Consider the following 72089-nt stretch of genomic DNA (forward strand, 5'->3'; position numbering starts at 1 on the left):
CCGGACCCAAGCAGCATTTTGCAGTTGTGCTTTTCTGAAAAGATCTGCACTCATCTTTACTCGCTGACTTTAATCTGATGATAAAGAGTGCTGCTCTGCCCTGAAGCACTGAACTAAAAATCATTCTACATACAGCGTCTTTTGCCAAAGCTGCAGAACCGGGAGGTAAATTTGTAAACCTAGAAGTAAGTACTTGTCTGAACTTGAAGCTTTGGGAGGTGTGGGTGGGGGAGAGGGATGTATTTTATGAACATACATGAAGGCAGTCGCACTGACAGTGAATAAAAAAAGAAGAAGAGAGCATGTAGGTATGTGTATCTTGCAGCCGTCAAATGCATCACATTAAATAAGTGGTCAAAGAAAATGGGTTGGTGCACTCATTCAAACCAGTATGTCATGCACAACGCAGCAACCACAGCTCAGCGTGAGCTATAATTCACACAACATGAAAAACGACACCCTCAGCTCTCCGTCTGAGATGACAGGCTGAACTTAAAGGACAGGACAGCAGAATACCGGCCTTTAAAAACTCATTTATCCACAGTGCTGTCTCTGGAGCGAGCATCGCCTCCAGCTTTGTTCCACACACAGGATCAAATCAGGGGCTTATTTTCCCACTGAGAGCAGACGCAGTGCGCCTGGGCTTCAAACTTACAGACATCTGTCCAAGTGTCAGAGTTCGAGTTCCTCGGAGGAATGTCTCCTCCAAATGTTTTTGGAGAATTAAAAGCAATTTTGAACAATCAGTATCCAGCTTACTTCCCCTGTATCTGCTAGAATGATACTGGAAATGTACTAAAGATAACACACAAGCTAAAGAAAATATTGTGTAATAATTATTTTATTAGTTGACATTTATTCACATATCTGTTTTAAAGGGTTCTCACTATGTAAATGGACTGGTTCTTATATTGTGCCTTTCTACTTGAGCACTCTATAAATGACATTCGCACTCAGATGGAGACATCAGGAGCAACTTGTGGATACTTTAACACACAGACAGGAGGAGCCAGGGATCGAACCACCAACCTTCCAAACAGCAGATGACCTGCTCTACCTCCGGCGCTAAAGCCGACCACAAAAGAACAAAGCTTACAGACATGTAAACTTGTTGTTTAATTATCATGCTAAAATCTCTGGTGCAAGTTCACAACAGCAACAGCCTCCAGGCACTTTAAATGTTCAGGTAAGTCTCTACAATAATAGAGAGAGAACCTCAACATTCAAGCAATTCCCTGTGAGGAAGAACTCCAGTAGAACCAGGCTCACAATAGAACCAGGCTCACAGAGGGGGAGTCATCTGCCACCAGCAATTTTTTTTTTTTTTTTGGGGGGGGGATGAATAGAAAGAGAGAAAACCCCAACTTGATCGCCCTGTGAGAAGCACTTGGTGACAGGTGGGAGGAAGAACTCCCTTTTGACAGAAAGACACTTCTGGGCGAGAGGCAGCCACCTGTCTTGATCGACAGAGGGGAAAGAGAAGACAAAAGTGGGGCTCAGAGACACAAACATTTATTTCAATATCTGCAGAAAATCTTAACATTAATGTGATGTTAATAATAATAATAGTGACAAACTATTTCTACTAAAAGTCCACCTGAACCAGGTGACAAGAGAGATGGAACCCTTTAAAGCAGGCAAAGATCAATTATTTTTACAGAAGTGCTTTAGGAAATTAGAATATGAGTATTATTCAGATATAGATACAACATTCAGTAGTGTTATGATGGCATTATAATTATATTTAGTATTATTCTATTTATATGCCACTGAAAGACAAAAGCCAACCGCCCCCCTGAATCAGCCTCTACTCCTAAACTGAGCGCGTCACTGAGGTACAGCGTGTACAACTACATACCCACTCTGAGTTCTTTCCCGAACACGGTCCTCTCCCCCAGGGCTGAGCAGTTCCAGCGGCCGTGCCTGAACTGAAACTGACACTCATTGATTCCCATCTGAACTCCTTCCCCGATCACTATGATCGCGTCGGGTCGACTCTGACAGATAGTCCTCTGACGCGGGGCCAAGCCGGGGATCTTGTTACAGATGATGCTCGCTCCCAGCGCCACCACCGACGACAGCCCCCTGCGATGAAGGTGACAGGTTAGAAATGTGGCGTTTCCCTTCTGCGGCTCTTTCTGAGAACACCACGTGTGAGTGGATGCAGGGGGGGGCAGGTGCGTGGGATTCTGTAACAACACATGTACAAACTGAAACCATAAAAGACCCCAGCACCCAGCAGACCCCGGTGTGTGTGTGTGTCTGGAGAATCTCCCTTTTGATCTGAGACACGAACAACAGAACAAATACACCTGAGCACTCACCCGATTTTCAGATACACTATCCCGAGGCACAGGAAAAAATGGAAAATCCAGCGCCGCGTATTCCTGTTCATGGTACTCAGCCCTGCCGGTGGATGAACGCTCCGCTGTTGCAACAACACCCAGCTTTACTCCTCCTGCTGAGTCCCGCAGGCTCTCCAGGTGTTCAGAGCCCCGCGCGTAAATATACGATAAGTCCAGAGTGTGTGGAAGTAAACGCGCCCTGCTCTCATCTGGTGACAGTGCGCTGGAGGTGGCAGCCTGCAGGGGAGCATTGGGGCTGTTGTGTACAGGTAAGGCAGCTCGGCTCCTCGGTGATCAGGCTCAGTGTGAGTGTGTTTGTGTGCGTCTCTCTCTCGCCGTGGGTGTGTGTGTCTACCTTTTCTACTAGGGCGTGTTCTGTGGAAGATCTGCCTCCGAGCCGCTCACACACGCTCTCACACAGCCTGCAGGTACACGCTCCCGCAGACCCGTGTGGTAAACACGCGGAGCCGTCACGTCCTTACACTCACACGCGGCGGCTCATCCTAAACCACAGGTCACCCGCGACACCGCAGACTGGCAGCCGGCCGGGCACCGTTACTTTTTATTTAGCAGTAAAATAAAAGCCCCTCCCACCGACACACACACACACACCTCAGCCCAAATGAACGGATTACGGGGCTCACTCTGTCAGACTTATATATATATATATATATATAAATAGTATTTATATTCCTTTGTCATCTTTAGCTGTGCGTAATATGTGTGCGTGTCTTTGCGGTCATTTTGTGTTTTTGTAGTTGATTGTGTGTCTTGGTAGTCATTTTTTTGCACCTGCAGTTATTTAGTGTCACTGTGGACATTTTGAGTCTCTTTAAAGGTTTTTGTCTCTTGGCAGTAGTGTTTTTATTATTATTATTACGTTAGGGTTTTTGTTTGTTTGTTTGTTTGTCTTGTTTTGGAGCTATTTGTAGTCATGTTGTGTGTTTTCCAAGATGCTGTATCTAGTTGTAGTTGTTTTATGTCTACAGTCATTTTAGACTTGTGATGTCATTTGTGTCTTTGTGCTCATTTTGAGTCATTTTGTAGGGTTTCTTGCGTCTTTATCTGAAGTCAAACGGCATCATCTTACAATCATAATATGAATATGAATGATTGAAAACGATATGAAATTATGTTTGTATTTTGTAGCCGTTTTGCATGTTTGAATTTCTTTTCATCTGTTGTGTTTTCGTTGTGTCTTTTTTTGCAGTTTCTCACTTTGTTCTTTGTCGTTGCTCACATTTTGTTGAGCTGGTTTTGCGTTTTTTAGACCCCAATTCTCAGTCAGTCAGCTGTCAGTGTCTTTATTACATTATGAACAGTTTTGCGGCAAATGTATTTACATGAGTATTTCAGGTCCGTGTGCAACTTTTAATTCATTAAAGCTGAAAGGTAAATATTTTGACTGAACATTATTTTAACATTGGTCATTAATAGAGACTGCTAAAGAGCAGTCAGTCCCCCTTGAGTCAGTGCTACACAGCCAAGGACCCCCGAATGAATTTCATTACTTTAGTTATTTACTTGAATTAAGTGCTTAGGCTCAGTATAACAGTGGTTTTAGGATGTTATTTTCCCCCCAGTTTTAAAATTTGTGGTACTATAAGTACTGGATTTCTTTGGGGGAAAAAAATCCATACAAAGCCAGAAATTCATTAGATGGCACACATATCTGTTCATCAGTTAAACCTTCAATTATTTTCATTGCACAAGCGGATAAATAGTGGATACAATGTAAATATGAGTCTGAGGTGTTAAAGTGAGATTGTTAAACTGTGAGCATGTAACGTTCTGCACAGTAAGGTTCAAACATCAAGAACACTTTTCTGAGTACCGAGGAACTTTATATTTGAACGTTTGTCATTTTGGATGCTTGTAACAGCGCATTTATATTATGTGTTTTCGAGGCTGCTTTTACTTAGTAAATAAGCAGAGAATTTTACCCACCAGAGAATAATGGAGCATTTGAGTTGAAGTCTGATCGTCAAACTAAATATTTTGAAACAGTTAAAAAGCAATTTCAGTTGGAAATTCAAACTTCAAAACTGGAAAAAAAAGATTTAAATAAAAAGTCTTTGGCTTGTCGTGCAGTTTCTGTGTCATGGGGGAAAAACAAGCCTAGAAACATAACTTAAGCCATAAAATGTTTTATTTGTTTAAAAACTGTCATTACAAGCACATCTGGTGTGGAGCCGTCAAAGCGCTCTAGCGCCATCTGCTGGCACACATGTGAACCTAACATTGAACAAAAAGCTGTTTTCGCACTTCTACCTCCAAGTAAACAACAGCACACACAATGGTGGGAAATGCTGCCTTCATCGTTAGTGTGCAGAGATTTCCTAACTACAAACACGTAACAAAGAAAAAACCCAAAACACTACCCTACACCCTCAAGAAACTTGAAGAGAAAACTTTGAGTAAAATTCAACTGAAATGTGCAAAATGATAAAATCAAATATTTATTTATTCAGATAATTAATCATTAAGGAAATGTGTTTGCTATAAACTGAATGTGCATCAACCAACTAAGTCTCATCTGACCAGATGAGATTTTTTATTGACTGTACAGTAAACAGAACCAGTGGCTGTGTTATGCTGTGTGTGTGATTATATTTTTAGGGCAGTAGTGCTCAGTAAATGGTTTGAACAGCACAACAGTCATTCTAATCAGATTGTTTGGGCTTCCAAGTCACCAGATCTTAACCCAGCTGAAGAATTATGGACATTTTGCACAGAATTCTCCATCATCACAACTCCAAATAGCAGAAATATTTTGGAATAATGATGCCAAGATGCACCCTATCCCCAAATCTAAAAGGGATCCTTGGATTTCCATTAAAAGAAGCTGGAGTCAGCACATGACTGCAAAACTGGGGAAAAGATAGGACGGGGGAAACGCTTCAGCAGGAATTTGCACAAAGTGTAAAAGAAGCGTAGGTTAACTGGCGAATCTAAATTGCTCTTAGGTGTCAATGTGAGTGTGAATGGCTGCCTGCCTGTGTTAGCCCTGCGACAGACTGGCGACCTGTCCAAGGTGTAGGGCCTCTCGCCCTGTGGTAGGTGGGAGAGGCTCTAGGCCCTCCCTGTCACTGAAACTGCAGGTGAAGTGTTTTTTCCCCTTTTGTCTTTTAAATATTACCTTAAGGACCTTTAGATTAGTTCCTTCATGTACATTCATAGCACAGCACTCCACTTTGTTTTAATTACTGGGTCAGATTTTATTGGGAAGCTCAAGAAACACAAACAAAACAAAGTTACGAATTTATACATCAATCCACAGTCCAGCGTCCAACATATCAGAGCGTATTAAAAAGAAGCAACAGGAAAAAAAAACGTATCCGGAAAACAGATCCCTTTTATAGGTGTGGAAATACAGTCCTAGTTCATCATTCTGCTGCTCAGGTCACAAACAATACAGATACACAACACTGTTCAACATTATTATCATTTTTTAAAGTCAGTTTTGTCAGCTCTGTAATACATTAAGGACATACACAGGACAGAACCCAAACTGCAGTCTGCAACAAGAAATGAACCAAGAATAAAAACAGAGTTATAAGAACATAAGGAATACGAGGTGTTAACATATAAATATGAGTATATATGTTAACACCTCATAAATACGATAACACAAAAACTCTTACATTATGAAAATTATTCCACAGATGAAGGAGAGCTTGAGAGAGTCCACTCTTCAGGGAAGGCAATAGATTGTATAGTTATCTCCTAAAGAGGGCAAAATCACTATCCTAAAACTACACAATCTACTACCTCACACTGGACGAGCAGCAGAATACAGAGCAACATCTGAATCCACGAACACACCGCTGAGGGAGAAGACCTCCGGAATCCACACAGGGACCATTGAGATGTCTGCTTGGCACTTTGGGAAAGACAGTAGGTTGAATAGTTATCTCCCAGTGTGGGTATGACCCTAAAACTATACAACCTACTACCTCATCCCACTGTGCACATGCTGTTGGCTTTAACAAGGACCCGACTGATCCCAGAGATGTGAAGCAGTGAAGCCTGTGGAGACAGAGAGCACGGTGAGGAGACAAACACCAGAGGCTGCAGTGAAAGAAAGCCGAGTATACCATCTGCCCACTGAACTGCAAGTGTCCTGCGCAGCTGGACGGTGGCTCTACATCTGCCTGCCTGTTCATGGTGCCACATGTGACCACATCACAACGTTCAGATTGGATTCAAATGCACAGCTTAGTAACCTTTAACAGAAGGTAATGTTTCAGTACCTTCCCTCGAGCTGAGTGCTGAATTGGCATCAATGTGAACACTTGCAGGACATCCACCTGCAGACCAAGTCCACTGAGCCAACAAACAGACTCCAAAATGCAGAGTTTTGTGAACAATGACAGTCACCAACAGACTGATAAAGATAACAAAACACACAGAGTGAACCATTCCATCATTATACTGGACCAAAAACTGAGGTCACACTGTAGCCCAGGGGGGCCAATCTCAGTCCATGAGGGCCGGTGTCCTGCAGGCTTTAGATGTGTCCTTGATCCGACACGGCTGATTTAAATGGCTAAATGACCTCCTCCACATCTCTTGAAGTTCTCCAGAGGCCTGTTAATGAACTAATCACTGACCCAGGGTGAGATCTAAAACCTGCAGGACACCAGCCCTCGTGGACTGAGATTGCCCACCCCTGCTGTAGCCTATCCAGAACACTTCATGTAGATCAGGGGTGGGCAACTGCAGGCCTCAAGGGCCGGTGTCCTGCAGGTTTTAGATCTCACCCAGGGTCAGCACACCTGAATCACATGATTAGTTCATTAACAGGCCTCTGGAGAACTTCAAGAGATGTGGAGGAGGTCATTTAGCCATTTAAATCAGCTGTGTCAGATCAAGGACATCTAAAGCCTGCAGGACACCGGCCCTTGAGGCCTGGAGTTCCCCACCTCTGATGTAGATGGAGACTGCAAACTAACATGGTGGAGGTCAAGCTGTGCCAACACACCATTTGGTTAATTTCAGTCCCTGCTTGTTTATAATAACAATCAACTGTTCATTATGGGATGTTGCCACAACATTCCAGGGGGAGCCTGTACTCTGTGAGTAAATGGACAGGAGTTCTGAACTTGCTCGCACTGTACATTTCAACTGACCAGCCACCACACAGAGCTCACACTGAATGCAGGGCTGAGGATACACGAGTTAAAAATTTGAAAGAGAGACAAAAAGTTGATGAGGTATCTACGCCGACAGGCTGATCTGTTTAATTCATTTCTGTTTTTCTTCAGCAGCAGCAGACCAGTTGTTAGTGGAAGAGCTAACACAGAAAGCTAACAGCAAACGTTCATGTTACACCTGTGACAATAACCTTTCTGTGGACCTCTGCAAATAACATTCTGAGTCTCTGCTGCAGAGCGAGGACTGCAGCTTCACCAACACTGGTACTGGGTTAGAACTGGGTAATCAGTAGATACAAATGCCAGTGTGTTATCCCAATGCAAGACCCCAGTCAGCTTCTTTGATGACAATTCCAATAAAGTTAAACAGCGAGGTGAGTGTTGACAAAAAAGGAGACGAGCAGTTTTCCTCTGAGGAAATTTTTAATGCTGAAAATGCACTGCTGTCTTTAACTGTTTTTCCTAGTTTATTACACTTCTGGGATTTATTTAGTTTATACTGCCTCACAGTGAAACACTGCTGGTATTATACATTATTGCAGGTTCAGATTAACTAACAACTGTAAGAAAAATTAGTCACAATCTAATTACATTTTTCAAAGAGAGATTACAAATGTTCTTTACCGCGCTTTGTTTTCTCTTTCACCCTGAGCCACATGTCCTGTGCCAGCCTATCAAACTGTGTGTGCACAGCTGATTAAAGTGAAGGTTGTGGATATTATGACAGTGTTTTGGGGACATTGTATCTTAAACTGCAAAAACAACAACAAACCTTCAGCATTCTTTAGGGTCGAGTCTAACACGCGCATGATAAAATACTTAGAAACTGCTTGGGATTACAAACATCTTTACCAATGACTTGCATTGCTTTACTGTGCGTGTTGATCAACCTCATCACAAACAGGCAGCGCCTGTAAGGTGGAAGGCATTTTACAGCCCAAAGACACGCCGACAGTACACGAAAGTTGGATACCGGTACCATGACATCACCCAAGGAGAATGGGAGGGGACAGGATGATGGATATGACTAAGAAACTGAGGGACACTGTGTGTCCCTACAGTACAACGACTCTAACAGCAGAGTTCCCCAGAGGTTACAGTTTCTGTGTTCACAACTATCTGAGTGACATGCATGACGCACTGCATTTCAACACACTGACTAATCATGTGTCCTTTAGGCTACTCCAAACAGACTTGAACAAAGAGAAATGGGAAGGACTAATTCCAGGTATGCACAACTGAATGCATGCATCTAAGCAAGCCATTATAGCTCCAGCCTTATAGTTTCCACGTCGACAAGTAGGCGAGAGTTTGCTCACAAGTCTTTAGCCAATGAATGAGCAGAGTCTGTGAGTTTCTCAATATTCTCAACCTCACAGTAGGACAAGATTGACACCCATCAGCAAAGTCAATGTCCTCTTCATGCCGGAGGTTTCTTCCTGTTGAAAAGGAGTTTTTCCTTACCACTGTCACCAAGTGCTTGCTCTTATAGGGGTCTTGTGATTGTCGGGATTTCTTTCTGATATCGTTACTTTCCAATATAAAGAATGTTGAGGTGACTGTTGTTATGAACTGGTGGTATATAATTAAAACTGGACTGAAGTGAATGTTTGCAACCAAACAAGTCAGGACTCCTGTTGGTCATGTAAGACATTCCAGGTTTAAGGCACCTCCGTATCGGTTTTGCTTTTCAGGGCCCTATTTCAGGAAGCCGGTTTAGAAAACTCAGAGTGAAAAACGATACTCAGGGTTGAGTAACCCCGAACTGTCCAACTCGGAATATTCGGTTTCAGAAAGGCTGATAACAATTAGTTCAGTCAACGCGGAGTTGCTTTAACCCCAAGTTAAGCGCGCGCACGAGGATACATCAAGCCCTGATTAGTGGAGCACAGATTAAGCGAGTCACCATGGAGACGGAGGGAAAGAAGGCGCAGTCAATGTATTTTACAGCGCTTGAGGCCGAAATTCTGATGGCAGTATATGCCGATAACATGCAAATTTTGCGGAAAAAAAGTAACACAGGCTCAGCTGCAAAAGAAAGGGAGCATGCATGGCAAAACAAAGCCGACAGAGTCAATGCGTGAGTGTTAATTTAAACATTGATCGAGGGATTTCCACCCATTTAACACGTTATTTTATTATATTTTATTTTTTATTTCATACATTTTATTTTGTGATGTGATGTGAGCGCAGGTGCGACCCAACAGGCCCCAAACGTTCCTGGCAGCAAGTAAAGATGAAATATAAAAATATAGTCCAAACAGGTAAGGTGTAATTGTATTATGAGCCATAGTGCTTGGTCTGTTTGTCCGATGTAAATCAATTGCAGTTAGAGGCTACATTAATTTTCCCTCTGTAAGCACTTATTGAAATTATCTGAGCACATTACAAGTACATATTTGCTTACTCTGTATGCTCAAATGTGACCCGTTATAGCCAACAGAAAAAAAAAGCGGAGGCCCGAAAAACAGGTGGGGGTACTCCACCACCACCACTCACAGAGGCTGAGCAGTTGGCTTCCACATTTGTGATAATGTTGGCAGCATCACATATGATCTTCACAGTGCAGAGAACACAAATTAGCATCCATTACTATAATGAAATAATTTGTTAGTTTGAAATGCTACAGGGAACTATGTACCTGTACATTAATGCTGTGGAAAGACTTCCTGTTCACATAGTCTCCTTCATTTACTGAAGGAGCAATGATTGGAATGTGAGTGCCATCTATACAGCCAATCACGCCTGGGAACCGTGAGAATAAATGTAAAATTTAAGTAGTAGTTCAAGTATCACCACATCATGAATTAAGTTTTGTTCATCCTGATACCTGCAATTTTGTGGCATCCCTCTTTGATAAATCTTGTGGGTCTGTGACCGGGGAACACCACAGACGAGTACACGAGACGTTTCAGTGCAACTGTAACATTCCTGACTGCCCGACAGACGGTAGCCTTGGAAACGTGCTCAGCGTCACCAATATTATACAGAAAGCTCCCGTTTGCAAAAAACCGAAGTGCAATACAAATAAAACGTACAGAACTGAGAGGATGTCCGCGATGTGTCACATGAGCAATATTAGGCCTGAGGATGTTATTCAAATAAATTATAGATTGTGCTGAAAAACGGTAACGTTCACACAGAAAATCATCAGGAAATGATAAAATGTCCAAACGCGCTCTAATCACTCTCTCCCGGCGGAGAGCTCTGCGGAGAATTTGGGCTTCAACATCTACTGGCTCTTCAAGGAAGGGGCACGCCATGTCTGACACTTCCTACAGTCAGGTTTCTGACAAAGAGGCGGAGAACGTCAGGGTTAGTTGAAGTAAACCTGCTAGGGGGCAGGTTAGCTTCACGGAGTGTGTCGTCATAGTAACTCACTCAGAATTAATCTAAACTCGCTTTGTGAAACCGAAAACCCAGAGTTTTCGTTAACTCAGGGTATACTTACTCAGAGTTTGCACTAAACCGGCTTCCTGAAATAGGGCCCAGAACAGGAATTTGTGTTTGTTTTATGACAAATTCTGACAGTTCTGTTAATATCGCTGAATCCAACAGCAGAGTAGTTGTAATGTGACCAACTCATCCACTGTCATTCATGGTATGCTGAAGTCAATCCAATCATATAATGTAAAGTAATGCAAACCCAAAACAATAGATTTACCACTTTTTAAACTCAGGAAGCTAAATGAAGTTTGTCTAAGAATAATATCAGTTAATAATAATCAGCTTCAATTCAAACTATTTAAATCCTGACAGACAGTTAGCATTTTAATAGGTGATTAGCAGCTATAAAGAGAAATCTCATCTTTCCCCAAACCTCACACCCAGTCAGAGCAGAGGGCTTCCCCTCTGAGACTGGTTCTGTCAGAGGTCTCTTCCTGTTCAAAGGGCGTTTTTCTTTCCTCTGTCATCAAGTTCTTGTTCATAGGGGATCTCCTGATCGATGAGGCTCTCTCCCATATTGTAGGCTAGATCTTAAAATATAAAACAATTTGAGATGGCTATTGTGAACGCGTGCTCCATAAATATGATGAATGAGGTTCTGGCCTTCAGAAATGAATACTTAAAATTGCTTCATCATCACAGACTCATTGCATTAACTACATTTAGGCTAACCCTGCTTACATCTGCCTCCCAAAGACTTGAGCCAGGGGAAAAGAAAAAAAAATTAGAAGTCAGATAAACAGCACTCATAATTTTCCAGACAGCAGGCAGACCAGACAGCTGTGTCTGTCCCACACACTGTTCAGGCCTTGGTGCAGCACCTCACCTCATCTGCAGCAGGTGGGTGGGGCAAGCACGTGCCTGAGATGACCATATTAGAGAGCTCCAAGCTCAGCGACATCATAAAGATCCAACGAGAAAACTGTGAACCTGAGCAGTTAGATCAGTCCAAAGCCCTAGCTTTTGTTTAGAGGGCTTACATGCACATATTACACTATGATGTAAACTGAAATACCCATATTAAGTATGATTAAAGACAGCTAGGAAAACACAATAAGGGTCTTTTTTAAACTCTTGTTTGCTTGAAGAATGAATAGCCTCATAAATGAGGGCATTGACTACTACAGTCAAATGATTTTACACGCAAAGACCCTTTAACCCTGAAGAGCTTAACGTGTCCATTAGAAAGGAAGTACCTCTTCCCAACATGAAACTGCTCCCTGCCCAGTGTTTGCTCTTAAAATACAGTCAAAGCTGCCCAGTGTAGAGGCTTAATGTTTAGCAGAAACAGAAGAAGCACAAGATCCCATATGCCCATTTCCCTCGCTGGTAAAGTCCCGCTCAGTGCTTAATAAGAAGAGACGCGTGAAGCGCTCCAGTCGCCCCCGTACTCTTCATTCTGCGCCCGATAATAACCACTCCTTACTAATGGCTAGCTAACCCTGTCGGGCTAGCAGCTAGCAGCACGTTCCAGCATGGAAGTCCCAAAAGGCAAACGCCAGGCTAAAGTGCGGCAGCGGCCTCTGCAGCACTACCGAGTCTTTACATGTATGCTTGAAAGAATACTACCCCAACTACTAAGAAATGTGTATCCAAAATGTATAATTAACAAATTATACCCACCTACCTGCCATGTCGAAAGAATCCGCCACCCTCTGACTGCTTCTTCTTCGTGGTTCGTGAAGCTGCTACGTCTTCTTCGAGGGTTTAACAGTAGAATCCTTAATGTTACATTACTGCCATCTTTAGGAGTTACTTAACTCCTACAACGTCTCACCCTCCCAGATGCTCCGACACTTGCTTTAAGTCAAGGCTGACTGATCTTCTGCTTGCCACTAACAAATTTAATTTTGAGGGTTTTTTTTCTGATTTATAGTATAGTTTTTTAAAATGTTGTACATGTTTAGCCTCAACATTAAACTATTTATTGGTGTAGCGAAAAACAGTGAAACTTCTTGCTAGAAAACCAAGCTCACTTGCCATTGTAAAAGTACTCCCCACAGGCAGCAGCCTCTTCCAGTAAGTCAAAAACCAGCCCAGGAGCAATTTGGGGAACACAACACCCACCCCCAGTAAAAAACAAACAAACACTCAAACAAGACTCAGTCAGTTATCTTTATTTCTCCAAGTAACCCGTTGGAACAATGAAAAAATAGTGCTTGTTGAAAATCCTCCACAGCCCAACGTGTCATGTTCTTCGTATTACTACAGTACCATTAGTATATCACCCTCAGCTTGCATCTACACTGAATTTTGTCCGTATATAAGCGATGAGGTGGAAGATTTTTGTCAATAGCCACACACACACACACACGCGCGCGCGAGTCAAAATTACACAAAATGAGTCCAAACAGAGGCCATGTGAGTCGAGGCAGAGTGCTAAATGCAGGAGTTGAGGCAGATTGATGTTTTACAAATGAATGAATGACACAACAATACACGGAGGATTTTTTTGGTAAACAGTATTAAGTACATAAAATTGATTGAAAAAGAAAACGCACTGTGGCCTGGTGAGTTTGCACTGCTGTAACAGCCACAGTTTAACACTAAGAGAACGCCTTACATTCTACAGCAACAAAGCAACTTATCAGGTTATAGCAATTCTATCGACTTGTGCATTTCAAAAAAGAACATCTGAATAAATAAGACACATTGCAGCATGTGCACAGTGTAAAACATATTTTGGTTTAAATAACCCCTCCCCACCAAGAACCCAGAGAGCTGAGTCACACATTTAAATAACATTACATTCATGTAATGAAATGTTTCTTCATCATGTCCCTAACAGCTATGAGTTAGATAATAAAGCAAGATCTAGTCTCAGACAAAGAACAGGTAACCAACAAAACGTTCAGAGTGAGCACAGTGGCACATTAACACAGAGTAGCAGTACTCAGAGTCAATTACAAGCTTCAAAGGAAACAGAATGAAAAAACACTTAGCTTCAAACACTACATGACTGGCAGATCTCAGCAGCGTCGGGTGCAAGAGGTGGCTTCTAATGCAGTAATGCCCACAAATAAAAGTGGAACCTCGTTTGGGAGTCTTCTTCTCGGCAGGCTGATTGGGGCAATGCCAATCAGGAGGCTTCATTCTCCTGAACAGCTTTGTCATGCAGCTCGTGAAGAATGAGAGTCAGGATTGCTTTCAGTGTTGCATACAGAGACTTGTTCTCCTCTGAGCCAGGGTCCATCTGCAAAGCAAACTGCACTGCATCATGCCCAGTAAACACTTAAGTAAACATGTTCAATACATGCTGTTTGTTAAAGCTCACCTTAGTAAACACTTTAATGGTTTGGTTAAGAAAACTGGTCTCCAATTCTTTAGGCACTGGCAGGAGATGAGCAGCACAGTCGAGGATGCACAGCAAAGTGAGCCGGTGACCCTATCAAAAGGAAGGAGACCATACTGTGTCACATTACAGGATCACATAGTGCTGGGTGAGACACTGGGTGTGTCAGGATAGCAGTTAAATTGTCGCTAATCTGCGAGGGATGAATCTGAATCTTAGCAAGATTGGTTAGCAAGCTACATCCAAAAACCAAGTGCAATGTACAGACACACATATCTGCTAATACCCAATTATTCCCTGCAATGACCTTACCAGTCCGTTTATTCCATTAGAGACTATAATATAGTGGAGCGGCCCTGTTCAGTAACTGAACTAGCTGAGATGAAGCATCCTATGAATGGTGAGTTATAAAAAACCCACCATCTTGTTACTAAGGTGGAAACTATCCATAGATGTCAACACTGGTTTTTTAAAACGGCCTCTAAATTTGCTATTTAATGGCATTTTAACATCCTTTTTATTTGGCCTCTTTCTGGCTTTATTAGACAGATAAAGTGAAGACTGACAGGAAAGAGATAGTGGAAGACATGCGGCAAAGGGCCACGGGTCAGACTCAAACCCAGATCGGCCGCTCTCATCCATGCGGCATATGGTCACCTGCTCATCCAACTGAGCTAAACCGGCGCCAGTCTACATGTATTTTGTGGACTTCGAGGTGTTCAACTATGTCCCTCAGAGTATTCTGTGGAGTATTCTTCTTCAGGAGTATGGGGTGTCTGGCCCGTTGTCACAGGCCTTCGGTCGTTAAACAACCATGGCAAGATCTTGGTTCACACAGCCGGCGTTCTGGAAATCCATCAACCTGGCAAACCATCCTACCCGTTGTTTCAGCGCATGCGCACAACATGAAATTAAGTGGCGAACCGTCCTACCTTTGTGAATATCAGCTAGAAAAATACTCTGACGTGTAAAATTAAGTGCCAAACCATCCTGGCTGTATGAAAATGAGCTACAAGCATAATCTGATGAGCAAAGTTAAGTGGCAAACCGTCATACCTACTTAAACTGGTGCTGGAATTACTCTGTGACAGCACAAATGTGCATAAACTACTTACGGTAGGACATTTTGCCAAAGTAGGATGGTTTGTCAGAACACTGGTAATAAGTCGGACTGGCTGGGGGTTAGACTCTGCCAGGGCTGCCCTTTGTCACTGATTCCGTTACTAATTTTTATGGACAGAATTTCTATGCATAGCCTCGTGGCAGAATGTTTCCACTTAGGTGGTCTCAGAAATTTGTCTCTGCTTTTCGCAGACGATGTGGTTCTAGAAGGATGACCTCCTACTCACACTGGAGTGGTTCACAGCTGGGTGTGAAGTGGCAGGAATGAGAATCAGCACCTCCAAGCTTGAGGCAATGGTCCTCAGATGGAAAAGTGGGGAGTGCTCACTCTGGGTCAGGGACAAGTTAATGCCCCAAGTCGAGGAGTTTAAGTTTCCTCAGGGTCTTGTTCACGAGTGAGAGGGAAGGGAAGAGGAGATCGATAGAAGAACTGGTGCTGCGGCTGCAGTGGTGCGGACGCTGCACCGGTCTGTCGTGGTGAAAAGAGAGTCTAAAAGTGAAGCTCTCGATTTACTTGATGATCTGCGCCCCATCCTTCACCTATGGTCACGACTCGGGGAAGTGACCGAAAGTTCAAGACTCAGCAAACAGGGAGACACAACTTTGTTTGTGTTGTTGGTGCCTCGTGGAGCACGTCCAATGCAGTTATCTGAAAAATACTATGATCAGATTAGTTTGTGCTTCACTTTTGTGAGTGAAATTCCAGTAGCTTCAACCGTGTTTGTAGTTAAGTAGTTTTATGAATGCAAGTTAAGATGAACTAATTTGGCACTGTTTTTGTAGGTGTCGCCATTTGAGAGCAACAACTTAACGATTGCTTACATGTGATGGGTTTAGGGGACATCTGTAAATTGTAGCTATAATTGTAGCTATAACAAAATAACTTGAGTTACACTTGTTCCAAACAGCCTCACAATTTAAACAAGTTAGACAAACAATACATTTTCATTGTCCTCCTCACTTACTGACTTATTGACATACACCACCCAGTGGAAGTCAAATACTACTCCTGAGCCTTACTGCAGACTTTTTTGAATATCTAGTATTGATGTTAAGCAAAATTACATTATCAGCTTAATTAAAGGCATCATGGGACTAATTCTTCAAGCCCATTACTGAGTCAAAGGGTCTTGAACAGAAGGACAATAGTTCCATTAATAGACTGGGCCATTTTTTTTACAAACTTTTTTAAAACCAATTCAGAACTTTCTTTGTTGGGATTTCAAGACATTAAAAAAACTAATTAAGCCAATTTCATGCTCCATGTTTTCTTGTGTACATTTCACTACAGTAGCTTTGATTTTTCAAAGTTAAAAGAAATATTTTCTTTTAATATGCAGTGCAACCTTTCACGTCATTCAGCTGTTTAACAAAGTCTGCTATCCCTGTTTGGTTTAGACAGCAATGCTTGGAAGATATTTGACACAGTCTACCTTTTCCAGTGAATCGAGGGCGTTCTGTGGGTTTACATTCCTTTCAGTGAGGGCTTTTATATCCTCACTGCTGATGACTGGATCCTTAAGCTGCTCCACCCATGACCACATCAGACTAGATAGGACCAGAGGGTCTCTCTCCTTGCACAGCCTCTCCCATGTTCCCTCTCTGGAGTTCAGCTCCATCTGCACAACACAAAACAGACTGACAATGAAATGACTGAAATGAAGTGCCAGTAAGAACACAGTTCCAGGTTCAAGTTAAACTATGTACAACAGTTTTTTTTATAAAAAAAAATGAGAACTAGATTAACTCAACACGCATCTCCTATGGTAACGACAGTGTGATTCTAAATACACTGCAAGACAATCTATGATACATGAGACCCAGAGCTGTCTTTTTTTGGCAAATGTAAGCTAAAACTGGTAGGTCTGCTAACACACTAAAACTACACATGGAGCAAATACCACTGTGATCTTAATCTGATTATTTAACTGAGCTGCCCATTTTTAATTTAGTTTATTAGCTAGATTCTGGGAGCACAGCTAAGCTATACCTAGCTAGCTACCTTTATCTTGCTTGCTAACATTATTACTGACAAAAATCACATGAATGGAAGTTCCTGTTTGCTAGCATGACAAAATTAGAGCAGCACAGTACAATGGTTAGCACTGGTGCCTCGAGGTCCTGGAATCTAGTCGGTCACATGTATGTATTATCACTGTTTTGGCTAATCCTAGCATGACCTCTGTTCAAACACAAAGCAACAAGCTGTGGATGTCATTAAAAACAATTATGGTTTGAGGTCACACAGTAGACCTAGCAGTCAACACAAAGATGGGTAAGCCCAAAGCTGTAAAGACAGAGCACTCTTTTCAAAACCCTATTGGTCAAAGGTACTCTCTTCCTCCCGCTGCTAAAAATAACAGGCTAATCCTGGAAGGTTGCTAATCTATCATCCTTCCCTTATGAAGAGTCATAGATAGCTTTTCTAGCAATTGCATGAAAAGTAAGAATTTAGCCGGAGAGCGTATCGACTATGAGACAGTCCAAAGTTGCACTTAAGGTGGTGCAATTTACAATTTGAGATTGTAATGTTTAGAAAATCTGGTTAAGCAGGTTGGAAATCTGGCTGGAAAGTAAGTGTAATAGTCCCTGCACAAGTTAGGTGGGGCTCACCTGCCACACTGACACCTTGGAGGTGAGATCCTTGTCTGTCAGTTCCAGGGCCAGAGCTTTTGCCACCACGAGGCACCTGCTCTCTGGTGAGAACTCAGACTGGAGGGTGATGAAAGGAACCTCTGAGAAGTCATCTGCACTTCCACCCATTGACACATTCTCCTTACCAGCTACCAGTTTGCTCTTGACTGCTAAGGCAGGCAGTGTGGCATTGCAGTGGGATCTTCTACTGTCCTCAGAGAAATCTAAAGGCAAACTCTGATGGCCTTCACGGAGCGGTCTTTTTAAAATGGGAGATCCAAGGTCTTCCTTTGTTTCTATACTGGAGTTCTGATTGTTCTTAAAAATGTTCTGAGTAGAGAGGTTGCAAAATCTGGAAGGGTTACAGGCAGTAAGGCTGCTGTGAGACAAGGAATGTTTGATCAGGCAGTTGATTGGTTGGTTGTTCTTCAGATTTCCTAAAGGATGCTGGCATTGCCCCAGCTTGTGAAGAACAGAATCGCTGTAGCTCCTGTTTTCGCACAGAGAAGATCGCTGGGGGCTCTCTCCATTCTGCTGCCTCCACAAGGGGTCAAGCTCATTGTCACTAATTAGAGGCTGATCGTTAGCAAGTCTAGGCTGTATCAGTGCTGGACTAAGAGGATGGGATGAACTACATAGAAGGGGAATCCCTTTCCCTTTCATTTCCTTCCCAAGCTGTTGAAGGGCCTGCTGGGACACCGTCTTCTCTACCTCAGCCGTGAGGTCGGGAATCTCCAACCATTCCTCCTCAATCACCACCTGTCTGTTGGCTGCGATGTCAATTAGCAGCCTGCACACCAGCTGGACAATCTTTGGCACGTTCTTCATCTGCCGAGCCTCGTAGCCATGTAGCAGGTGTCGTTGACGGGTGAGATACTGGGACAAAGTAACAGCACCTGCTTTGGGTTCAGCGCAGGAGAAGACACTTCGAAGAGGAACAAGGAACTGGGCAAACTCCCTGACACAGAGAAGCTGGCCTCTGGTTTGGATGGAGTTGGGTCTTTTGGCTCGCACAAACAGGATGGCTTGGTCAGCGTTCATACGAGTTGTAAAGACCAAATAACAAGCCAACAACACACCTGAATGATGCAAAATACAAATTAAAAAACTGATATATTTATAAAGTACAAATGCAGATTTGAGCGATTCCAGACTGCTCGTGTTGCAAACCTGTTCTTCCAAGGCCAGCATGGCAGTGGACAGCCATCTTCCCTTCTTGGACAGCAAATGACATGACTTTTACCATGTCAAGGATTGTAGTCAGAGATGCCACACCATAATCTTTCCATCCAAAATTGTAATAATATACTGAAAGATAAAAAGCCAGAGATTAGAATCAAAAGGAGTTTTTAATTGTTTGTGCAGTACATGGTCACAAACATCCATCCATCTTCTTCTGCTTATCCGGAGCCAGGTCACGGGGGCACCAGCCTAAGCAGAGAAGCCCAGACCTCCCTCTCCCCACTCACCTCCTCTAGCTTGTCCGGAGCAACACCAAGGTGTTCCCAGACCAGCCGAGAGATGCAAACATTGCACCCTAAATCAGTTAAGATAATCTAATAAACAAGAGCAGCAATGACAAGTTGGTGGTAGTTTTACTTGTTTTTTCTTTCCCTCCAAAACTAGCTTGCTAATTAAACAAGGTCTCAGTCCCACAGGCCTAGAGATTAGCCAGCAATCCCCTGGCAATTTCTGGTCTCCAGGAAGAAATAAGCTGTAGTGCCTCTTCACCTCACTGTGCAATACCTTTTGTGCAATACTTTTGTAAATAGTCAACGGTGCAATAGACTCAATACTTGAAATGTGCAATTCACTTGTATTTTTATTTTTATTCCTATTTATTCTATTTATCCCCTTCGTATATTTTATTTATATTGTCTCTGTATTTTTTATATATATATATATATATATATATATATATATATATATATAATATTCTGTAACTCTGTAACTTCTGTCGGTGGAACCCACCCGAGGGATTAATAAAGTTCTATCTAATCTAATCTAATCTAAATGTGAATTCTCTGACTGGTTCTTAAGTGGTTGCTGGAGGTTTCCTGGACTTCCTAGTAGGTACTGCACCAAAAACCTTGTGATTGCTTTGGTTGCTAGCAGACTACTGTCGTCACCATGAGTCGCAACAAAGCCACTGACTTGTCTGCAAACGCAATTTTCTCTCCGAGCAGTAGTGAAACAGTATGACAAACAAAAAACAGAGAATGTTCACCTTCAAAGTAAAGTATTGCACCACTGCAACAAATACATTTTAAAAGGTGCATATTTTACTTTGAAGTTGAATGGTCGCCATTTCCAGTTTATGCTACACTCACACTACCACTTGGTAGTTTGTGAGTGTTTGCAAGGTAGTAGGCATCTTCCATTCAAATTATCGGAAAACAAGATCCAGCACTGTAAACCTCTTCCAGCAACCTCCAGGCACCATTCACAGAATACACACCCTAGCAACTGTTGGTTATCAGAGGGGTCACAGCCTGGTCTTCAGGTTTGTGTGAATGGGACTTCAACAATCCATTTCCCAGCAACTGCCAGCAACTGTCAACTGCTCGAGAAACAGAAATTTTTCTCTTACAACTAGTGGTTCCCAAGTATTTACCAACTGGTCTCCAGTCTAGTGTGACTGGCGCAGTCAGCCAGGTTCAATAATAGAGTTGTAAAACATACAACTTGAAGTAACTTGGAATAAATCAATCTTGTGCATGAATAAGATTGTAAGTGTTATAAACAGCAATGTATTATAGAAATTATTTTTTAGATGAATAAATTCTTTTGTTACTTGTGTTTAGGATGAATATAATTAGTTCTGAATAACTTCCTCAGTCATTGTTGCATTTTCTGCACCAAAGCAGAGCGTGATTTTCCCCTAACATTCCTCCAGAGCTACCTGGGTTGAAGCGTAAACTCTAAAAGCGGAATGCTGTAATAGTTTTGACACCTTTTTCAGGAAATGTCTTGAGTGGACATGTTTGACCATAAACATGTTTGGCACAAACTTCAATCACTTGAGCTGATTTTGCAACCACAAGACATGGGCATCTTGAAGGCATTGAACCAATTATGAACTGCTCTGTATATCAGCGTTTTAGACTGTGTCCCGAGAATTCAAGTGTTGCAATGGCCCAGTCAAAGTCCACACCAGAACCCAATTGAGACGCTGCAATAAGACATGAAGAAAGCCACATATAAAGCAATGCCTGCAAACCACAATGAACTGAAGCAATGTTGTAAAGAAAAGTGAGCTAAAAAAAAAAAAAAGACATGAAAGACTAATGAAGCCCTACACGAAACTATTACTGTTGGTAAAGGTGTTTCTAAGCTACATATTCATGGTGTACTCAAGTTTGTCAACCACTGCTTCAGCTTTTGTGCTTGGGTTTTGTTAGATAAATATTGACAGTGTAATACAGTTTTGTAATACATTAAGCACATTTTATTACCCCAAGATAAAACTGTGTTTGCTCTAAAATATACTTACTGCTACCATTTAAATTCAACTCCCAGAATAATGTGTTGTTAGAGGATCAATCCATTCTATGGAAAGGCTCTCCTTCCATTATTATTTGGTTAAATATAAACCACTGATTAAAGCTTGGTGGATTTTTAATAACTTGTTGAACTTGAACTAGTTGTTGCTGAAAAGCGATTCAAAACACATAAAGGAGCCTTAGTCTTACACTGAATGATGCATATTTTCTATACAAAATACAGGAACTATCAATCATTTTAGAAACACACCTCAAAGACTAGTTTACAGCCGCCACTTCCAACATCTCTGTAAAGATCTTTGACACAAAGGGAAAATGTTAACATGATACGTGATCAGGTGATTAACAGACTCACACGATTGTTGCTTTGGCACTTTTCATAAGATTTGCTTCTCAAGGAGTGAAAAACGTTGCACGACAAAGACCAATATTAAGATTAAAGCCAAGTGTTTAGACTTGAGACTTTTTACAGACTGTCAAATAAAACATTGGGGTACGCAAAATGCACGTTTTGATGAGGTGACATTGTCAGAATCCCAGGAGAGCCTATTAGGAAGAAGGAGGAATGAAATCAATCCCCTTGCAATTACTTGGTTACTAGGGACTGCATGTAGGCAAAACACAACACAGATGGTACTGAGGGAAATGTTAAATCTACCTTAGCCTGTCACCTGCTCCACTAACTGCATACCTTGTACCATAACTCAGGCTCAAGAAAACTAAATGTATACTTTTTCCATTATTACTATCTGGTCACATGATCTTCTATGTTAAGAATGGTCTCCCCTCTTAAGAATCTACAAATCTACCTAATCAGGGCCGAACCATTGATTCATTAAGAAAAACCCCACATCTGTCACTTTTCATTCTACATCCTCACAACGTTTTCAATAGCTGTTGGTGCCAAGTACATCTGCTGTTAGGGCCACTTCCAGAAGGATCCAATCAAAAAGCTACTGATACACACGTCAGTGGTGTATGAGAAACAGCTCTTTAAAAGACGGACAGTTTAAACAGAACCAGGAGTATATTAAGCTGTCAGTGACACAATAACAGTGTAATGTTGCAATAGTCTATCTGAACACTGCAGCTCAGGAGGCAGGACAGGTCACCTACTAATCAGAAGGTTGGTGGTTCAATTCCTTTCTGCTCCAGTCTGCATGCCAAATATCCTTGGGCTAGACACTAACGCCAAGCTGCTCTTCGATGCATCCGTTGGACTGTGAATGTTAGACTGAAAGCACTTATACAGAAAAAAGTGCAAATGGGCGATAAAAGCTCTAATTAAGAACCAGTCCATTTGAAGGTGCAGCAACTTATTAAAATGAGAACAAACAGTATTAGTATCATATTGAAATACAGTATATATTTATTTATTAGGGCTGCAGCTAACAATAATTTTAGTTATCGAGTAATCTATCAATTAATCAGATAAGAAATACTTTTGTCTTATTAATAAAAAGGTCTTCCAGAATTAACTTCTCTTTGGCTTCCATTCTAGAAATTGTTTGACTGCGTACAACATCATAAAAAAAACAAACCGTCTCAGTAACCGCTCCGCCTCTTCACTCTTGTGTAAACTGTGCCAGCGTCATCGTCACTGCTGCCTTTGTGTCTTTGTTTCAAACTGGGCCCTGAGTGGGCTTAACGTGGGGGGGGGGATATGGCCTAAAATCCATATCGCAGTATAATCTGAAACATGTGCGGTAACAATATATATCTCGATATATTCTTTTCTTGTGTATACCATATTTTCCGCACTATAAGGCGCAGTTAAAATCCTTTAATTTTCTCAAAAATCGACAGTGCGCCTTATTTATGAATTCTGGTTGTGCTTACTGACCTTCAAACTCATTTTATGTGGTACACGACGCTCAAAATACGATTTTGGTAAGCTACAAAGCCACACCGCTTGATGGATTGTCGGAGCATTATGGCTACCATAGTCAAGAGCCTTGCGGAGGAATCTGGGTCCAAAACTCCGTACGCTTCAGGTCCCAAAGTCAAACGAACACTGTGGCATCACTGAGATTTAAAAACTGTCTAAATTCACTAGCTACACAGCTATGTTAGCATAATATAACCACAGTGAAGCTGGAGGATGAACACTAACTTTTTTCCACTCGATGAAAGTTAACGTGAGGGTTCCCGATGGGACAAATGCAATCGCATGGCAGGATGCTGTAAATGGATCAAACTTCAGTCAGGAGAACAACTGAGAAATCCAGTTAGTCATTAATATACTGCAACAACGTGGGAATAGAGAAGCTGCGAGAGAAGAGGAAGTGCAGTTTTTGGCTTTTCTCATATTCCAAAACGTGTTTCGTCTCATCGCTATTACTGTCGCACGGCATAATTTGCAGATGATATTGTTTGCAGCTGCTGCTGCGATGCTTTTGACCGAAAAAGGCGAAGCTTGATGTCACCATCAACATGCACTATCGTGATAGTGTCAAAATCTCTACCATTGGCCAAATTCATATCGTTTCTACCGTATACCGTTTATACCGCCCACCCCTAACTTCATGTCAGACTTCTTGCCCACACGCTGCTCCTAAATACGTTTGTATTGCAGGTCTGTTTTTAGCTAATAAAACACTGGCGTTTACACCGTCTAACACATCAACACGCTACAGAGCCGTGCACTAAACAACACATGAAAGCACAGACCTTGTGTCGAGGTTTTTTTATAATGGAATCATTCAAATTACTCGAAGAATCGTTGCAGCCCAAAGGCAAAAACAAAGTCTGAACAATTCTGAGCTTGAAAGGCCTTTAACACATCGGGCCAATCCACCACTGATAGTAATCCGCTGTGTGTTTTTCTATCCAGTTACGCTTTTACTGCATTGGCAGGTCTTTGGAATCACTGTCATGTTGAAAAATAAAGCTGTTGCCAATCAGACACTTTTGCATGGTGGATCAAAATATGACTGTAGTCTTCTACATTCATTTTGATCCCCAACACCACAGGCTAAATTGCAGCCCCAAAACCATGACTGAGCCTCCACCGTGCTTTAGATGGCTGTAGATAATCATTGTTATACCTTCGTCCTGACCTCCTCTGTCTGGTGACAATCATTTCAAACAAAGATTTCCATTTTTGGCATGTTTTAACCTCAACTTGTGCCATTCCATAAAATGACTTCTTGAAAAAAAAAAAACATGGCTACCATTCCACTGAGGTCAGTTCTTTTGGGTCTTTTGCGAACAGACCAATCTCTCAGGTTTCTAGATTTTTTCCTATTGTTTAAAGGCATGACTCTCACACACTGTTCATCTGCTGTATACATATTTCTTTTAGGCCTGACATGTTCTCTTTTGTCCTCCACTTATCCAGTTTCTTAAATAAAATGTAAGGACACACTGCACACTATGCTGAGATATGCCAAGTTTTCAGCCAGTCACTCTTTGGGAAGCAATTTGTTGGTTGTAAAATCCTATCTGATGACGTCAAACATAATACCTTTGAAATTTTTCAGACTAGTAACAATGTACCTAAACATTAAAGTTTAAAAAAATATTATTTCTTTGCCAAGTTGTCTTATATGTGTAGACACAACACACATCCCTTGAGTTTGGGGGCTTTTTATGCTTGAAAAATTGATTCAACTCAATTCAATTTTATTTATATAATGTAGCACCAAATCACAACAACAGTTGCCTTAAGGTGCTTTATATTGTAAGGTAAAGCCCGTACAATAATACAAAGTTAACGTTCATAAGTCAGTGTTGAGTGGCTTAACAAATAAATGATGAAGTACAAGTAGAGCAGGGCGATATGGCCAAAAATATTTATCACGATATATATTTGAAAATTTGTGATAACGATATAACTGACGATATAATTGATGCGAGACAAAATACAACTCCACAACATTACTAGCGCAAAAAGACAACCTTCCATTTATTTTCACTTAAGAAGCTGGTTTTTATGTACATTAAAGCTTTATAAAAATGTAACAGTGCAAATGCAAATTCCTTGCTAAAAGTTTAACCAAAAGGCATTTCCAGTAGAAATGGGCTGACATATCCTGAGCATAACCATGTATAATATCCACTGAAGTTAAAAAGAGGTGCTTTGCAACATTAAACTGCAGTGTGCAGCACGTATTTTTCGGACAATAAGGTGCACAGGATTATAAGGCACATTAAGCGAAACAAAGCAGTCAGATAAATCAAACTTTATTAAACTCATTCTTCTTGCTTCCTCCACTTCTGTACCATTGATTCATTAATGTTGAATTCTCTGGCAGCTGCTCTATTCCCATGTTGTTGCAGTATATTAATGACTAACCTCGTATTGTGGATGGATTATCTCAGTTGTTCTCCTGACTGAAGTTTGGTCCGTTTACAGCATCCTGCCATGCGATTGCATTTGTCTCTAACTATCAGGAACCTTCACGTTAACTTTTATAAGTGGAAAAGTGTTAGTGTTCGTCCTCCAGCTTCACTGTTTATGTTATGCTAACATAGCTGTGTCGCTAGCGATCACGTAGCACATCATTATATACCAACTAGCCCAACTTCAGTAACCCTACAAACGTCACTGCTGTTTAGTTTCCTGTCTTCATTTATGTTGGAAGTGATAGCAGAGCTGTACGTTTGAATTTTTTCAGAAATCTCTCAGTCAGAACATGCAATATCATGCTTAGGTAACTAGCGAAACTAGCGAGCTAACTTCCGCTAGCTTCCTGCTAACTTCTAACTCCGTTAAATGTAATAACTTTTGTTTTCATGGATGCCTGGAAGTTAAACTTCATAGTTACCCCTGGTAAAGCAGCAATGCTGATCGTTGTATTAAAGATGAAAGAATTTAGACAGTTTTTAACTCTAAGTGATGCTGCAGTGTTGCATACGGAGTTTAGGACCCAGATTACTCCCAGATTTAAGAGCATCTTAGTCCGACAAATACGACAATAACGACGGCCGCTTGCATGTTCTGCAAAAAAATGTGCTTTGTTGTGTATCTGACGGACAAACACCAAACCAGTTCCACATCACGGAAGTTGCACCATTTTTACAAACCAATTCTGGTTCATCTGTTTCACTCAACAATCGGCCATGTGCGTATGAAAACAAAGGCACTGCGCATGCGCGTTTTACTCATATTCTATCGCAATATTTCATTTTCCTATCGTTGCCTAACATTATCAGAATCAGAAACTTTATTGTCATTGTCATGAGAACAACGAAATTAAGAATGGTCCCCGATCATTGCATCATCCCTAGCAATATCAAAATATAAATAAAACAATAAAATTCAATAAATAAAATAGATAGAATACTTAAAATACTAATAAGATATAACAGTAAAACATTCACATACATTCCCACACACATGCTTCAGACCGTGCATAGATTAACACAAGAGTGGCGTGATGGACATTTTTTTTGTAGTATTCAGATGTGTTATTGCAGTTGGATAACAGCTGTGTTTGAGTCTATTAGTCCTTGCTCTGATTGCCCTGTACCGTCTGCCTGAGGGCAACAGTTCGAACAGGGAGTGGCCAGGATGTGAGGTGTCTTTTATGATGTTTTGGGCCTTTTTAAAACAGTGGGCGTTGTGTAGAACTTCCAGTGTGGGGAGAGGGCAGCCAGTGATCTTTTGGGCGGTGTTAATGATCCCTTGGAGTGCTTTCCTCTGAGCCCCTGTGCAGCTAGTGTACCAGATGCATATGCAGTAAGTTAGAACACTCTCAATGGTGGCTCTGTAGAAGGACACCAGCAGTCTCTGTGTGATGTTATTCCTCCTGAGAATTCTCAGGAAGTACAGTCTCTGTTGGGCCTTTTTCAGCAGCTCGGAGGTGTTCACACTCCAGGAAAGGTTCTCCTCTATATTGACTCCCAGGAAGCGGAAGCTTGCCACCCTTTCTACACAGTCCCCATTTATGAATAGTGGTTGGATCTCTGCCTTTTTCCTTCTGAAGTCTATTATGAGTTCTTTGGTTTTTGAAGTGTTGAGGAGGAGGTTATTGGCCTTACACCATGACGTCAGCTGCTCCACCTCGTCTCTGTACGTAGACTCGTCTCCCTTGGAAATGAGCCCCACCACTGTGGTGTCATCTGCAAATTTCACAAAGATGTTGCTGTGGTGGCGAGGAGTGCAGTCGTGTGTGTAGAGAGAGTAGAGCAGTGGACTGAGCACACAGCCCTGGGGTGAGCCAGTGCTGAGACTCAGGGCTGAGGATGTGTGATGGCCAACTCTGACTCTCTGTCTACGGCCCGAGAGGAAGCTATTGATCCACATGCAGGTGCTGTATGGAAGCCCCAGGTCTTGTAGCTTGGCCACCAGTTTGTGTGGAAGGATGGTGTTAAAAGCTGAGCAGTAATCCACGAAGAGCATCCGCACATAGCTACCATGCTCTTCCAGGTGAGTTAATGCAGCATGGAGTGCTGTGGCTACAGCGTCTTCCGTGGACCGGTTTGCTCTGTAGGCAAACTGGTGTGGATCCAGGCTGCGGGGCAGGGCTGCTGTGATGTGTCTGCGGACCAGCTTCTCAAAGCATTTCATTACCACTGGGGTGAGTGCCACCGGTCTGTAGTCATTCAGGCCGGTGATGTGGGGCTTCTTAGGCAAGGGGACTATGGTGGAGGACTTCAGGCAGAGTGGGACAGTCGCCTGAAACTTTATTGTCATTGTCATGAGAACAACGAAATTAAGAATGGTCCCCGATCCTTTTTTTTTTTTTTTTTTCAGAATCAGAAACTTTATTGTCATTTATTGTGAACGGTATAATATGGCCCAGCCCTAGGTACAAGCACTGGACGGAAATTGAAAAGTCTTTAAAAGACCTTCAGTAGGTCTGGTCGACTACTGAATTGAATTGAACTGAACTGAAAGCCTTCATTGTCATTATACACAGTATAACAAGATTACAACAGCTCTATAAAGGTGCACATGTGCTTAGCACATTAAAAAAAAACAACTATACAATAATTGCTCAAGACTGCTTAAAAAACTTGACAAAGAATGTCTGGTTACGTGGAAGCAGAGCACAGAGGAATGAGGGGTGGCATAAGAATTTTTCACAGTGTTGTATGATAACAGTGAATAACTGTAATTGTTCTTTTTTTGTGCTTTTGTACAGTTTTTTTGCACATGTTTTAACTGAACTATACATTATCTGCTGAAGGAATGGAATTTATATTTGCAACTTGTTTAGCCAAACCTTGCTAACCTCATGAATGAAGCCCAGCTGCAAAGTTAAGTGTGGTGGACATTAAGAGTTTTAGAAATGAGGCCGTCAAACAAGCTATTCCACCATGATTATAAAAGGGTATTACCTAGTCACACAACTACTCGTGCACACCGTTTTTGGCCATGTTTGGGGCAGTTCAGTGTATAAGCAATAAGTAGATATGAGAACTTACTGCCTGCCTCCATGAAAGTTTCAGGTCGGTAAGTGAAGCCGCTCTCTTGCTCCAGTGGGTTTCCACAGCTGGCATGTTCTCCAGGTCGCTGCAGGTTAATAACGGTTTTCAAACCACACCTGAGCACAGCAGTCCACAAAACAAGTCAACACAGACACACAGAGCTGTTCTATGTCTCACAGTTCTTCTGTTTATAACGATGTTCATTTTAAATGAGATGTGAAAGAAATAGAATGGACCTTTGAAATTGTTCAATTATGTTATATTTCTCTATGATCTCAGTGGAAGGCCTTGCCATAGCTAGCAAGTTGTCAGTAATCCTGTAATAAGAGAAGATGAAAGGTTGAACAAGTAAAAACAGCAAGATGGTCAATATCAATACTAAAAACTATTCAGTATCTAATACTGAACGTTTGGTGCAGTCCCTCACTTTATTCTATGCCTGACACAAGTTGTTTTAGCTTCTTCTCCTTTAACTCTACTTCCTTTTGATTGGTTGCCCTGCTAAGAGTCAGAGCTGTGTGGCTGAGATGACAACCCTCACAGGGTTTACTTAAGCATACACTGCCCTCATTATTTGAAATTGTGGCCATGTTAATGGCCATTTAATATGGCTATTAAATGCGGCTATTTAACATTCCACTAGAGGAACAGTACATCTGTACATCTGCCCACTTTAAACTACATGGACACTCTAAGATATCGACATACCAGGATGAGTAGAGTCCCTTGATGGCTTGCTCCTCATCACTCCAGCGAGAGGGGTTCTCATATTTGCAGGCTTTCCCTCCACAGGCCATGGAGCACTGCATGTGACCGGGGATGACATGCCTCAGGGTCTCACCCATCTTGGTGTACTTTGCAGTAGGGACCCTTGTATTGGCTAATGGTACAAAAAGAAACATAAGGAAATTCTTCATTTGCAGAAGAAGATATCATAGAAATTGCAACATTTCTCATTTTCTTCAGTGTGGTTACATCTGCTGGTCTTGCACTGGGTGACGGACTGAGGCTGGTTCATGCTGACAGCCACCATGACCGTGTGGGAGGAGGAGGAGGAGAGGAACTCCAGGGCAGATCTGCACTGCCGCTGCAGAACCCTCAGCAGGATGTCCGAGGCAGAGCGCCTGCGGTCATGCCACTTCACTCTGGCCAACATCTCACCGGCGAAGGAGCGGCGTGCTTGATGCTGCTGCATCCTATAGTGCTGCTGCCTGCACACCACAGCCAGCGCCTCTGTGCTAACAAAGGCTCCTGGCTCAGCACTTCTGTGCCAATGATGAATCATGGCTCAACAATCGCCCATTGCTGATCAGTTCATCAGTAGCATTTGAAGTGTCACCATGACAACCATCTCCAAAGTCGTCAGTGGGAGGTGGGACAGGGGCTTATGTTGTTCTCACACAGTGCGCACACACACCATGTCACAGATCTGAGGCAGGCAGGCTGCTTGTAAAATGTCACACTTGTTTGGTTTTTAAAGCTGTACATCTACAGTAGCCACGAACACACGGCACTGGTCAGCAGGTACAATGGCACACCTTTTTCTGCTTTTGATTGGATCATTATTAACCAAGTGCACTGGATCCAAATATATTCAGCAGAAAACTGTACTGGAGAGCCAGGTGAGTTCCTATTCATATTAACGTAATGTAATCGTCAATTATACACAGGATAGCTTAAATGAAATCCTTGTTATTGGCCCGAATCATATTTCCCACATTATATTAATCTAAAGCAATGCAAGAGACATATACATGCATGTCTCTTGTATATATATATAACACACATGTAACACACATACAAGAGCAATTATGTCTTTGCATCAACAAATCAAACACAAACTCAACTGCTGTAACAACGTGAATGCACTGGTTAAAATGAAGACAACAAGCTGTGGTTGAAGGCTGCGCTACAGTTCATCAGCTAGTCTACCACTAAACTGCATCCAAAAGGTGAAGTGATACTGTGGGCTCTGTGAGTGTATGGGAGCAGCAGGACGGCTGGCTGACAAAAAAGTGAGAGCTGCTTTCACTAGCTGCAAGGGACAGAGCCTCAACAACACCGGCTGAAAATCTGCCACCTTCATACTTCCTACTGTAATATTTCACAGATCAGTCTGTCTTACAGTCTTTCAGTCAGTGCAACCAGGCAGACATCTGACAGTACTAAAACTATCACAGAAAGCCAAAAACATTCAGACAAACATTCATATTAATCAATATATAAATTGCATTTATATTTCTTGGTACTATCATATGGATACTGGAGAATTAGACTTTAACTTGAGTGATTGAGTTAGTGATTCACTATTAGGAACCTCTGTTTTTTCAGCCTGCGCATCACTTTTTAGATATTTATTAAACGGTTGTCACAGCAGTGGAATCGCTTTGGAAAGCTGTCTGTCTTGTGCCTTCTCACTCGGACCCTATATAACTTTCTTCTTCTTCTTTCTTGGCTCAGTGAAAACGTACCTCTCCAGGTAACACGTGTTATAAATCTGATGATGATTTGGGGTCTGCACATCTGCAGCCCTGACATTACTAACACTGCCTCCTTACTCACTGAGTTTAGAAATCACACACCACAAACTTACATGACATGGACAAGAGTTTGGCCCACAGTCCCAGTACCACAGGTGTGTGAAATCAAACACCTAGGCATGCAGTCTGTCTTTACAAACATCTGTGGAAGAATAGTGAGCTCTTTAGAATAAACCAAATTCAAGCACAGTAGCATAAAAAGGATGTCACAGTTGGAACAAGTCAGTCTGTGAAATGTCTTCTCTTCTAGGGGTTCCAAGTGGTTTTATTGCAGGATTTAATTGTTTACGACCCACAGCTGCTCAACTTTGCAGGGAAAAATCCCGTAAAGTTTAAAGAGTAGTCTCACCAAGTGCTGAGGTGCATAGTGCATGAAAGTTGCCAACACTCAGTAAATGCAAAGTTCCAAACCTCCTCTGGCATTAACATCAGCATGTTGGGAGCTTCATGGCGTGGGTTTCCACGGCAGAGCAGCTCCTGTAGATGTAACCTGTTGCTTGTCCAGTACTTTACTTCACATAGTGTATATTGGAAAAAAGATTGCTGGTACACACTGTGAAAATCCCCAGGCTTGTAAACTCACAATTTGACACACAATGAGACAGGAACGTAACTTCACTTCCCAATATATTTGCCTCTACATACTCCCAACCCATTATCAACAGTGACAGTATTAAAAAGATGGAACCAGCCACCATTACATCAGCCTCTGATTTTGGACTCCAACATAGGTTTTCGACCACCATATTTGTTTTTTGAAACTCAAAGTGACCTTTGAATCGACAATTATGAATTGAGTGGCTCTCTAATCATTCAACAAGTTTTGGAATAGTCAGACAACACACTCTCATTTCATCCACCTGTTACATACAGTACACCACACACATTTTCATTCATCTGTTTTGCGTATAAGAGCTGAGAATAAAATAAGGATTATCTTGATGCTCCGTAAACCTACATTAAAGAAAACCCAACCAGACGTGAAATTCACTCCTAACTCAGTCCTGTGCCATCTCCTTGCCAAATAAAAAGCAGGTGTTGTTCCTGTGTTGTTTGTGTGGTGCAGAGCTCTCCTACCTGCCTCCATCTCTGTGCTGGTCTCTCCACTGCGGGCTCCACCGATGGAGTTAGGCAGGTCACTCAGTATGCTGACACCTGCTGCCATGGCACGGGCTGAAAGGTGGGAATAAACATTGTGTCAAACGCAGGTGGGAGGAGAAAAAAACATAGCAGGAGCTTTTCTCGTGCCGATAACACAAACAGTGACAAGGTGTGCACACGGATGAGATATAAGAGCGTTGCCTGGCAGGAAAGCCCAGGGGAGAGAGGGAAATGTGCAAACTGAGCCACCGTGTCAGCAGATTGTGTGTTGGTCTGACCACTGCACCTCTGGGAGCAGGTGCATACAGCCTGGGGACAACAGCAGCAGCTGCTGCATTACAAAGTATGAGAATCACAAAGACTACAAGATGAGCACGCAGTAAAATCGCTGCATGATAATTTGTTCCAAATCCACTTCAATAAGTTCCGATTTCTCCTGTTTTACAAGACTGATGACACATTTATCAATTATTCAGGTGACCACATCCTCTTTCAGAGCACCAATACCTTACTTGAACATGTAGCCTGATATAACAGTTGTGCCACACCAATCTTCCAGAGTGTCGATTTAACTTTGGGGACCAACCATCTCTCACGTTACACCCAGAGCTCTAATAGGCCTTCAACATCATGTGCTAACTACTGCTGGAGGAGTGAAACTCTGCACCTTTCAGGCTGTCTGCCTCAGTGAGACCCATCAAAAATTGAGCAGGGTCACTGTATCGCACATGCTGACTTTTTGATGGGCAAATGATTCCCTGACCTTTGACTTTTCCTTCCTCCCTGAAGTTAATGCAGAGAGCTTAATCAAAGAGCAACGAGGCTGCAGGCCAGATTTACTAATGGCCTTAATGGCCTGCTTTTTTGCCACACAAACACACACACCTATCTATCTATCCATCTATCTATATAAAAGAAGAGTGAATAGCTCAACAAGTGTGTACTAATGATCAGAGATGGGCAGTAACGCGTTACTTGTAACGCGTTACTGTAATCTGATTACTTTTTTCAAGTAACGAGTAAAGTAAGGGATTACTATTGCAAAATCGGTAATTAGATTACCGTTACTTTCCCGTAGGAACGCTGCGTTACTGCGTTACTAAAACCGTGATTTTTTTTGCGAGAATGTCTCATGACAGTGACGTAAGCAAGTGCGACGTTGGTGACAGCAGCTGTGTGCAGATCAACAATGGATAATATATCGAGTGCGGGAGAGAGTATGAGCGTGCAGCGTTTAAAGTGTGGAAGTACTGACCTTACTTTGAGTTTGATTCCATAAAAAGTGACAAAAACATTAGCGTCCATCGTGCGTGGGAAGAAAACTTCTTTTTACAGCGAAAAAAACCCCTAAACTTCCGAGCAAGCACCGAGTAGCTACGACGTGATGGGAAACTCACAGAGACACTCGCGCGGATTCTTCAACTGACCGCGGCACACCTGCACCAGGGTAACCCTCCGCCTACCCTGCTCCTGCTTTACAGGTGAAAATAGAGCAAAAGGACCGCTGAGTCTTTGACTTTATTTATTTTCTGCTGTGTTTTACTTGCATCTATTTGAAAGACTGAGTGAAAACACAAAAAATATTTTATTTTATGTGCTGGAATGTGTAGAAAATAGGTTTAAATGTTAAACTAATTTATTCAAGTCAGATAATGTTGCACATAATTAAATGTTTTGCTTGATGCATAAAGTTAAAAGATTAAAACTGATAAAACAAGTTAAAAAAAGAGACTTTTCCATTTGATTACATTTTGTATGATGGATTATGTAGAAAAAGTAGAATTGGGCTGAAAGATCTATCACTTTATCACCTCTTCAGGTTGTAAATCGTGTTTTTAAAAAGTAACTAAGTAACTAAGTAACTAAGTAATTAATTACTTTTGAAAATAAGTAATCAGTAAAGTAACGGGATTACTTTTTGGGGGGAGTAATCAGTAATTAGTTACTGATTACTTTTTTCAAGTAACTTGACCAACACTGCTAATGATGGCTGCACGATAACAACCAAGTCTGTGCTAAGCTGTAAAACACAAGCTCAGCTTTGAACACATAATAAAAAATAGCAAGCAATCTCGTGAACATAATGTGCACCAACAAAATGTTCAAATCATTCTAACCTGTCTGTTTTTTCAGAATGCTGAAAATTTTGCTCTTATTTTTCCAGCAAAATAAATCACAAGGTACTGAGGAGTGATCTAACCAGTCTTACAGTTCTATCAGTCACTGAGCGCAAGACTCATGCATCCACCAATTCTTTGTGAACACGTCGACTCATGTCTAGTACCAAATACACATGCACCCTACAGGCAGACTGAAAGTGTAAAAACTCTGGTGCATCCAGCAGTCTGTGTTTGTGAGGCCTAAAAATAAGTATTTGACTAGTACTGCAAACAGGAAGAGTAAACATTCAGGCAGCCGCTTCTGTCATTTAAGAGATTTCAATCCCTTCAGGGTTTTTTTTTTTAAACACATTTGAAAGCATTCCACGTTTAGGACACTATTGTTGAGACTCCTAACGTCTCTGAATAATTGACAGTGTAAAGTTATAGCCTGTCTTTTCAGTATGACACAGGCTGAAGTGCTTCCACCTTCAGCCTGTGTTTTGGATAGGTAGCCTATCCAATCAGTTCAAGACTCTGCTGGGCTGGAGCCTGACACTGCTTGGCTTTGTTTATAGGAAGCTCTCGATAACAAGCTGGTGAGTGAGAAGCTGTTCTTCATGACCAACGTGACGCATGTGTATCAAATATTAACAGTTATGTGAAACTGATCTAACGAAGCCACTGTGAATAAATCTCTTCACTCAACAGAGTATTAGACACAAATCAGCCAAAACGCCTCACGCATTTGTGCCGTATCCATAAGCTCCTCTGGGAAGCTGGTGTGTTGGTGGACATGACCCAGTGTGTGAAAGCTGAGCGTTACCAGCTAATGAGTGTGGGATGTGACAGTCGCTTCCACTGAGTGCTAATAAAGAAATATGGCCCATTAAATGGTTTTCCTCACACCATGTTTCAGTTACGGTAATGTGACTAATCTGGAAACAAGTCAGCCAGCAGAGTAAACAGCCTCCATAAGAATATAGCACAACTCTGTGTCTCCATTCATATATTCGTCTTTTCTAGTGCGCTGGCTAACAACTGGTGATTAACAAATTCGGTTGCATAGCCTGGCCCCCTCTCTCTCGTCGCTGTGCTGAGATCCTAGTTTAAATGTGAAGTTTGAGTGTGCTCTCCATGCATGTTGGGTTGTCTCCTGCTTCCTCTCACAGTCCAAGGACAAGCATGCTACACTATATTGTGAAATGTATTCACTCAACCTAAATCACCTAAATTTAGGTGTTCCAATCACTTCCATGTCCACAGGCGCATAAAACCAAGCATCTATGCATGCAGGCTGCTTCTACAAACATCTGTGAAAGAATATGTCACTCTCATGAGCTCAGTGAACTTCAGCACGGTACTGTGACAGGATGAACCAGCTTTGAAATTTCCTCACTACTAAATAGTCTACAGTCAGCTGTTATTGGCATTATGGAAGTGACTGGGAATGACAACAACTCAGCCACAAAGTAGTAGGCCATGTAAAATCACAGCGTGGGGTTAGCAGATGCTGAGTCACATAGTGTGCACAGGTCCACAGCCTTCTGCTGAGTCAATACACCTAAGACCTCCAAACTTTATGTGGCCTTCAGATTAGCTCGAGAACAGTGCTTAGAGCGCTTCATGGAATAGGCTTCCATGGCTGAGCAGCTGCATCCATGCTTTACATCACCAACCAATGCAAAGCATCAGATGCTGTGGTGTACACCAAGCCACCACTGGACTCTAGAAGAGTGGAGATGCTTTCTCTGGAGTAACAAATTCAATGGATGAATCTGGATTTGATGGTTGCCAGGAGAACAGTACTTGTCTGACAGCATTGTGCCAAGTGTTAAGTTAGGAAGGGGGATTACGGTGTGGGGTTGTTTTTCAGAAGTTGAGCTCAGCTTCGTTCTAGTGAAAATAATCTATTAATGCTATAGCAAGAAATTTTGGATGATATTTGTGAGAACAGTTTGGGAATGGCTCCTTCTTGTTCCAACATTACTGTGCACCAGTGAACAAAACAAGGGCCATAAAGACATGATAAGTTAGTTTGGTGTGGAACAACTGAACTGGCCTGCACAGAGCCCTACTTCAACCCGACAGGACACCTTTGGCATGAACTACAGAGGTGACTTTCTCATCCAAAATCACTGTCAGACCTCACAAATGTGCTTCGGGAAGAATGGTTACAAATTCCCACACGTAAACACAGCTTCAACTCTTCTGGTAAGGATTGCCTTACCAGCTGTTATAGCTGCAATGGGCGGACCAACATCATATTAAACCCTATGGATTAAGAGTGGGATGGCAGTCAAGCTCATATCTGTGTGAAGGCAGACAAGCGAATACTTTTGGCATTATAATGTAGGCTAACTGGTGATTTGAAACTGTCTGTAGGTGTGAGTGTGAATGGCTGCCCATCTGTTAGCCACGCGACTGACTGGCAAGGGTGTAACCTGCATTTTACCCTGTCAGCTGTGATAGGATGGACCATATCATGCATGAAATTACAGCTCAATACCACGCTGCTGAAATACAATGTGCTTGTTATAAAGTTGTTCAATGAACCATTATGTGGCACAGATTTAGAAAAAGATCTTCAATAAAGTATATGAGCAGAGCAAATCGATGGTTTGCTATTATCCAGTTTGCAATTTTTGTAGCCTCAACTTAAGTGCTGCTGTACTATCTGTTTTAAGGATTATTATGAATCATTATTATTATCATTTATTAATTTTAGTCACAGACGTTACTTTAGAGCACAGGCCAACTCTAGAGTAGGCAGACATTGTTCCAGATCTGGACCAGATGTCATTCTTTAGCGACCCAGACCTATCGCTAGATTTTGAATGACCATTTATATTTTAACATGTGAAACTTTTCCTTTTCCTCCTGCTGAGATGGTTTATATGTAAAATGTAGGTAAGGAAAAAGAAGAAACCGGGAAACCTTTTCAAAAGCTCTATTTTTTTTATTATTATTTATGAATGCAAACACTCCTAAAGTAACAGTTAACTTAAAACAACTTAAGTGCTTTCTAGCTAACATTCACATACATTCATACTCCGATAGATGCATCACAGAGCAACTTGGGGTTAGTATCTTGCCCAAGGATATTTGGCATGCAGACTGGGGGAGCCAAGGACTGAACCACCACCTACTCCACCTCCTGAGCTACAGCCACCCAATTATTAGAGTTCCTCCAGTTCATTTAAAAAAAATAATAATTATAAGCATTGTTGAAATACTGTTAAATTGTACTTTCTGTTATTTGACAGCCATTATTTACAGACGATGATATTTCAGACCTTTGTTTAATGAAATCATCTCTCATCTCTCTCCAACAGGAAGAGAACATACGAGTAAACAGAGTGCACAACTAACCTCAGGATGACAAACATCTCAATTCACTTTGTATACATTCCTTTAAGAAAATACAACCTGATAAGTGAGATTTTTCTTTAAATAGGCTGCATGAAAAACACACTAAGAACATAGCATGACACTTAAGTACCTAAGTTAAGCTTTTCGTAATCCACCTTCAGGACATTAGTTTCAACAGAGCAGATCTATGTCAACAACATCCACTGTCACATTATTAGGTAGACTAGTTATAATCTTTTCCTTCACCTCATAAAATTTTCCATCAAAGTAAAGAAAAGTGATTAGGGAAAAACAAGAGACCAATGTTTTTGGACTGTCTGATCACAAACCTGGATGATGTGCCAAAGAGCACAATGCTCAATTTACTGTCAGGCTAAGAGCTGGTGTTCATCCTTTTTCACCTGTCACTCATTAACGAGCTAAACCAGAGAGCAACAAAACCCCAGTGGGACATTTTACTAATCACTTCACACACTCAGTCTCTTCTGTCTGGCAGAATCACACAACACAGGGAAAAGTCTGACAGGAGAATTATGAATGACCCCTAACCACCGACAACCCTTATGAGTGAGAGTCATAAATAACACAATTAGAGGCATGGAATGATCTTTCATGGGGAACGATGCGATTGGCTTAAACATCACAAGCACTATCTTACATGTATCAGAATTTGTGTGAGACACACTGTTGTTTTGGCCAGGACGGACTCCGGAGAGTTGGGTAACGCTGGCCCGGTGGTGCTGATGCTGCAAGATGAGGACTTACCGCTAGCTGATTAGCTTACTCTGCTGTATTAGCTGAAGCCAGCACAGTGACTAGAAAAGGCCCAGCTTACCGTTGTTTGCCTGTCGTCCGAGTACGTAGCTGTCTTTACAATTTTTGACATAGTCGATTCATCTCTTCCAGCTAACAGTCTTATCGCTGGCACGTCGCAAAGCGGCATCTTCTTCTTCGAGCCACATCATTTGGTCAGCTAAGTGCAGCTAGCTTACTAGCTAACTTAGCAACCTGACACGTTGGTCATGGGGAACGGTCCAATTGCGTCACGTGACCACGAGCACCCCTCAATTTGCATTTTGTAGTCTGGTAGTTTGTTTATCCAGGAGCTACAGAGCCACTGTCCCCAAAGTAAAAACAAAGGCATTTGGGCTCTATTGCGATAGAATTTAAAAAACAAAACAAAACAATGGAACTGTACAACCTATGTAAAGCTGTAAAGAATTTCACCTGTGATGTAATTTCACAATTATTCATCTAAATTTAAGATATCATTTTCAGTATATAAAGCAAGGGCGTAGATTTGGCATGGACGGAAGGGACATGTCCCCACCAATAATTTGATCGATAAAAAGAAAAAGAAAAAAACGATCTGTCAGCGTCTCATTCACCCAGCGGTGCAGAAAGCGTTAAATTACTGGAGTCCTACCTCATGTGACAAATATGGGCAATGTGATTGGCTGTGCCTCTCAGGGAGCTCTGTTTAGTTTTAGCAGCGGCAAGCCTGCGCTGCGAGGACCTGCAAGGAGGAGAGGAGGATGGCAGCAAAAAGGAAGAACCTGGATATAAGAAAGTGTTTTTCAAAGAAACCTGTAAGTCACTTAAAGCCAAGTTAACTCATAAAATGTGTCCGTCACAATAACGTTACAGGCTATGCTAGGCTTTGGCCCACATCAGTCTAAAACTGTATGTAACCACGAATAACGTTTTTTGGAAACTACCTGCACAACATGCAGCACTATTAGTTATCTCGGTCTCAGAGCAGCATTTCTATTTTTGATTGAAAGTGTCAGAGAAAACAGCAGCCTCGAGCAAGCCAGTATATTAGTTTACAGAGGCTGTTAGAATTATATGTCTAACGTTAAAATGTTGGAGACACAATAATTTCATCCTAATGGTAATGATAATTTCATAGGGTTAATTTTTGAGACAAAATATCACAAAGTAGTCATGATTTTGCAAATATTCCACCTCGTAGTGCAGTTTGCACAAATTGTTTTTAAAATGCACTCACACTACAAACATTACTGATGAGTCTAGATCTGCACAAACTGACAGAAACACTGAAGCAGCTACTCATTTTAGTCTTATTGTCATGTATGTCCTATTTGTCAGGTGACAGGCGAACCAACACAAAGCTCAGAGATCAATGGTGATACAAGATCACAGGTGAAATTGATAATTTTGTGGTAATCTTAGACGAGTAGTTTTATGGACAAAACCCACCAGGCCATTCAGTGTTCCCTTAGTGCTAATGTATAACGATGTTGGTGTACTATAACTGAACTAATGTTGTGAAGTCCTTAAAGTCATATTCTTTTATTGTCTTAACTGTATTTGAAGCTATTTTTATTTTTGTATGATACTTGATTTATATGGAATATGGCTGTAACATGGTAGACTAATGTGCCTGTGTTAATTCAGCTCCATATTATTGTGTGAAGTTGCACTGGGTTGGGAGTGGTTTTGTGTGTGTGTGTGTCACATTTTTGGTGAGCCAATGGCTGGAATGGGGTTGGACTAATTAGAGGCAGATGTACTTGATTGCACTGATACACTGGTCTACTTATAGCCCATACTACAAACACTGCTGTGTCGTTTTGTCTCTGTGCAGGTATGTAATGTGATGAAATCAGATGTTTGGGTTTTGTGCTATGAATTCTATAGTGAAAGTGTCGTTTTGTCTCTCTGTGCAGGCCAGGGCCTATTATATGCCACAGCCTAAGGGTAGCAGAGTTGCAGAGGCTGGAGTGACCACTGGCTATTTGCTTGCAGGGTGGTGGGTCTCCAAGGACAACTTCTAACCCTGTTAAAGGCAACACGTGGAGTGCAACTGGCCGTGTGGCATAGCTGGCTCTGGCCTTGGGACTGTGTGTTTTTATACGATTCATAAATGGGACACTGGACTGTTTTATCTCTTGATATTTTTTTTGTCAATAAATTATCTTTTAGAATTTTATTGACTGTCATCTTTTTGCTCACGACTGAGACGGTTGGTCAGACCTAGAGTCTTTCTTTTGGTGTGTTACAACTGGCGTTGTCGACAGGGTCTGGCTACCATAATCTGTAGTGGGCAAAAGCAAGATGACTGATCAGAGTGAATCACAGTCTGGCCCAAATAGAGAAGCACCAGTTTCTAGTGCAGGGTTTAGGCCCTTTGGTATGATCCCTATGTTTAATATGGTCACAACTAAATTTAGAGGGAAGCATTCAGATATTAGTCTAGGTGAATGGAAAAGTAATTTGCAGACAACATTTGCTTTGCAAGGAGTTCCTGTAGATTTTAGAGCAGAATTAACACTCTGTTACTTAGAAGGCAAGGCTAAAAGAGAGATTTTAATTCTAGCACCAGAGAAGTGTAATTGACCTGAGCTAATTTTTAATGAGTTAGATAAGTTGTATGGGGATAAAACAACTGCTTCGGTCCTGCGCTCTCAGTTCTTCAACGCTCGCCAAGAAACACATGAAGACATCAGTTCATTTGCACTGAGATTACAAGAACATTTTCTCAGGTTAAAGAGGAAGGACCCTAGAGGTATGAATGACGAAGATATTCTTCTCAGAGATCATCTGGTTGAAGGCTTGAGAGACACTGCCCTTAGAGGTGAATTCAGAACAAAAATTCTAATGAATGATCAGTTGACATTTGCAGAAATTAAAGCAGAACTAATCCTGAGGGAACACGTTTATGGTGAAATGGTTGATCCAGTCCAGTGTTTTGCTGCCAAAGGTGAAAGATACAAGACCTGTAATGCTAAGGATATGGAACAGATCAAATCAGAGTTGTGGGAGGACATGAACAAGCAAATGACTACACAATTCAATGATTTATCACAGACTTTGATCAAAGAAATCCGATCAGAACTTCATCAAGCTACACAAGGGACTTTGGACTGGAAACAGACTGACCAGTCCAGATCAAGAAAGGAGGGAGCAGACCCAGAGTCTACTCAAACAGCTATGATGAACAAGGTAGCCCCATCTGTAACACTTGTTCCCAGCCAGGCCACATAGCTCGGTTCTGTAAAAGCACGCCTAGATCTGGATCGTTAAACTAGACGACACCACTGTGGCGGCCCAGACAGTGGGTTGTGTCGATGCCAATGGGCCTCAAACTGATGTGAAAAAACTGATTGGAAAAGTTCCTAAAGTCAGCTTGTGTCTTGATGATGTCCCAATACAGTGTATTCTGGATACTGGATCAAATGTGTCACTGATAAAGAACAGCTACTTCTCTAAACACTTCGGCAGTAATGGTATGAAATTGAAGGATGCAAGCAGCTGGCTGGTGCTCGAGGCTGCTAATGGACTAGATATTCCATACCTGGGTTATGTATTGCTACATGTGAAGATTGGACAGGTGGAACTCCCTGAATGTGGTTTTTTGGTGATTAAGGACCAATGTTTAACCGACAGTGAAGGCGTCCTGGCTATGAATGTTATTTCACAGTGTTACGAAAAAATGGATCAGGAGAAGCCCTTAGCCTACCTCTCCTCTAGTGGAGCCGAACAGAGAGCTTGGACTACTGCTTTTCAGATTTGTGCCAGTCAGGCACGGTTTGCAGCTTTAGATGGGTCCATTGGGTATGTACGTACCATAAATCGCCATCCTATACAGATTCCCCCTCGGAGTGAGATGTTGGTTTGGGGTCGTACGAAGACTGGAGTGGATGGCAGGGATTATCAATGCCTGGTGGAACCTGTCGAGGTGGGTGAAGTCTTAATTGCTAGAACATTATCTACAGTCCATGATGGGAGGCTTTTGATTAGGGTCCAAAACCTTAATGACTCACCAATGTACCTTTACAGACATCAGAAGTTGGTAAGACTTTTATTATTGACCCAGCAGATATCATACAAGAGAATAGTGTGAACATGACTCATGTTGGTGTAAACAGAGTATGGACAAGCCCTGCCCAAGGAGAAATGCATGTTCCCTGATTTAACTGGTCTTCATTTGTCCACAGAGGAATTGGAGAAACTGCAGGCTTTATTGCATAAGCACAGAGCAGTGTGCTCATGCATAATCTTCCTGTGCATGAGGAAGATTATGGATTGACAAGCACCATGCAGTAGAGCAGGGCGATATGGCCAAAAATATTTATCACGATATATATTTGAAAATTTGCGATAACGATATAACTGACGATATAATTGATGCGAGACAAAATACAACTCCACAACATTACTAGCGCAAAAAGAAAACCTTCCATTTATTTTCACTTAAATAAGAAGCTGGTTTTTATGTACATTAAAGCTTTATAAAAATGTAACAGTGCAAATACAAATTCCTTGCTGAAAGTTTAATCAAAAGGCATTTCCAGTAGAAATGGGCTGACATATCCTGAGCATAACCATGTATAATATCCACTGAAGTTAAAAAGAGGTGCTTTGCAACATTAAACTGCAGTGTGCAGTACGTATTTTTCGGACCATAAGGTGCACGGGATTATAACGCACATCAAGCGAAACAAAGCAGTCAGATAAATCAAACTTTATTAAACTCATTCTTCTTGCTTCCTCCACTTCTGTACCATTGATTCATTAATGTTGAATTCTCTGGCAGCTGCTCTATTCCCATGTTGTTGCAGTATATTAATGACTAACCTCGTATTGTGGATGGATTATCTCAGTTGTTCTCCTGACTGAAGTTTGGTCTGTTTACAGCACCCTGCCATGCGATTGCATTTGTCTCTAACCATGAGGAACCTTAACGTTAACTTTTATAAGTGGAAAAGTGTTAGTGTTCGTCCTCCAGCTTCACTGTTTATGTTATGCTAACATAGCTGTGTCGCTAGCAATTACGTAGCACATTATTATATACCAGCTAGCCCAACTTCAGTAACCCTACAAACGTCACTGCTGTTTAGTTTTCTGTCTTCATTTATGTTGGAAGTGATAGCAGAGCTGTACGTTTGATTTTTTTCAGAAATCTCTCAGTCAGAACATGTAATATCATGCTTAGGTAACTAGCGAGCTAACTTCCGCTAGCTTCCCGCTAACTTCTAACTCTGTTAAATGTAATAAATTTTGTTTTAATGGATGCCTGGAAGTTAAACTTCATAGTTACACCTGGTAAAGCAGCAATGCTGATCGTTTTATTAAAGATGAAAGAATTTAGACAGTTTTTAACGCTCAGTGATGCTGCAGTGTTCGTTTGAACTGAAGAATAAAGAGTTTAGGACCCAGATTACTCCCAGATTTAAGAGCATCTTAGTCCGACAAATACGACAATAACGACGGCCGCTTGCATGTTCTGCAACAAAATGTGCTTTGTCGTGTATCTGACGGACAAACACCAAACCAGTTCCACATCACTGAAGTTGCACCATTTTTACAAACCAATTCTGGTTCATCTGTTTCACTCAACAATCGGCCATGTGCGTATGAAAACAAAGGCACTGCGCATGCGCGTTTTACTCATATTCTATCGCGATATTTCATTTTCCTATTGTTGCCTAACATTATACCGGTATTACCGTGAACGGTATAATATGGCCCAGCCCTACCATGCAGCATTCGATTCCTACAGGCAATGCTGCACCAGTCCGTGAGCGCTATAGACAAATTCCACCAAAGTTATATCAGGAGGTGAAGAGTTTGATTCAAGGTATGTTGGATGCTAACATCATTGTGCCTAGTTGCAGTCCATGGGCTTCTCCGATTGTGTTAGTCCGTAAGAAGGATGGGACACTTAGATTTTGTGTGGATTATCGTAAACTTAATGCTGTGACCCATAAAGATGCTTACCCTCTTCCAAGAATAGAAGAGTCACTTGCCAGTTTGGGTAACGCAAAGTATTTTTCCACACTTGATCTTGCCAGTGGATATTGGCAGGTTGGGGTGTCCCCACCAGACAGAGAAAAAACTGCCTTCACTACACCTGTGATGTTTACAGAACTTATTTTGAAAGGTCGAATGTAAGGCGGAAGGAGGAGATATTAAAAAAAAAAAAAAAAAAAAAAAGACAACAGAAAACTGTAGATGAACAAGTTAGCGCTGCAGACTGTGTTGCCGCTGCAAGCCTGAGAATTAAAGAATAGAACTGAGAAATACTGAAGGTGTCATCATTAATGTTTGAGGCATGCAAACATTACATTGGCGATGAGAGTAAAGGTTACAACCAAAGCAAGACGAAGGAAGTTGCCCTACCCGGAGCTTAGGAGACAAGAACATGGCTGCACACGCTACTCCACTTCCACCCTTCGACACGGAGACCGACCTCGGTTCCGTCGGACCTCGCTGGACAAAATGGCTTCAGAGGTTTGAAAACTACACCACCGCAATGAATATTACTGGGGATGCGAGATTAAGAGCATTATTGCTGCATGTGGCTGGTGAAAAAGTGCATGACGTTTACGACACGTTAGCAACGGATGACGACAAGTACGCAGATACAAAACAGAAATTGTCAGCGTACTTTGCGCCTAAGAAAAACGTGCAGTATCAGATTTATCTGTTCAGGAAAGCGGTGCAGGAGTCGGGTGAAACGTTGGACAACTATCACACCGGGCTTAGGATTCTAGCCAAAAACTGAGTTTGCAGACATTACTGCAGAAATCAAAACAAATTATCCAAAGCTGTACATCATCACAGCTGCGTAGAAAAGCACTCAGAGAACCTGATTTAACTTTGGATGATCTATTAAATCATGGGCATGCATGTGAGTTGTCTGAATTGCAAGCTACAGGGATGGAAGCTGACAAGACAGCTGCAGTTAATAAAGTACAGCACAAAACAGGACGTGACACCACGGCTAGAAACAAATGGACACCCTCATGGCAGCCGAATAACCGCTGTCGAAACTGTGGAGGCAGATATCCTCATGAGCAAGGCTTCCCAGCCAAAGACAAAATCTGTAATTCTTGTGGCAAATACAATCATTTTGCAAAGCAATGTCGCTCAAAGAGAAAAGAGACACATTGTGGAAAGAAGTATAAGAAAAATCTGCCACCGCAAACTGTTCATCAAGTAACAGATAGCGCTGCACATGTGGAGACAGGACACACATCCAGCAGTGATGACGCCTATGTATATGTGGTGAACACAGCTAAACATCCTAAACTCCCACATACTGAAATCAGAGTAAGGGGCACCCAGATACCGGTGCTAATCGATTCTGGGGCCACTGCTAACTGCTTAACTGAAGCTACCTACAACAAACTGACACCACGTCCTACATTGACTTCTACAGACATCAAGATTTACCCATACCACTCATCTACGTCTCTCCCTATGTGTGGTGCGTTCAGGTGCAGTGTGGAAAAACAAGACAAAACAGTTAGGTGTTCCTTCTTTGTCATTAAAGGAGGAGGTTTCAATATTTTGAGTTTTGAAACCTCAAAAGCCTTGGGACTCCTCCATATTGTCACTGCGGTCTCTTCTCAGTCTCAACGTTCTGTTGCAGACAAGCTAGTAGAACAACACCCAGAACTTTTCCAGGGAATTGGAAAACTCAAAGATTTTCAAGTGAAACTGCACATAAACACAGATGTAAAATCAACCTGTCAACCACACAGACGTGTTCCTTTTCATTTACGTCAAAAAGTGGAGGACGAACTTCAGAAATTAGAAGCTGATGACATTATTGAAAAGGTTACATGACCAACACCGTGGGTTTCACCCATTGTAACACTGCCGAAACCAAAGAATCCGGATGACGTACGGATATGTGTGGACATGAGACAAGCGAACACTGCAATCGAACGAGAACCACACGTCACGCCCACGATTGATGATGTAATCCATGAGCTGAATGGATCTACGGTGTTCTCAAAACTTGATCTCAGGGCAGGATACCACCAACTTGAATTACACCCTGACAGCCGCTACATTACGACATTCACTACTCATCTGGGACTTGGAGTCTCTTCTGCAGCTGAAGTGTTCCAAAATGCTATTTATCAGATGCTGCAAGGACTGAACGGAGTCAAAAATCTCAGTGATGACATTATAGTCTTTGGCAGGGACCAGGCTGATCATGACAGCAATCTTAAAGCGACTATCAGAGTCAGGTCTTACTCTGAATCGAGAGAAGTGTGAATTTAATAAAACGAAACTTGAGTTTTTTGGTTTCATCTTCTCTGCAGGTGGCGTTTCAGCAGATCCTAAAAAAAGGTTGCAGCAGTTCAACACGCTCCCAACCCAAAAACATCTGATGACATCAAAAGTCTCCTTGGCATGGCCAATTACTGCTCAAGGTTCATCAGAGACTTCTCATCGATCTCTGAGCCACTGCGCAGGCTCACGCACAAGGACACCCCTTGGACATGGGGTCAAGACCAAGAAACTGCGTTGCAGGCACTCAAGGTCAGTCTCACAAGCGACACGACGATGTCCTACTTCTATCCCAGCAGACAGACTGAACTGATAGTTGATGCTAGTTCAGTAGGACTGGGCGCCATTCTCTGTCAAAAAGATGAAAAGGGGATGAAGCACATTATTGCATATGCAAGCAGAGCACTGAGTGATGTGGAAACGGGATACTCGCAGACTGAGAAAGAAGCACTCGCCATTGTGTGGAGTTGCGAACATTTCCATTTGTATGTTTATGGACATCCATTCACACTGGTGACCGATCACAAGGCACTCGAAATCATCTGGAATAACCCAAGATCAAAACCACCTGCCAGAATAGAAAGATGGGGACTGAGACTTCAGCCATATAACTTCAGAGTGGAATACAGAAAAGGTGCTGATAATCCAGCTGACTTTATGTCACGTCATCCAGTGCCAACACAGGAGACTGAAAGTGCTCGTGCATGTAAGGTTGCAGAAGAGTATGTCAATTTCTTCTCTTATCACTCCACCCCAAAAGCCATGACACTTCACGAGATAAAAACAGAGACTCTGAAAGACCAGGTTCTGCAGGAAGTCATCGGTCACATCAGGAACAACACGTGGCATCTAACAGATAAATCCCAGCATGCTGACATTTTGAAATCATTCAAACATGTTCAAAGTGAACTAACAGTAGCCGACTCATCTGACTTCATTCTCAGAGGCACGAGGATAGTCATTCCAACTGTCCTACAAGAAAGAGCAATACAACTGGCACACGAAGGGCACCAGGGTATCGTCAAGACCAAAGCGCTGCTACGTACCAAAGTATGGTTCCCAGAGATCGATCGGAAAGCAGAATCTGCAGTTCAAAACTGTCTGCCGTGCCAAGCTAGCACACCTGTCACACACACTGACCCTCTGCAGATGTCACCATTACCGGAAACGCCCTGGCACAGTGTCAGTGCAGACTTTTATGCACCACTCCCTACGGGGGAATACCTGCTCGTTATCACAGACTAGTATTCTCGCTATCCAGTCGTTGAAAGTATACACTCAACATCAGCATCTTCTGTTATCCCAGTCATTGACAAAGTGTTCTCCATGTTTGGGATCCCAAGGACAGTAAAAACTGACAATGGTCCTCCTTTTATCAGTGAGGCTTTCTCACAGTTTGCAGACTACCTAGGATTCCATCATCGCAAAAATCACACCTTGTTGGCCTCAGGCGAATGCCATTGCTGAGAGATTTATGAGAACCCTAGGTAAAGCACTGAGAGTTGCCGAGACGCAGGGCACACCATGGAAACAGCAACTAAACATCTTTCTTCATGAGTACAGATCTACATCTCATAGCACAACAGCGAGCTCACCAGCTGAAATACTGTTTCAACGCCAGCTATACACCAAGCTCCCTTTCGTTAACACCACTCCACGGAAGTGTTCAGATGCTGAAGTGAGAGCAAGGGATGATAGCGCAAAGATCAAGATGAAGGTGATTGCAGATGCAACTCGTCGCGCCAGACCACACTCACTAAGTCCGGGTGACACAGTACTGCATCGCCAACCCAAACACAACAAATTATCCACACCATACAATGCAAAACCCTACAAAGTGACTAAGGTTAAGGGTTCTGAAATTACAGCTACAAGGGATGGACACTCAATTGTCATTGTCAGGAATGCCTCATTCTTCAAGAAAATCAGACATGGACTTGAAGATGCCCCACCTGGACGGCATGTCGACCCCACCTTAACAGACAAGCCCAGATACCCAGTCAGATCAAACAGACGCGTACCTATGCATCTGTCTGATTACATCAGATCTAAGACTTGAATATCTGAGTGACCAGTTAAAGGTTATGCTGCGTGTAACATGTTTGTTGTTCCTGAATCTAACACTGTAACCAGTATTATAGTGTTGAATGTTGATAGTGTTTAGTCAGAGATCTGCGCAAATGCAGTGCTGTTTAAGTGATGTTTAGGTGTGGAGAAACTCAAGTAATAAGAACGTTCAGTAACTTTATTAGGTGTCGTTGTCATAGGTTCAGATTAATAATTCACCTCGCTGAGTACCTAAGTTTGTTGATTTTACTATTAAAGTATCTTCTGAGAATTGAATAGTAAAATCAGCATCAGGTCACACTACAGTGCAGTGACTGACAAAACCCTTATTAAGTGAAAACTAGAGATCAAAGTAGTTTAAAAAGGTTGGAAACAGACCCCACCGAATAGATATAAATATAAGAAGTACAAAAATAAAATAAACAAAGACAAAATTACATTAGAACTTATTTTTAACGTATTGAAACTAATAATAGGAAGGATAACAACCTGTAAACTGATATTAACAATGAAACATAGTTGGCATGACGACCATGCCCAGAATGTATAAAATGAATAAAAGGAAATAATTCGCACAAAAACCTATTAAATAAAATAGAGAGATGCATAAGGTACATTAAGGCTGTGTCATTGTTCGGCCAAGGAAAGTGTGTGAAAAGGTAAATGTCTCCAGCTTGGTAAAGGGTGAAACTGCAGATCACCCGAAGCCCTTGATGGATACAAAATAAAATATAAATAATATATATTATAATAAACTGCTTGGTTCGCCATGCAACAGAGAGAATGAATGTGACCGAAGGTTGGATCTGAGATGAGGCAAACAGAAGACCAGTCTAAGAAGTAGGCACAAACCTGTTCAGAGAAAAAGCAAATTTGTACAGATTGGATGAATTCTAAATTATCTGTTTGCTGAGTAAGATGATCCTAACTATTAAATTGGCTCAGTAGTAGTATACACTAATAAAATATTGTAATATACTATTGTTATTATGTAGAAAGAAAAAGATGATAATATTAATAATAAGAAGCATCTAAAAAGATATCCAAGTCTGAGTTTCTTTGCCTTCTAACAATTTTCTCCTCACACCTTCTCCATTTCCTCCTCATCCTCCACCCAAGAGTCATCATTAACTTTGGTGCTACACGTGGAGTTACCCGCACAAGTTTGGAAGGTGGCTGGTGCATTTGACAAGCCAAAGGGCATTCTGGTGAATTCAAATAAACCCATGGGTGTAGTGAAGGCAGTTTTTTCTCTGTCTGGTGGGGACACCCCAACCTGCCAATATCCACTGGCAAGATCAAGTGTGGAAAAATACTTTGCGTTACCCAAACTGGCAAGTGACTCTTCTATTCTTGGAAGAGGGTAAGCATCTTTATGGGTCACAGCATTAAGTTTACGATAATCCACACAAAATCTAAGTGTCCCATCCTTCTTACGGACTAACACAATCGGAGAAGCCCATGGACTGCAACTAGGCACAATGATGTTAGCATCCAACATACCTTGAATCAAACTCTTCACCTCCTGATATAACTTTGGTGGAATTTGTCTATAGCGCTCACGGACTGGTGCAGCATTGCCTGTAGGAATCGAATGCTGCATGGTGCTTGTCAATCCATAATCTTCCTCATGCACAGGAAGATTATGCATGAGCACACTGCTCTGTGCTTATGCAATAAAGCCTGCAGTTTCTCCAATTCCTCTGTGGACAAATGAAGACCAGTTAAATCAGGGAACATGCATTTCTCCTTGGGCAGGGCTTGTCCATACTCTGTTTACACCAACACGAGTCATGTTCACACTATTCTCTTGTATGATATCTGCTGGGTCAATAATAAAAGTCTTACCAACTTCTGATGTCTGTAAAGGTACATTGGTGAGTCATTAAGGTTTTGGACCCTAATCAAAAGCCTCCCATCATGGACTGTAGATAATGTTCTAGCAATTAAGACTTCACCCACCTCGACAGGTTCCACCAGGCATTGATAATCCCTGCCATCCACTCCAGTCTTCGTACGACCCCAAACCAACATCTCACTCCGAGGGGGAATCTGTATAGGATGGCGATTTATGGTACGTACATACCCAATGGACCCATCTAAAGCTGCAAACCGTGCCTGACTGGCACAAATCTGAAAAGCAGTAGTCCAAGCTCTCTGTTCGGCTCCACTAGAGGAGAGGTAGGCTAAGGGCTTCTCCTGATCCATTTTTTCGTAACACTGTGAAATAACATTCATAGCCAGGACGCCTTCACTGTCGGTTAAACATTGGTCCTTAATCACCAAAAAACCACATTCAGGGAGTTCCACCTGTCCAATCTTCACATGTAGCAATACATAACCCAGGTATGGAATATCTAGTCCATTAGCAGCCTCGAGCACCAGCCAGCTGCTTGCATCCTTCAATTTCATACCATTACTGCCGAAGTGTTTAGAGAAGTAGCTGTTCTTTATCAGTGACACATTTGATCCAGTATCCAGAATACACTGTATTGGGACATCATCAAGACACAAGCTGACTTTAGGAACTTTTCCAATCAGTTTTTTCACATCAGTTTGAGGCCCATTGGCATCGACACAACCCACTGTCTGGGCCGCCACAGTGGTGTCGTCTAGTTTAACGATCCAGATCTAGGCGTGCTTTTACAGAACCGAGCTATGTGGCCTGGCTGGGAACAAGTGTTACAGATGGGGCTACCTTGTTCATCATAGCTGTTTGAGTAGACTCTGGGTCTGCTCCCTCCTTTCTTTCTTGATCTGGACTGGTCAGTCTGTTTCCAGTCCAAAGTCCCTTGTGTAGCTTGATGAAGTTCTGATCGGATTTCTTTGATCAAAGTCTGTGATAAATCATTGAATTGTGTAGTCATTTGCTTGTTCATGTCCTCCCACAACTCTGATTTGATCTGTTCCATATCCTTAGCATTACAGGTCTTGTATCTTTCACCTTTGGCAGCAAAACACTGGACTGGATCAACCATTTCACCATAAACGTGTTCCCTCAGGATTAGTTCTGCTTTAATTTCTGCAAATGTCAACTGATCATTCATTAGAATTTTTGTTCTGAATTCACCTCTAAGGGCAGTGTCTCTCAAGCCTTCAACCAGATGATCTCTGAGAAGAATATCTTCGTCATTCATACCTCTAGGGTCCTTCCTCTTTAACCTGAGAAAATGTTCTTGTAATCTCAGTGCAAATGAACTGATGTCTTCATGTGTTTCTTGGCGAGCGTTGAAGAACTGAGAGCGCAGGACCGAAGCAGTTGTTTTATCCCCATACAACTTATCTAACTCATTAAAAATTAGCTCAGGTCAATTACACTTCTCTGGTGCTAGAATTAAAATCTCTCTTTTAGCCTTGCCTTCTAAGTAACAGAGTGTTAATTCTGCTCTAAAATCTACAGGAACTCCTTGCAAAGCAAATGTTGTCTGCAAATTACTTTTCCATTCACCTAGACTAATATCTGAATGCTTCCCTCTAAATTTAGTTGTGACCATATTAAACATAGGGATCATACCAAAGGGCCTAAACCCTGCACTAGAAACTGGTGCTTCTCTATTTGGGCCAGACTGTGATTCACTCTGATCAGTCATCTTGCTTTTGCCCACTACAGATTATGGTAGCCAGACCCTGTGTTACATGGCTGAAGTAAACTAAAGCCTAAAATACTTAGTCCGTCATTTGCTTAATAGTAATTTAACTTTATATAATTCACATATAAAACTATGAATTGTAATTTTAAATGGTTTAAAAGCATGTAGAATGGCATATGTAGGCAAGTATATTTCTGCTTTTATCAAGAAGCAAAGACAAAAAGGAAAAAAAAAGAAACAGGGCAGCATTCGGTGGTTGAATCATCTGTCTCCACCAATGCCTAAACCAAATCTGCACCCTTGATATAAAGAACTTAGCAACTAATGGTGCTTAAAATGTAGGCAAAAGAGAAGAAGAGGAAAAAAACAAACACAAAACAATATTTAGCTGTAGTGCTAAACTGCTTTTGTCTATTTTTTATTTTTTTTTACTCCCCTGTTCCACTATACCTACAATGTAAGCACCACTGGGTACCAGCAATTATTTTTAGCTGTTGAAATGACCCCCTGAATTCAGAAAAATGATATGGTAAAGGTTAGGAGAGCAGAAGTCAGATTTCTTTTCTTTGTACAGAGCTCATTTGGCTGGCCACACTGCTGCTTCTGCGGGATAACAGAAAGATGATCCTTGAGAAACAGAGCTCGTTCCTGTAGTCCACTGGTGCATCCTAGTGGCTGTTTATTATAGTGATGCAGGTAGGCTGCATGGTAAAGGAAGATCAGAACAGCAAATACAAGCATACAAACCAGCAAAAGGTTGTCATGAGTGATATTTGACAGTGACTATGAGCTACCACACACATCAATCTGAACATTGCTGTAGCTGAACTCACTTATACCCTGTAAGACGTTGAGTTTTGTATCAGTGTCAGCAAATGAAAAATTTGAAAAAGATGATGCTCTTTCTATATTTGGAAAATAAATGGACATTGTTTTGGTACAATACATAGGACAAGGTGTGTATACTGAATAGCGACTGTATTCTGATGTTCTTTTAAGTTTTGTGTATAGAAAATCAAGGTCAGTGTGATCAACTGTGAAGAAACTGCTTCATTGTCTGAAATGAGTGACATTATTAAATGTTTTTGTCTCAAAAAATGGTAATGTTTCTTCTCATTTAGTGGTAGCATATTGTTTGTTGGAACTCGCCTTGTTTTTCCTAAATACAATTTATTAGTTTGACTATGTAAAGATTCAAGAAACACTCATATCTTCACATTGTAAATAATGAGCCAGACCAATATGGTTTAGATTACTTTGTGCACTGTAACTATAATATTGTTCAGAAAACATAATCTGTATTCAGTTTTTGCTTTAATAAATGACCGTTGAGTGTGTCGTTCTCTGAAAATGAAAAACAGTGAAAACTATCCATAAGAAAACAAAATATTCACATTCGGGGTTTTTTTTTTGTTTTGTTTTGTTATTTTTGGTGAGAAATATGTATGTTAAGAAAACATACAAGGTGAGGAAAGCAAAACCTGTGTACGTGATTATGGAGGGCAGCAGTAGAAGCATCTAAAGGCAGTATATGTATTTTTTCTTGATTTTTACTGCAGAAACGTTATCAAGGAGCATAATCTGCAATCTCCGAAATGCCCACCAGGGGGAGGTTGTTACCCAACAACCTGCAGTGTGCAGAGCTGAATCATTATCATACTTTACCAAATAGCATCAGCTCTCATCTGTACGCTGCCACACAGAGTCTATTTGACAGGTACAAGGATCTGTGAGGACACAGAGCACTATTCTTCTGACCCGGTGTCTTCTTGCACATCGAGCAGAGCTCTCAGGAATTATCATTCACAGCCATGTGGCTGCACAAAGTGCTTAATAGAGTCCCAGAGACTGTGGATTTAAGAATGCGAACTGAAACCAACAAGTGGTTAAAACCTTTTGCAGATTATTGGATATTCAACATGCCCTTATTGTTACTTCCTGGTCATTTCTTTTGTTGTGGTGGTGTATAGATGGTGTTTAGATTTTCTGTTTAGACCTGTTTAGGTATTTATTTAAAGAGAGAGAGAAATAAAATCTGTAAAAATAATTTTCGTAGCTGTTTCACTTAAAAACTTTCCAGATATAAAAATCATCCTTTTGTTCTCCTCATCTTTAGGCATCAGAGTAAATAGAATTATATAATGTTAAAATATATAATAAATATAAATGAATTATTATTAATAATAATAATGATAATAATAATAAAAACACATGTTTACGTTTTGGAAAACTCCCCTTCCTATGCCTCACAGTGGTATGATCCATTAGCTACTATCCACTGCTCTTTAACTTAAAACAAATATTGTGTGAATCACTGTCCTTTACTTCTACCGCTCTATAGATTAAAACACAGTGCGACCAAGCGGCTTTCAAAGCCGCTGAAGCTGTCCTGTGGGAGGGTTTTCACAATTTCAGAGAAAAAATAGTGAAAAGTGAAGATGCCGGAGATGTTTCACCTAAAGCAGGGAACTACCTCAGCGGTGAGACAGCAATGATTTTGAATCATATCTGCGGTAATATTTTTTTTTACATTCATTGCACCATATAAAGGAACACAGCAGTAGAGAAAAGGGGATGGGCTTCATTTATTGATTATTTATTGGCAACAGCGTTACAGGCGAAATGAATGCATTTTAATGCAATGGCCTAATATGGGTAATAACCAACAACAGATTGCTTATGAATAAAAAAGTATATCACATTCTGAAAAAGCATCACATATCAAACATTTGTTCCCTGTGTTCCATTTTGCAGTATCACACTAACTGCTCCAAGTCTCCAGGCTCGTGACTTTAATAACATATAAAAGTCACTTGCAGGCCCGTCCTCTCAGGTCCTTATTTTCTTCCCTTTTGCATAAATCCATGCAGGACAAGTGTGGCTTTGCATGTAACTTTGGGTCAGCAAAGGCAGACAGCACACAAACCCCGAGAAGAGGTGGAGCTATGACGAGACTCTTAAAATCCGAAGCTTATTCCTCAACTCACTGCCAAGGTGACGAGCTCCGCTCCTGACAAATAGCTCCGCGCTTCACACGCAGGGACCGGGCATGAACGCGGCAGGATTTGGGAGTTTTGGGTCAAAGTTTTGCTTTCGGTTCCAGATTTCTGCTCCACATGGGATCAAATCTGGACAGAAGTAGAGCGTAAGAAAAAACAAACACAAAGAAAGAAAAGAGAAAAAAAAGAAACCAGGAGCCGCAGGCGCACAGAAAAAGTCGGCAACCTGTACTCAATACTTGCCTTGATCCTAAATCTGAGGATAACTTTGCCCACAGCGTTGATCTTCGGACTACAGCAGCGCAACAGAGGGAATATGAGTTCCGGCTTGGGCCACTGAAAGGGAGTGATAATCGGGTAAACGCGCTCCGGTGACCGACAGCCAGATTATGCAGCATCCTTTGGACATGGGGGCGCATTACTATCCTCCGGATGTTCATGCAGACCACAGAACTCATCGCTACAGGAGTTTCATGATAGAGGAGATCCTCACAGATCACCCGGAGCACAAAGTTTCGGCTCCGGCCGGGGAGCTGCTTAAATTCGGAGTACAAGCTCTACTCTCTGCGCGGCCTTTCCATAACCAACTGGGTAAGGCAAAAGATGGATGAGTCTTTCATAGCGGTGTGGAAAAAACACACCGGGATAATACACGCATTAATATTTAATACAATAGCGAAACATTCAAAGGGGATTTCACATTTAATTACAAATGTAGGCATGGGGGAAATGTTTCCTTTCTTATCGCTGTTTTTAAGTAACACTGTAAACAAGAAAAAGGCAGGCGCATTATGAAAATGAATTACTGTAAAGTTTTTAAATAATGGGTTTTATCTGATTAAGAAACAGAATATAACATAAGAAACAAAAACATATTAGAAGCTTAAATGAGTTAAAGCGTGGATCACCGATGAGATTCATGTTAATCTTAGCTCTTCTTTTGATGAGCGCTCGGTGACGGTATCTAAATATGATGGATCAATATCTAGAAATAATAATAATAATAATAATAATAATAATAATAATAATAGTAGTAGTAGTAGTTTAGGGTAGAACTGCATTTGCCTTTTTTCCAATTCGAGTCACAGAACGAGAAAGACTAATTTCCTTTCCCGATTATTAATAATAATTTCAGGCCTCTTTAATATTCACAGTAGCTACTCCAATTTTAAAGCTTGAAGCTGTGCTTTGTTTCGTTTAATGTTCACATCATGTGACCTTTAACCTTTGAAAACATGTCTAACGACAATAACACAATAATACTGACGCCTTATTCTAACCTTCCACGCTTATAATGTTTGGTATCAGAAATAAGTAGAACTTAATCGTATCTACGTCATTCATACTTTTCTGTCCGTGTGGCAGCAGCGCTTTGAAATCTGCTCCAGCGTGTGCGTGCTGTCACATGCGTCCTCTGCAGAAAACACACGATATTAAAACGACTTTTCGTTTGCGGGGAACTCATTTAGCCTCCGAGAGCTGCCCACCTTAAACGATCAGGGAATCGATTTTAAAGGTCCACTTGTAGTTTACGCCGTTGTTCCCCCCTTGGGTCCCCACTCCTCGAAAACATCGAGTAAATAAAACCAACTCGTTTTGAAATCTGCTCCTCATTGCCGTGGGTAATATGTTGTTTCCTTTCCCGGCCATGTTCACAGTGCTTAAAGCCGACCAGACGAGCCTCCTAAAGTTCCCCATGTCCCCGCTGTCCTGCTCGCTGGGCTCCCCGCTCCTGTCCGCGGCCCCGGGCCTTCAGGTAGGCGCAGCGTCCCACCACCTGCCGCTGGACCTCCACCTCCGCGGGAAGCTGGAGCACGGAGCCGACGCAGGCAGCAAGACCAAGAAGGGCCGCCGCAGCCGCACCGTGTTCACCGAGCTGCAGCTGATGGGCCTGGAGAAACGATTCGAGAAGCAGAAGTACCTTTCTACACCCGACAGGTGCGCAGGAAACCGCCGAGGATAATGGCGATAAAGACAGCTGCTTTCCCGGGACTTACTGTAGGATTTATTCCAGCCTGTAACCTGCAGACTGCTTCACAGCACTGCAAAACTTCTCTCACATCACTAATTCATGTCTTTATTATCTGTTTCCTATTTGCATTGAAACACTGAGTGTGTGTTTAAACGAACGAACCTCGTCCAGCTTTTAATCTAAAACTGCTGCGTTAACCTGGCTGCTCAAACCACACCTGAGCGCTTTCACGGTGGCCGGTGGTGAGAGCTTCCATTTGATCTGGGTCGTTCCACCTTTAGAAAGCTAAAGCGAAATGAGGCTATTACAAGCTGCAACAGGTAGCAATAAAACCTCATTATTATCCTGGTGACTTGATGAGGTCTTTGGAAGTGTGGTCCACACTGCTTTCTTCTTCTTCTAATGATATGTTTGATTTTGTGTCTTACAGAATAGATCTCGCAGAGTCTCTCGGTCTGAGTCAGCTCCAAGTGAAAACATGGTACCAGAACAGGAGGATGAAATGGAAGAAAATTGTAAGTTGGCTGGACTTAATACAGTCTGTTTAACATGCAAGCTCAACGCAAAAGTAAAGAGATGCTTCTGCTTTCCATTCTTTCAACGTATCCTGATGGGAAATGCAGTTCAGCGGAATAAATTCAGCAGTATTATTTTATTTTATTTTATTTTATTTTTTGGGGGGGGGGGGGGGGGGGGGTCCTGCATTGAATATGTTGGTGTGCAACTTTGTTAAGGACGCCAAATCGCATGTATGAGTCACCGTCTGTACTCTGAGGCTAAAACCGAGTTTCTCCCGCAGGTGCTGCAGGGCGGCGGCCTGGAGTCCCCGACCAAGCCCAAAGGTCGCCCTAAGAAGAACTCCATCCCCAGCAGCGAGCAGCTCTCTGAGCAGGAGCGATCCACCGCAGAGGCTGACCGGCCCGATGGCTCCAGCTCCCACTTAGAGAACGCTCAGGAGGAATGACCAGCCTCTTTATCTATGAACCTGTGGGACGCTCAGAGTGCCTGAAAAAAGGGGGATTTTTTGCTGGACCGTACGGCCACCTGGTGCAAAAAAAGAAAAGAAAAAAAGAAAAAGAAAAAAAAGCCCTACAGAAACCTAACGTGCACGAGGCGACATCCTCCAGCAGCCCGGCGTTTTTGTGGCATTCCCTCGTGATGCTGCTGTTGAGGAGGGGACTCAAATATTTGCAGTAGGTCTAACTCTTTATATTCTAAGGATCAGCTCTCACTTATCTGTCCTGCATTCCCTTTGTGTAACTTTGCATTTGATTAATTATTAAATATATTTTCACTAAGGCTCTTCTCCGTTTATTGCAAAGGGGGCATGGTTAAAGATAAGCGTGTCGTCACCGGCCCCGCGCGGCCCTGTTCACACGCGCCTAACATGGATACATATCTGCACATTCAGACAAGTTCGCAGCGATTCACCAGGCTCCAGATAACAGAGACGGGGGCGTAAAGGCGCTCAGGTTTAGGACTAGTTGCTGTTGACCTGCGTGTCCTGCTGTGGTAATGTCATGATTCCATGTAGCAGCATTGGGGCTTCTCTTTCTTAATCGAAATAAAAATATGGATTTATTTAATGAGGAGTTTTTGGGGGGTGAGAATACAAAATAGGTCTCCTTTCACATGAAGCGTATCAGGGCCATTTAGGTGAATGCGAATGCAGGAGAATATGTTACAGTATCGTTAGCTTGAATTTATCGTGAACATGTTAATCAGAATATATAAAAGGTAATAACTTGACAGATCTGGACTGCACAGGAAGAACCACTGCGAAATAATAATAACAATAATAATAATAATAATAATAATAATAATAATAATAATAATGAAAACATGAGGTGAGAAGATTATTTCTTTAGCTTGTTATTAAAGACAGTTTTCCCTTAACGCCTCTGTGGCAATAAAACGAAATTCTGATCTCAGTAAACCAAAGCTGAACGATAACAGTGAACAGATAAAGGTTTACTAGTAAAAAGTAAATACATCAAATAAAAATGCCGGAATATGTCTTCTGTTACTCTCTTTACTCGCAGACCTCATATATATATATATATATATATATATATATATATATATATATATATATATATATATATATATATATAGAGAGAGAGAGAGAGAGAGAGAGAGAGAGAGAGAGAGATATAGATAGATGAGGATAGCTTTACTATTAAATAAATCGATATATATATATATATATATATATATATATATATATATATAGATAGATAGATAGATAGATAGATAGATAGATAGATAGATAGATAGATATAGATATATATATAGATAGATGAGGATAGCTTTCATTAAAAAGCTATCCTGCTGAACACATTATTACTTTAACGCGTAGCTGATCGGCGAACTATTTCGAATACGTTTTTCTTCTTTTCTTCTTTGTTGTGTTGCTGTCACGTCGGGGGCCTAATCCCGTATTTTCTAAATGTTCATTAAATTAAATTAAATGTTCATTAAAGCCATACATTTCTATGCATTTCTAGCTTTTTCAGCTGATCAACTTGAGAAAAACAAACGCTGAATTGCGTCTTTAATAAAAATAAATGCTGAGTTGGAATTGAGAATTCCGCCGGAAATTCGTCGGGCTCCTCGCATTAAACACTCTCAGGCATCGGTGCATCATCACAAACGCGGGCTCTCTCATCACTCTCATCATTAGAACTGTGGCGTCTCAAAGCTTCACTGCCTCTAAATACAAATGCTACATGAGTATAAAAAACAGTATTTTCATATTATTATTAATAATAAATCAGGTTCAATTTTTTGACTCAAAGTTATAGTTCAAAGGTTTCCTAAATAGAAAAAAGACAAAGCGAATGTGGAAAACAGCACAACAGGCACATTTAAGTAATACTATTAGCTGGGTGGTTAGCTAAAAGTAATCAGTGTAAAATAACAGCTGTAGGAAACAGCTAAATGTAGTAGATGAACAGGTAAAAGTAATGGATAAAGAAACAAAGAAGAGTGGTAGAAATGTGGCCTAGCTGAAATAGCTAAGCAAATAGAAATAACAAACATTACGAGTTAAATATATAAATCCTACTGAATAAATCCTACAGTAAGCTTATATCTTTGTATCTATATCCATATCTATATATCTGCATAAATAATTGTAACTTCTTTTGCACCATAAACAGTGGATATTAAATAATCTACTTTGGAATGGAAAAAATACACAACACTGTTTGCTCTGATGTTATTAAATGGATTTTAAAAAAATCCTATTCAGATTTGCCTGACAGCGTGGATGAAAGGGTACTTTATTTGATCTGTTTTTGCGTGTGTTATGATAACGCTGTTAGGGTATATCATATTTTTATTTTCTGGAAATATTCTAATAGTATCTCACAGGGAAGCTCACATTTATCCTTGGAAAATCCAGCACTGTTTAGACTCAGACTCATAATTCTATTAGTATGCAGCAGGAATACTCCAGGCCTAGTTATTTAAACAATACCATTAAACAGGATAAAATGTGTGGTTTCTTCAGAGGCCATTGCAGCTACAATATCTTTTTTTTAATACACCTCATTTTAATTTGCTTAACAACTTCCCATGTAATTATCACAAAACAGTAGTTAATGACTTAAATAGAAGAATAGACTTTTAGCACTTTATATAAACATACATTACAGACATGAAACGCACACACACTCTTGAATGGTTTTACACTGAAAATGCTGGAAAATGACTTTTAAAACTTTTAGTATTTCACATATTCTGGGTCTCACATCTTTTGCCAGAGGGACAGATCTGAGACCACAGATAGTGAAAGTGTACGTTTATAAGGAGTCTGTTTTTCAATTCTATTCAAAACTTTAAAACAAAGAAGTAGAAGAAATATTTGTCGATGTGGCTTATCATTGGAGCATGAATGGTAGCATTTATTTTTATGGTAAAAGCAAATAATACCGTGCGCACTAAAAGAGGTCTAAAATAACATTAAAAATAATAGATGGCATGAATTTTATTTGACAACAGCTCACACTTTAGCTGAATTTATTACGCTTATATTCATGCTTTTCATTACGCTATAAAACGGCCAATTGAGTGTGTAAATGAACAAAATAGATACAGCTGCAGGTTTTACTGGTGCCTAACAAGTGACTCCACAGCACAATAATATTTTATGCTGGATAAGTGTTTTATTTCATTAGATTTCATTAGATTAGATGCACATCTGTTTGTTCTCCAGTCTTGAGTTTAAGACATTTGTCAAGAATCAAATGCAGTGAGATAAATTACTGTCATGATGAAGCAGTGTCAGTGCGCCTGGAAGTGCAACACTTTTCCTTCTTTGGAAACTCATTAAACAAAGACAACACACAATGTACTGTAGCAACATATATATGCTTATATTTTAAAATATATATATAACAGGTATATTAGAGAGACACTGACACCATTTGAAAAAAAATGTTTTTTCAATACAAATACAGATCAAAATCAGCCAATCACAACTCATCAGCCCCCACTTGGACAGTTTAAACCACTGTCTAAAAGTATGGCTTGCATCAGAAAGCATACGCAAAACTGCAACTTGATCAAACAGTTTGTTAAAAAACAAAAAGCAACGACAACAAAAGCAGTTCAAACAACCAGAATAAAAGGTCAATTTATAAACATTTATACAAATATTTATAAAAATGTATAAAAATAGGTCAAGTTTGCAATTTGACCTATTTTTATATGCCTGCTCCTGTTTTTAAGCCAACTTCCACAAAAACTCTCTGGGCCTGATGACCTTGAAATGTTGCCCTTGGAAGAGCGTGGGATCAATAAGCAGCTGGATCATAATGTTGCAAACACCAGTGGCTCGTGTGTGTGTGTGTGTGTGTGTGTGTGTGTGTGTGTGTGTGTGTGTGTGTGTGTGTGTGTGTGTGTGAAGAACAAAGCCCAAAAGTCGAGCTCGTTTACTTCAAAGGAAATGTGTCTTACACCCTGTCGTCAATGTGAAAATTAAAGGTCTGAATCTCCCAGTTAAGATAAAAAACACGAACATGTTTAGCAGTTCCAGAATCCCCAGAGCTCATATCAACACACATTACACTTAAGGCTCTCCTCCGCAGTGGCCACCCCTCCGAGCCTGCCTTTGTTTCTGTAAGTTTACGGAGCGTGGCGCAGACGCTACGTGCAGCCGTCGGTGTGCAGCATCACACCTCCTGGAGTTGCAGTGGAGAATTTTTAGAAGGGTGCCACTGTTTACAGACACATTTATTTACTCTATAACTCACTGATTTGACAACGTAGAGCAAGAAAGTCAAACTTTTCAAATCTCCGCTGGCCTGGTGACGGGGAGGAGGAAGACTTATTGTGAGGGCTTTTATTCACAGAGTGCAGACTTGTTCGCTGTGGAGCTCTTACTCTCACAGTGAGGAATTTTTTGAATCCTCCCTTCAAATATAAACTTGCCATTGCTTTACATTTCAAAGGCCTTGTGTTATTAATGAGAGGATACATTAATCAGTAACCCAAGTGCCATTATTATAGGCAAGCCCATTTCTTCATGGATGCATTGCAGTATGGGAGTCTCATTACGTCGAAAAAGACCCACATACTGAATTTATGGATGGATGAAATAACTGTGCAAGTGTAACTATGAAAGCTTGTTCTTAATATTATTAGTTAGTGTATTAGTTTCAGTCTGTTGATGCCTCTAAGGCTTAATAAACTCTCTTTATTCATTTTTCTTTGAAAGAGATGGAATCCAGATTCTCGGGAGTCCTGCTAATCATCTGGGATGTTTTTTTTTCCCAAAGGGCACCTTTCCTTTACATTGTAGTCTCAGTTTTCAGTTTCACCCAAAGATCCACAGCTGACATGGACATCTGCAATCCCCCCTCCGCCATCGCACAGACACACACACACACACACACACCGCCACCACAGTCATCATCATCACCAAAGCAAATGGCTAATCAGTCCTTACCCGGGATGTCAAATTTATGTCAGGGCCTAATCATATGCAGATTAATGACAGGTTAACCTAAACAGCAGAGCTGAGGTTGGCAAAAAGGTCCCAGAAAAAAAGGAAAGAAAAACACAAGCACATTTTAGAAATGCATTTGTTAATTTGTACATGCTGCAAGGTGAATGTGTGAGGTCGCCTCAGCTCCACGGTGCAGATAAGACCCAGAGCGGGCTGGACGACGCAGGCCTCGTCCACGTGCACGTTCCTCTCTCCTGGGCTTTGAGAGGGGGCCGAGTGTTGGACAGCAATGACTTCCGACATAAATTACAATCAGGAGGAAGAGTCGGCTGCCAAGAATCTGCAAATTCGGAACATCCATATAATTTAATCATTAAAGGGACCCTTTGTGGTGGCACGATAACGCTCCGATGCAAGCAATGAGAGGTTGACCCCAATTTTTATCGAGCGGGTGTTTATGGAGTCAAAAGGTCCGTGCTTAGACGCAGCACAGGCTTGGGGGTCTTGGACCGAGGGGGTAGGGGGAAGTAGCCGCCCCAACCATGCACAGGAGAAATTCTCCACGATTAAAGAGCCCCTGATTAATCTAACGTATGTGCCAAAACTGCACATGCAGCGTATGATCCCAATTAGCCTGAAACCCAACTCTGTGCAGGCCCAGCTCCACATTAGCTCTGCCATTCTTCTCTTTGTTTTCACTGGACGCTCCCTGACAACATGCCTGTTCCACATTACATCTGCTGAGACAAATCTAACTGAAAGATGTTGATATTGACGGCAAGATATGTTGTTGTATCAGTCAATATATGGACTGATAGAAATGCGAGCGGGGCCGCTTGGACGGTAAACAGTGAAGAAGCCAACATGACTCCACTCTGTGATAGGACTGCCATTTTTTACAGATACTCTCATAGTCATTAGGCATAATGTTCTAAATATGAAATGAAGTAATTACAACATGCTGCTGTTGGTCGCCAGAGGATCTGACAGTTAACGAGCCAGCATTCAAATTACACTTGGAAATGATTAGTAAATAAAAAAAGGCAAATTGAAAAAGTTTGTAAGATAACACCACGACCACAGTGGAAGCAAATGAAATTGTTTTTTTCCTCTCAGTTTTCTGTGTTGAGAATCTAGACGTGCACTGCAGAAGTACAGCATCAGTTGATACAGAGGTTTTTACCTCCTAACCCATTGGTTAGATAGTGGTAAAGTCAAAATAAACAACCTTCTGGGAAGAATTTGGTGTCCTCACCAGCAGGCCCAAGAGTGATTTAACAACAGTAAATGATACGCTCTTCTCTGTCTAACAGTGACATGATAAGTCATAATAATTGACCAAGTGGTTAATTATTATTTTCAAACCATCTGCGAAGATTATCTGGAAAGCAGAAATAGTGATTAGAAAGCTTTCGAAGGTTTTGGTTAATAAACTATGTGTAGCATAGATGTAGGTTCATTTGAGCATGTGCGGGTTCTTCCCTGCAAAGGAATGTCTTCATTCTGCCGTTCTGTAATGCTTTGAAATAACTGTTCTCACTCTTAATCTTCTCCCTGCTATGTCACTATGAGTCTCCTTCCCTTTTTCCGCTTCCCTGATTCCAGACATGAGTTGAAGGCTATGTCTGCTATCAGGATACACACCGCTACCTTACCTTCGAGTCGTAGCTAAGTTTCCTTCCAGCAAGAAGAACCTTTTTCTTCCGTCCACATTGTATGTTGGTGCTTGGTGGTGGTGCTAACTCTCCTGTCATCTGCCATAAAATCCCAGAGAAAGAGGTTGTGTAAGTGATGTAAGTGAAGTGAACAATGTAAAGAAATGTAGAATAACTAGAAACAAATTCTTTCTTTCCTTTTTTTTTCATGTCTTAGTTTGAGGACGGCTGTTGTTGTCATCACTGCACACACATCTGATTATTTGGTCCACTGCTATTTTTCATTTTCAGTAGACCCTGAAGTCCCATTCTTAAGGTGTATTGTTATTTAGTCTGTTTCCCAAGTTTTCCACCTCGACCCGTAACTTCACTGCTTTGGATCAGTCTCACCTCTCTCATCAGCCTCATTTACTGCAGCACAAGGCAGCTATTTTTGGTGGAAACGCTCTAAAAGTTGACTGTCCAACTGCAAATGACAGCCAAAGTTTTCCTCTAATCCCAGTGGGTGGAGGCAGGTGGCAGCCCACCCCAAGCCTGCTTCTGTCCAGAGAGTTATTCCTTCCTTGTGCTGACTTATGGGAGAATTGTTGGTTTGCTTGACCCTATAAAAAACATTTAGCAGGAGCTCAAAACCAGCTAAAAGGATGGTCAGAAGACTCCAAATGATGTTATCTTAGTTTCTGATGGTTAAGTTTCCCACCTTATATAGTGATATTTGGTCGGTGCTGTGATGAACGTTGTACCCTGTGATCATGGCTGTTTTACCCAAATATCCTTTTAACTTGTAAAAATCCTGCGTCAGAAACAGTATTCCCACGTAGCTGGATTACCCTTTTGTAAATACCGTTTATGTTAAATTCACTTAAGAGAAATCAGAGCTAATCCCACTAGAAATAGGTAAGAAGTCACATCGCTTTATACTTTCCTCTCCATTAACCTCTGAGCCAATGTCACTGGCAACCCAAATAGGGTTGCAATGTTCCCCCTACTTTTATAGAATTTAAATCAATTTAACAGAAAAACTGTGATGACGAAATTAATGTCCAAAACTTTATTTTTAAAGTTTAAGCCTAATGCTAGACAGGCTGCTGGTAACTAGTTGGATGTTGAGAAGTGAAGAAACTAAGTATGACAGAAGATGGCTTAGCTTTCCAGCAATTAGAGTCCTCATATGTCACAGAAAGGTATTATTTACCTGCATTTCTCTTAGTAACATGACTGGTCCAGCCGTCACAGTGTAAACATATACTGTAAATTAAAAATAATAATAATAATAATTTGATGATTTATTTCCTACGCCGTTCTCACTTATCCTGGCAACGAGCTGCAGTCACATTAACACATGGTGCGTTCACAGACTCTCAGCTGTACAAAATAGCTCAGAGACCTCCATTCATTATGAAGCTGAACTGTCAACACTCTGAGGCGGGTACATGAAGAGAACTGTGGGGCAACATTTGCAGTTTAAAGTGACGGGGGAATAAAGTCGTCAGTGTTCCGCCCTCCACTATTCGACTCGTGCAGTGAACAGGCACTCACTCAGGGCTGCAGGCAAAAATAAATGCTATTTTCTGTGCGCACCCAGACTTCAGAGTCACGTTCCCATAATTCAGAATGACCACTCGGAACATTCTGGCTTCCACATCCATCAGAGGGGAAATTATTTTTCTGGGAATATCATTTATTTTACTTCCACTCAATCAGAAAATGCGGATGAGAAGTAATAATATAACTAATAAGCAAGTAAGCAACAGTGCGGAACATTTTATAGAGCTCTTACTGGCCGGTATGAGTTAATCGTGGCTGTGTTAGTATCACCATATGCTCGTCTAACAGTGTTTATGGTGTTGTGTGTGTGACTGAATTTATTGGAATAATTGGTTCAGTTCAATTTCAGATCCAAGAAAACTCATTGAAACAAGTCAAAGCGTTTACACCCCGACTGCAGCTGATAGTCCAAAGATCATTTAATCACATTTTGACTTGTCGGTCCTACCATAAATAATAACTCACATTTTCTCCTGTCATCATTACCACTAGGTTAGTAGTAATTACAAAAGGAGCAAAGGACTAATTGGCAAAATTCTATAAATAGATTCTGGCTGTTATTTAATGCATGACTTTAAATCTGTGCTCTTCTTGGGAAACAAAACAAAACCTACGCTATGTTGATAAAGGGCCGTTCAGATTGGAAGATATGCTTACAAAGAGCCAAGCGTAATATCATCACCACCACCCACAGTATATTTCAGAACTAATGGTGCTAAAGTATAGCTTCCTCCTGCAGGTGTCAGGTGATTTCCTGTGGCTCAGCTCGCAGCTCAGCCACGCAGCTAAGGCGAGGAGGCATTATAGGACATAAACAAGACCACATCAGCGCACCGTCTCACCCGCCATGACGATGCTCCGTTCTCAGCCCACGCTGCCCCTCCTGCTCTCAGCTCTGCGAGCACAGTTTGTAGGAAACGTCAGCCGGCGTGATTGATTTGAGATGGGCGATTCCCTGACTTCATGCTTGTATAAAGCAAGACAGCTGTTGGGAGAAATCAAATTCCTGCAGGAGCTGGAGGAATTTTCCATCTGTTTAATGGAGTCAATGCCTTTTGCGAGATGAGTAAATAAAAAAACATGTTGTGGCAGAAGGTCAGTGAAACCCTCATTATATAGCAATTACAGCACAAAACCCCCTTTCCTTTTAAAATCCAGCTTGAAAGTCAATCCCACTTTCCAAAAGTAAGACATGACAGGGCAGCAATGTAACTTTGGTACAGCTTCAAGACTTACAGAAACGGAAGGGGCGGAGCCTCCTAATAAGTTTGTCCTTCACAATCACCACATCTTTTATCTTTTTCCTCAAATATCTGCACTCATTAAATGATAAATAGTTAAATGTTTAATGGTTTCAAAGGTTGGACTGTTTTCCTTTTGAGGCCCTCTCCCCCATAAAGTATACAAATTACAAATGCCCTGGAAGTTTGTCATTTCTTTCCAAGAGCTGTTTGGACAGATTCTTCACTACAAGCATATTATCACAGCATGGCTGTGTGGAAACAGCTTCACTTCTCATTAAAGCTTTCTATAATTCATTATATGTCGCGTGTTCATATGGTGAGCTTCATTTAGATGAAACTGATAGTCTTAAGAATTTCTTCTCAGGCTAAAAGCAGCGGCCGTGCAAAAGTCCTCTGTGACTTAAGTAATACAGATTATGAAAACAGATGAAACCCAAGAAGCGGAAACTTAGTTTGAATAGCAAAGAAACACTGTGAGAAAACATTAGAGCCTTTAACGCTACTGCGCTTTTGACTTTTGATTCTTATCATTCAGTAGAACTCTAGTGGTGGCAAAGCTAAGCACAATGTGTTTAGCTGAGAGAGTATTATCTTGAGTTATATTGTTATCTTAAGTAGTTTAGTCGAGGTTCGTGTACTCGGTGCAAACAGGTGGGTCTGAAGAAGAAGCTCCTCTGAGCACTTCATTCTCTGATGGGTTGTTTTCTTGTGGAGTAAAAACCATCCATCTGTGTGCGTCCAACACTGTCTCCAAAACTGTCAACATATTGGATTCTCAACTTTACATTTACAGGAAACATATTTTGTCTAAAATAACTTTACAAAGTTCAACAGACTTTGTAAAGTCATCACAACTGTTTTAAATATATAATCGCCTTTATGCAGTTATTATATGTATTCAAAACACATTGGTTTATAAGTAACGTTACAGACCTGCTTCACTTACAGACCAGACAAATGATTCAAATTCACCTGCTTAACACCTGCATTAATTATGATTGGAGCAAAGCAGGAAGTGAGGATGGACTAATGGGAATAGTAAGCCTTTGCCCAGCATGATAAAAAGTAAAAAAAGTGATAGTTATTATCTATCTATCTATCTATCTATCTATCTATCTATCTATCTATCTTTAGATACTACATTTACTACATTTAACAGCAACCACGTGTATGTAAACATTTCCATTTTTATAATAATAGGGACATTTATTTATTTGTTTATTTACATTGAATAAAGAGGAAAAATGACATAAAATGGAAATCTGATAGCTGTTGACAACTCATGAGGTGATTTTGTTTCTTTGGGAAGTTTAAAAGCTGTTTTTCATGATTTTGCTGATATAATTTCCTCGCAACATAAAAGCAACAACAACAAGAACGTGTACAACAATTATATTAAAATTGAAGTTGCTTATCCAACCAACATTAACTTCAGCAGTAAGAAAGAATTCATGTTTTTTTCTTATTGCTTTTAGTCATTTACAGTAAATCAAATCCTACATTATGATCAGGAACTCCTTATTGTGCCTTCTGTCGCAAAAGTTTCTTTGCTGCCAAGAGCTTTAAATAACTGCAATGAAATATTATACAGTATATTAATGTGTGTCTTTGGAAAAGTATTGTTTTGACTTTAAAAGCAGAAATGCTGGTCCTGAGTCTGAAACCCACAGTGACAAAATAAAATCTGATAAACCTTGGAGAACCACTGGTTACTGCTCCTTAAGCTTTTTGTTTTGAATGCATGCTAAGAATAACTAAAGGCAACACTAATAACAACACAGATTAAAGCTGATATACGACTTTTGTCAACTCGGGTTACATCTTATTTGGACCAAAATGGCTCAACATTCAGAGAAAAGTCCTCTGAAAGGCTTTAACAGTAAAATCAACATGAAACATGTTTTTCCTTTCTGACAGGGAAGACAGTGATGATTTATACATGGGTGCAAACATGTCTGTGAATGAACAAATTACTCCCTTTACACCTATTATAAGTGCAAGAAATGTTTTCATAATTTATAGTACTGTGACAGCTTGACTGCAGCTGCATCATATTATTGCAATTATGAGTAATTCTGTAAACTAATGTCAAAGATATAAGGAAGAAAATGCAGATCTGGCATTGGTCACAATCAAGATTAATTTTTAAGGCTTTCAGGCTGCAGCATTACAACATGTCACAACAACTGGTTTCTGAACATTAAATGGATTCCACAGCTCTACAAGAAGTTGAAAAAAACATGCACAAAACAATCTTATTCTCCAATATCCGGCAATTGTTTTTAATTTTACAGCCTTCTGTTCTGTGTCCAATCCTCTTTTATTTGGTTTGATTGCAGCCTGTTGGAATATTCAGCACAGATTAAAATAGCAGAGGGGCTTGGGTGGTTGTCGACTGGAAGACACAACCGTAGTAATCTTCCAGATGTGCCTCACATGGCTCTGGAATCAGTGGGGAAGTTTCCTTGCAGGCCTTTTTTGGATTTCAGAGAAAACAATCAGAAACTCCTGGCGCAGGAACTGTAAGTAATTCAATGATGGCCTTGGAGATAGTAACGAGAAGTGACAGTTATAATCAGCATTGTATAGCCGTGACTAGTGGCGAGATACGTGAAAGAGATTCCTTAACATAGATGTAGAAGAGCTGTATGGAAAACATGTTAGATACGACTTGAATATAAGTGATGGATCTAATCTCCAGTCATGGCTTTATGATCTGTTCATCAGTGCTTCTAATTTGAGACGACTACCCTCCAAAATGACATCTGTTTATGTTCATATTAAAAAGCCCTTTAATGACCTCAGTAATTACAAGCCTTGTCTTTTTGTTGAAAGGATAAAGGAGAATAGTGTGATGTAGCACAACAACAAAGGAGGAGGTTGGGGTAGATGGAGGGTCGGTAAAACGTTGCACTATAATACCTGTTTGTTTTTCCTTCAGCCTGTGCTGGTTTATTGTATTTATTGCAGTCTAGTTATTCCCTGTTCTAACTCTGTGGTAACCAGTGAAACCATCATGACCAAGTATTTTGTGGTGCAGTCTAACCAGCTGCACATATTGTAGATATGTTTGCATTGGTCATGTTTTGGTTTTTTTTATGAATGAATTTAGCTCAATAACCCTGTTATACAAGAAATATAACAGTGATAGTAACAGGTGAGACAGCTGGTAACATGTTGGTTTGGAGTCATGGTTGCACTCACTCGCTTCTCTGGTTTTCTAATCATTAGAAGGCTGAAGCTTGTTCATTTTCCTACTAATGGGATATGCTCATGTAAATAATATACAGTAGATACATTACAGGCTAGTAGACTTATTTGGACCCACAACTCCTTTCCAAGCAGCAACTTCCAAAAACCTGCAGTTGTTCTAATGCCCCACTGTGGCTGTGCTCAAGAGTGACTCAGTCTCCACAGGCTTTTATGTTGAAATACCCAAAAGAATATTTACAGACAAATACAAAAAAAAAAATTTTTTCTTTATGGATGGTTACCCCCTTCACTGGCTCTTTATTGTAGCTCATGTCACATAATTGGGAGCTCCCCACCCCTCCCACCCCCACATAATCAATGTGACAGCTTGCTAAACAAGCGTGCTAGTATTTGTAGATAACTTAGCAACCTCTTGTTCAAATATGCAACTCTCAAAAAAGATTACACTGCAAGACTGGGAAGACTAATGTTGAATTTTCAGATGACCACAATAACCATAATAGTAGTATTATAATATAATATTTGACCTGTAAGCGACTTGTAGTTCAGCGCAATTAACTACCACAAAATTTCGGTAAACAGAAATAAAACATTTGGATAACAAACGGCACTTTTTCAGGAGTAATACATGTAGCAAGTTCAGCTTGAATCAATATTCTGGTCACAACATACCAACTCTTATTGTTAATATTACTATCCAAAACATACATCACAGTTTACAGTTGTCACAGATGTTACAGCTGTTCAGTTTTCATGTGAAATTATGAGACTAGCAACATTTTTTCTTCTTCAAACTTCATTTTGAA

General features: G+C 41.1%; 3 protein-coding genes across 4 annotated transcripts in view; 1 reads left to right on the plus strand and 2 right to left on the minus strand.

Annotated features, from left to right (window-relative positions):
* Positions 1-2890, minus strand: part of wnt7aa (wingless-type MMTV integration site family, member 7Aa) — a 14583-nt gene extending 11693 nt beyond the window's left edge. The window contains exons 1-2 of the mRNA XM_082532988.1: positions 2325-2890; positions 1859-2085 (exon numbers count right to left, since the gene is read on the minus strand). Of these exons, the coding sequence (XP_082389114.1) occupies positions 1859-2085; positions 2325-2395 (298 nt within the window). The 5' untranslated portion in view covers positions 2396-2890. The remainder of the gene's footprint in view (positions 1-1858; positions 2086-2324) is intronic.
* Positions 2891-13049: 10159 nt separating this feature from the next.
* On the minus strand, positions 13050-39044 carry ptpdc1a (protein tyrosine phosphatase domain containing 1a). 2 transcript variants are annotated; one of them, XM_082533565.1, is made up of 10 exons: positions 38824-39044; positions 32494-32589; positions 29585-29756; positions 29113-29193; positions 28874-28992; positions 19167-19304; positions 17976-19075; positions 16796-16981; positions 14223-14333; positions 13050-14141 (listed from the first exon to the last, which is right to left on the minus strand). In XM_082533565.1, exons 2-10 carry the CDS (start codon positions 32579-32581, stop codon positions 14028-14030), a joined length of 2109 nt encoding a protein of 702 aa, XP_082389691.1. In that variant the 5' UTR covers positions 32582-32589; positions 38824-39044; the 3' UTR covers positions 13050-14027. The 2 variants fall into 2 exon arrangements, with proteins under 2 accessions (XP_082389691.1, XP_082389692.1); XM_082533566.1 differs by lacking the exon at positions 38824-39044 and having other exon boundaries at positions 32498-32588.
* A 16481-nt stretch (positions 39045-55525) lies between these two features.
* On the plus strand, positions 55526-58969 carry barx1 (BARX homeobox 1). The gene is made up of 4 exons (XM_082533618.1): positions 55526-56289; positions 57357-57636; positions 58101-58185; positions 58470-58969. The coding sequence occupies exons 1-4, from the start codon at positions 56088-56090 to the stop codon at positions 58632-58634; spliced, it is 732 nt and encodes a 243-aa protein (XP_082389744.1). The 5' UTR covers positions 55526-56087; the 3' UTR covers positions 58635-58969.
* The last annotated feature ends 13120 nt before the right edge of the window (positions 58970-72089 follow it).

Source organism: Aulonocara stuartgranti (assembly GCF_965226115.1).
Source record: "Aulonocara stuartgranti genome assembly, chromosome: 5".
Lineage (NCBI taxonomy): Eukaryota > Metazoa > Chordata > Actinopteri > Cichliformes > Cichlidae > Aulonocara > Aulonocara stuartgranti.

Bases quoted from the DNA above. Each gene is read 5' to 3' on its own strand.
- ptpdc1a (XM_082533565.1), bottom strand. From the start codon at position 32,581: ATGGCAGCAGGTGTCAGCATACTGAGTGACCTGCCTAACTCCATCGGT. The intron at 29,194-29,584 runs GTATGTCGATAT...CTCTTATTACAG, and splicing joins AAGGGACTCTACTCATCCTG to GATTACTGACAACTTGCTAG. The intron at 16,982-17,975 runs GTGAGCCCCACC...TGTGTTGTGCAG, and splicing joins CCAAGGTGTCAGTGTGGCAG to ATGGAGCTGAACTCCAGAGA.
- barx1 (XM_082533618.1), top strand. From the start codon at position 56,088: ATGCAGCATCCTTTGGACATGGGGGCGCATTACTATCCTCCGGATGTT. The intron at 57,637-58,100 runs GTGCGCAGGAAA...TGTGTCTTACAG, and splicing joins TACCTTTCTACACCCGACAG to AATAGATCTCGCAGAGTCTC. The intron at 58,186-58,469 runs GTAAGTTGGCTG...TTTCTCCCGCAG, and splicing joins GGATGAAATGGAAGAAAATT to GTGCTGCAGGGCGGCGGCCT.